The sequence below is a fragment of the Nelumbo lutea genome, chromosome 7, assembly GCF_056320005.1.
Source record: "Nelumbo lutea isolate HS-2025 chromosome 7, American lotus-T2T, whole genome shotgun sequence".
Taxonomy (NCBI): domain Eukaryota; kingdom Viridiplantae; phylum Streptophyta; class Magnoliopsida; order Proteales; family Nelumbonaceae; genus Nelumbo; species Nelumbo lutea.
In genome coordinates this window covers 35,756,576-35,828,664 of record NC_142690.1, presented here as the reverse complement: position 1 = coordinate 35,828,664, position 72,089 = coordinate 35,756,576, and the positions used below count along the sequence as shown (strand labels likewise).

General features: G+C 35.9%; 2 protein-coding genes across 2 annotated transcripts; both read left to right on the top strand.

Annotated features, from left to right (window-relative positions):
• Positions 1–16,613: 16,613 nt before the first annotated feature.
• On the top strand, positions 16,614–37,960 carry LOC148846086 (vacuolar protein sorting-associated protein 2 homolog 1-like). Its single transcript, XM_088954090.1, has 5 exons — positions 16,614–17,037; positions 21,841–21,971; positions 34,332–34,436; positions 37,331–37,591; positions 37,692–37,960. The coding sequence occupies exons 1-5, from the start codon at positions 17,001–17,003 to the stop codon at positions 37,827–37,829; spliced, it is 672 nt and encodes a 223-aa protein (XP_088810216.1). The 5' UTR covers positions 16,614–17,000; the 3' UTR covers positions 37,830–37,960.
• A 15,436-nt stretch (positions 37,961–53,396) lies between these two features.
• On the top strand, positions 53,397–70,223 carry SMU2 (RED family protein). Its single transcript, XM_088954039.1, has 11 exons — positions 53,397–53,788; positions 53,941–54,081; positions 54,172–54,221; positions 55,965–56,079; positions 65,369–65,417; positions 65,539–65,628; positions 66,645–66,713; positions 66,824–66,947; positions 67,603–67,952; positions 68,804–69,187; positions 69,548–70,223. The coding sequence occupies exons 1-11, from the start codon at positions 53,745–53,747 to the stop codon at positions 69,821–69,823; spliced, it is 1,692 nt and encodes a 563-aa protein (XP_088810165.1). The 5' UTR covers positions 53,397–53,744; the 3' UTR covers positions 69,824–70,223.
• The last annotated feature ends 1,866 nt before the right edge of the window (positions 70,224–72,089 follow it).

Sequence of the window (72,089 nt, the reverse complement as noted above, 5' to 3'; positions counted from 1 at the left end):
TCCCACCACCTCCATTTCACTTGATTGACTGGTGGCAACTCCAAATCAGCCTAAGTTAGCCATTCTCCTACACTCAAAATTGTTATTCATCTTTATGTTTGAATTCTTTGAATTTTTCAAATGATTTAGACTTATATCTCATTAGATACATATACCCATACTGAGAATAGTTATCGATAAATATTATAACGTATGAATGTGCATTACATGTCCTAACATTTAGGGACCACATACATCTGTGTGTATTAAGTTAAGTGTGTCTATACTTATTTCAGGCTTACCAATGAATGGCCATTTTGTCATATTTCCTTATAGGAAAAGCTCACAAGTTGGTAGATTTTCTATTGTGAGAAAATCCAAAAGACTGTCCTTAACCAATCTTGTGATGTGTTCTATTTTATATAACCAAGTCAATAATGTCATAGGCAAGTACGATTAATGAATTCTCATGTTCTTTTCATGGGGTTATGATCTGAACTTGTCTCGATCACATTTTTTCTAAGGAAGAATGGAATACATAAAGACCATTTTCATGTTCACCATAGGTAAGGAATTTGTTATTTAAAATAATTATAATCTTATTATTAAATAAAATAGAATAACTATTTATATAACTTGGAAACTAAAATCAAAATTCTTTTAAGTTGAGTAACATAAAGACCATTTTAAGTGTAATAGCTCTATGGCTACCCGACTCGGAGGGGGGACGGAATTAATGGATTATGGATTCGATAGAGTCGTCACCTAAATTTTTGGAATTGGGAATTTAGGAAAACCCTAGATTTTTCAAGAAAAACATTTTGTTTTCTTGGTGACTCATTGCCCAATGGGGATGGGATTCTTAGGGTCCAGGGACCAAGTACAGTGTAGGAAGATGTTAGGCAGCCCACACGCATCTAGTTTAACCGGCCTCTACTTTACCAATTTCCAAGGAAGATGTAATAATTCTTTCGGGCATTAAAAAATTAAATAGAACTAACATACACATTGAATAAGTCCACAAGACATAATCTAAACTCCAACCACATTCAAGAGATTAAAGAGAAATATAAACACTAACTAGGTCATTCACGCAAGTGGACTGAATAAAAGAAATGACTTAACCGAACAGTGAATTTAATGTTATCAATGATTAAAAGGATGATTGACAAGTGACTTAAACTAGATGTCTAAAGAAATGAAAGTTCTAGGACACAAAAAGACTGATGATCTGATTTTCTATGGACTTACGCATGGTGATGCTTATGTAGTCATTTAAGAAAAAGATGAAGAATGAACCTAGGAGGGTTGACTTTCTTAAAAGAGATTGATTAAAGAAGAGAAATAATATTTAATAGAAAAAGAAAATAATCAGATTAAAACCAAGGAGCAAATGGATCATACTAATATACCTTAGAATTATCTAAGTGTATGAGTGAAACTTGGTAAATCATGTGAGTTAAAAAAAAATCCACACGTTGGCATGAGCTAAGAGTATTCATTGCCGAACTGTTTAACAAATGAAAAGGTGTTACCCCATTAAGTTAATAAAAGAAAAGCACAAAATCTAAATAAGCAATCAAAATTAAAAAATTGAAAAATGTGAATGCTATTTGGAGAAATTAACTGTTCATCTTCAAGCAATTGGTGGCTAAACTTACGTGAATACTTAGAGTTAAAAAATTAAACTATCTAATGAGAGAAACTAAGAATGTAGCATGTGATTAAGAGAAACCTAGAAATAGCATACCTAATGAAGGGATTCAACAAGAAAAATCGGCTTAGTGAAGCAATTCAGACATTTAGTATTGCACTTGTTGAGCTCTTCTTTGGGATGCTTTGTTCTCCTTGAGTGATCCCCAAGATTTAGAATGAACTTTGATTCATTTTGGTGGACCAAGGACGTTGGTTATATAGCCCAAATGGTGTGGAACCACTGCTTAATGTTTGTAAATTTCTGGTACATTGATATTGTTTCAAAAAGGCTTCATACTTCTTCTCTTGAATTGAGGCACGACCTAAGGGTGTTCTTTGGCTTCAAACTGATATGGAAGGACTCTAGGAATGCTGGAGAGTGAGTGGGGAGACTTTGGAATGTGGGTAATGGTTGTGGGAGTTGAGCTCTCTCCTTGAGTTAGCTTGTGTCTAGGTTAGATTGTGTGTCTAGGATATGAGAAAGGGGTGGTATTTATAGATTTTTGGAGAGGATTCTAGAAGGGAATGAAGGGCTAAGATTGGGAGACTAGAAAGATCAATGAATGAGGTTTAAAGGGTTTTTTGGGGGAAATTGATTGAGAAAAAGGGCTGTCAAGACAGCTTTGAGAGAAATCCTCTCAATCAATCTAGACAAACAGTGGAAGATTTCACCAATTTACCTAAATTGGGCATTCAAGTTTAGGTGATTGGCTTGATTGATTGGAGACTCTTAGCTGGTCAAATCTTAGATTTTAAGATGATTCTAGAGGCTGAGAAGAAGCTTTGGTCATTGGATGCCCTAGGTTCAAAGTTGTTGTGAAGAGGATTCCAAATGGAGGAGCTCGGATCAAATCTAGCTTTGGGTCTCAAGATGGAGGGGCTAACGGTGTTGGAATTGAATGATCTTGGTACCCCTAGACTCAGAATTTCAAGATCTATCCATCTAAAAGGTTGGATTTCAAATTTCATGAGGCATAGGGTTCAAGATCAAAGATGATCCCAATTAGACGATCGGAATCAATTTCGACTTTGGGTCTTGAGATGAAGGGTAAACGGTTCTAGATTTCGGTGATCTTGGTGTCATCAGATTTGGATTTTTGGTCTCTATGTACCTATGGTTTTGGATTTTCGATTTAACATGAAATGAGGTTTATGATCAAAATGACTTCACTCGAATGGTTGAAATTGATTATGGCTTCAAGTCTTAGGATGATGGGGTAAACGGTATCAGACTTAAGTGATCTTGGTGTCATTGGATTTGGATTTCTGGTCTCTATGTACCTATGGTCTCAGATTTTTGGTTTGGTGTGAAATGAGGTTTAGGGTCAAAATGACTCTTATTGGACAGTCAAAATCGGTTCTGACTTTGGGTCTAAAGATGAATGGGTAAATACTATCGGATTTGGGTGATATTGGTGTCATTGGGTTTGGTTTTTTAGGCTCTACGTACCTATGATCTTGGATCTTTGAGGCCCCAACTTTTGTAAAATTCCAAAAAAACATCCGAGTTGGCTGAGAGGTTAGCTGAAGCATGCTTGAAGTTCAAAGTGCTATAAAAAGATTGAAGAGCGCAAAAATGGGGCATCTACAAACTCCTTCCTCAAAACCTAAGACTACTGCTCCTATAACAACAATTGCAATTGTTGTAGATGTCATCATGTAAAGCACAACCTCATCATCACTTAGTTTTTATTTTCCTTGAGCCCCTATAGAGAATTGCATGCATGAGTAGGAGGCCTAGAGTTAATATACTAAGAAGCATAAGTGACCAACATATTGGTATCTATGACCTGAGTTTTGAATATACCTTCTTTTTTTCTTTTTGAGGGAATACAATTACTGAGGATAGTTCCTCTTCTAGTATTCAACCTGCTTGTAGAAGTGACATTCATCTGATGACTTGTTTCTTTTTTGCTTCTTGGGTTTACTGCCCTTCTTCTAAGGTTTCCTTTTGCCCTTATGTTTCTCCATGCCAAATTTTCCTCCTTCAACATGCATGGCTACTGGCTCTTGCTTCTTAATTAGTTCCTCAAGTCATTGCAACATATTTTCAAGCTTTTACAAGCTAGATTTTAGCTTGTTCACGTTATAATTATAGATAAATTAATTAAAGGATGTGGGAAATGAGTTAAGGATAACATTAGTCTTGGTGTCATCATCTAGCTTAGAACTAGAGCCACCGTGTTCATTTATGAACCATATCATCTTCATGGCATTTTCATGAACTAGTCTGTTCTTAAACATCTTTGTAGTTAGCAAGAATTTGAGGACCTTCTTTCGAACATAACAATTTTGCTCTGATATATTGTTGTAAGACTATCCAAAATCTTCATGACATTGTCTTTAGATAGAATTATCTAATAATGATATGATGTAACACCGAGTAACAACATTTTTCTCCTTCCGTTATCTTGATACTCCTTTCTGGCCGCAGAAGCCCTCTCACCAGGGTTTTGATGCCTTTTGGATAGCAATCTTATTTAGTTTTTCAAACGCAAATATGATGTTAAGGTTGCATATTTAGTTAGTGTAGTTGGGTCCCTTGATCTTATTGTCATCTAGTAGTCCAGCGAAAGGTATGTGTGCCATTTCTACAAATTGCACGAGAAATTATTTAGTCCATGACCTATATATTGTTTTATGTTATTAACTGTAGAACGGTATTTTATCTAAGTTCCACCCTTATTTATTTAACTCTGAGATTTCCATTTATTTCAAGGTTGTAAATATTTTTCTCATCTCTAAGAATGTGAGGAATCACATAAGTGCATAGAGCTAATTATTTCAATTGCATAACCCCATCATTTTTTGTGAAAAATCAAGAATCCTCTCATCCTTTGTTAGTTTCTTATTTGACTTTCATTAGACAAGGTTCGTATCCATTTTAAATTAAACCTTTCTAATTGGTAAGTGCTAACCTATCATATCAGGAGTCCAAAGGTATTATGAAAAAGTCTTCCATTTTAGAATAGGCACTTTCCTCAAGTCTATGATGCCTTATCATCATATGAGGTGATCCAAGTGACATTAACAATGAAACTGATAGCCCAATTTTCTGGTGCACCTCTACTTAATACTTCAACCTATTTTTTACACCAATGATGAAAGGCCTTTAGAGATATCATCAAATGATAATTCCATCAACATGCACTTATATTATTCATGGAGGAACCAAAATTAATAGTTCGTAACTCAATTTTAAGTCTTATCAAAGTGGCTCCCACTGGCTTTCATAAGTTAGGTTTACACGGGTTCAATGGGTTAAGGCTACTACAAGGTTCCTTATTTAGAGAGAAAATGAGGGACTCATAAAAAAGGGGGTCATTCAATGATTTACAAATCGTCATGATAATGATGTGCATTCAACCATAATGGGCACAACTACAAAAGCCTTAACATGGGCCAAGCACTTATTGCCCATGTGAAAAATCACATTCACACTATTGGAAGGATTAGAATCCATCTTATGATTGGTCGAACCCTACTATGATTGGGTGAATTTTCAAAAATTTTCTAACCTTTCTTGGGACTAATTTCCTGGTGTTTGAAAAACTACATTTTTCTGGATCGATCATGCATTAAACCAGACCAGATTTGAAACCAAATCAAAATGGAAAATTATACCTGATATAGATACCACAAGCATAGATCCCAAGGTGAAAATCCACGCCTAATATCAGTCCCAAAACTAGCCTTCAATTGAAGATGGCATAGTCTATGAGAGAAGCCAGTTCAACAACACTGTTTCAGCAAAACTTCTATCCAACTTGCTTGGTTCGAATGGGATATGTGAGCCTAATGTTCTTGACAATTTTTCTTGCAAAACCTAGAAGAAAAATTGATCGAAATTAGTTCTTGAAAGCCTAGGTCGAATTAGGGTTTCTTGGGAGACAAAAGAGAACAAGAGGGGTAAAGTGTAACTTTCTAGTTTTGCCTATCTTTCTCCAAGATCCAGGGCATAACTGGAAATTGGTCTGGGTTTAATGCTTCTGATAAACACCCACTACCTGTACTTGGGGTCTAACCCTAGCAACTGAGACAAGCTACTCCAACTCCTTAGCAGCACACTAGTGTCAAGCTTGTCAGGATAAACTCCCCAAGTCTATCTAATGGCTGAGAACATTCTAAACTAACACAAGTCTCTTAAGTGTTCAGCTTAAGGGTAATATACAGAAACATATCAATATTAACATGAAACAACAATGTACTTTATTCATTTGCTTATGTACATCAATCCGGTTGGATCTAAGGGCATATACTCTCTAACACACACACAATAAAAAACATCATATGTAATCAAATAATTTAAACATAAGCTTGTAAAAACCCATGTCCATTTAGATTAACACACAATCAACCCATGAACTCAATGTATTTCTCAAATAAATTTGACTTGGTATATAGAACCAACTACAAAAAACAATTCAACCCATATACTAGTCCAAGACCGATTGGGCTAATCTTGTCTTAATCTAAGCAAAAACCAAGTTTCGAAGCATGGACCGAATTAGTCCATGCAATGGACCATCAAACCCTTGACCTAGATTAGAAATTGATCACTTACCAGTGATCTTTGTGGGTTGTTAACAATCCCTAAACAACCATAGGATCAGCCCAACTATTTGGACCCATCCTAGGTTAATTCGGCCCAAGGTTTGGTATTCCAAAACATGCACCAAGTTTAGAGTTTATGATCTGAGTATTTTTCAATTCAAATTTACTATAAAAAAGTAGATATAAATAACATAATCACACTAATAAAATAAAAATAGTTGGAAAGTGTGGTGGTCTATATCCAATATGGACAATTGCAACTATGTATGGAACTACTCTATGTGCATCGATCCTGAACTCCTCCAATGTTTGCGATCTCCAATTGTTTCTTCGATGTAAAATAAAAGAAAAAACCCTAATTTTCTAATACTTACATTACGCAAATCATAATACAAATTGTCTATGAAAAATAAACAAAATAATTACAAATTGCATGTAATAGTTGAAATCACACCATATGAATTAATATTGCAAACAATAAGGAATTTGATCTCAACCATGCTCCAGCCATTAAATTCAAGATTGCACCATGTAAATATTTTAAACATTGGTAGAAAACATTAAGATTGAATATGAAGATCATTGTCCCAAGATTGAGATTTGAATTCTTAGTACAAACAATTCTAGGTCAAATTGGCTAGACTAGTTTCAATTGATTTGATCCAAAAAATAAATCTACTCGAGTCCAGTGCTAGAATCAAACTTAAAGCTCTGATATCACTAACTTGAATAGACTATAAATATTAGTATGTTGGCTGGAGCAGGTAGGATTATTGGCCAAATTTCAAAAAATTTTCAACATAAACCTGAGAATCAAATTCTCTGAATTTAAGAATTGGATTCTCCTAAGATCAATCTAGCATTGGTTGAATCAAATTTCATTTACAAATTAAATATGAGCATACCTGGTATGAAGACCACAATTGCAAATCCCAGAGTGGTGTGGTTCACACCCAATATTCAGACTCAAATCACCTTCCCAACTGAAGATGGTGTAGTTGACAATAGAGGTTGATCCTACAAATTTTTTAATTGAACTCCTTCAACAAGCTTGGATTTGTATAGATATGAAACCACTTCTATTCTGGTTTACAATAGAAAACATAGCAAAAGCCAGGCGAAAATAATGGCTTTCAAGGCTGGTTTGAATTAGGGTTTATGGGTAACAAGAGAGAAGAGAAAGAGTACAAGACAAGTGGTAGTCGAACTCTCTTTCGTATATCCTATATATAGACCTCAATCCTAATGTAATTAGGACTATCCAAATCTGATTTGGTTAGGCCTCTAATTACATTAGATAATATGGATATCCATACCCATATTTGATGCATTGCAACGTGACAACTTAAGGTCTTATATCAGTCTGGCCCATGTCAGAAATACATGGATCGAATTCACTGATCAAAGTTAGTAAGCCTCTAAGCCAATTGAATTAGTTTCTATATGGGACAAACACTTAAGTAGGGCTATCAATGGGTTAGGTTTAAGTTTGTTCTAGGTAGAACCAGTCCCAAACTGATAAGAAATATGCAATACCTAGAACTGACCTAGACTCTCTATAGGGTCTATAATTTTAGACCCAAAACTGAACCGATCGGTTATTGGGACAATTGAGTCCAACCCAATGGACCCAATTATAATAAATCTGTAAGGGAAGACAATAACAACCCTATTTAAAGGATGATAATACCCCTAATAAAAAGGTAATAAAAATTTCTAAAAGGTAATACAAAACAACTACAAATGCAATGAAAACTAAATAAAAATAAAAAAAGGACATGCTAAAAGATAATAATAACAAATATATTGCAACCTACTAATAACTTGTTATAACAAATTTGCTATAATCTACTAATAACAATAACAACTGATAAAAAATGCAGTGATAATCTTGCTAAAAAGTTTGTAATAACAAGCCTGTTATTAACCTAAAACCTATTATGACCTAAAACCCCATTCTTATACTAATAAAAATATAATAAAGAACTATTATTAAGCCAATGAAATAGTAGTTATGTTATAATAGCATAACCAATAAAGAACCTATTGTTAACCATTTAACCTGAAAGTATAGCAGATTTTGACTTCAAAACATATTCACAATCCAAAGCTAAAATACTTGCAATAACTTCTTCCAATAAAACATGTTTAAAGTTAACAAGACAACATCTTCTAAGCTAAAAGAGTTCTCAAACTAATAATAATCAGATTTAGATATGAATTCTCAACACCTTCAAAGCTAATTCAACTTTTAAATGTCAAATCATTTAATAAGTTCTTAAAATCCTTCAACAAATTCCATTAAATTTACAACTCATTCAACCATCAATCCAAGAATTAGTCCAAGACAAATTCAGAATTCTCCAATTCTTCAAAAATCTAAGAAACATTACAATCCCAATATGTCCAAGTTCAAATGCAATCTCCAAAGCCAATCCTTTTATCTACCTAGTCCTACAAAAAATCAAGAATATATTTGCATACCTGAATTTAAAGAAATTAAATGATTTGATTCAAGTCATTATCAATTTCTTACCATTTTCTAATGACCAAACTCCAGTATATTTTGCTTTCATTGGTAAAAGGACTTTTTGGTACATGCATACATTGCAAAAGAAAATAGTATGTCAATTAAAAAATAACAAATAGCATTCTTTTACTTATCTAAATCTAGCAACCAATTTTCTCTACATATTAGAATTTCAACAACATTTGGAAGAAAGCAACTACGTCAATTACTCTACCACCTATAGAGAATGTCGACTCTAATACAACTATAGAAATTGGAACCATCAATATATCACATTCCATCTTAGAAAGTATTGGAAACTTTTAGATTGTTCACTCCCCACTAATTTAAGATATTGAAGTCTTGATATCTAGGAAAAGTGAGTCATCCAAATATTGATCCAAATCTTAATTTTGGCATTGTCTGTGACCATCAAAGCATTAATTCACACACTAACTATTAGAAAATCTGAATGTTTGGTCAATTTCCCCACTTTCATTTCCATCTCCATATGAGTTATTGTTGGAACCACTCTTTAATATTTGAAAGACTATTACAACCCACAAGTGAATTTATATTAACAAATTTATATTTAGAAAAAAAAAAAGGATCAACCAAGGCATGTCAAACCTTGTTAATGTAATAATAATCATTATCACCATAAATTTGAGTGTAATAAAACTTCACCAATCTAACCTTGAACCATGGGCCAAGAATCAAGGCAATAGTTAATATCAAACTGCACTCATGCCAATATTTATCAAACTTTGCCTTCATTTCATTTGCCATCATTTTTATTTTAACATGGTCACTCTAAACCCATTCAAGTAACTTCAAATGAATTTCACAAATATCTACAAAGTAAAGATTTTCTATTGGATATTTAGAAATTGAGAATTTAATAGTAACATCATAAAAAATCTTCAAGCATTTTTTAACAATTATTGTCATTTCTCACTCCTCATTAGATGGATTTGTTTTAAAATTATGATCTATTTGCTACAATTGAAAAAAGAAGCCTTTTTAAGTGCTAAAGCAAACTCCAACATAAGATATGTGGAGTTCTACCTATTTCTCACACCAAGTAATACACTTTTACAACCTTGCAACTTTAATTAATTTATTGCACTTTGAAACTTTCGATCCCTTAAAGGAGAGAAATTCATATACTTGATAGAATCCTGAATTTTTTGAAACATGTGTCCTATAACTTTCAAATCATCTTGCACAATGAGATTTAAAATGTGACTTGAGCATCGAACATGAAAAAAATTTCCAAACAATAAAAGCAAATGATGATTAAGAAGATGACTCTTAATTTCCCTTACCATTACATCATTTGTAGATGCATTATCAACTATAATGCTAGTTGACTTCTTATCAATATTCCACTCTATCAACTTATCCATTAATGCCCTATTAAGAGTATCTGCATCATGAGGAATTAGAACTTGCACAAAAGAAATAATCTTCTTATGCAATACCCATGCATCATAAATGAAATGAACAGTAATACAAAAACAACCAATGTTTTGATTCTTTGATATCCACATATTGGTAGTGAGACCAATTCTAGAAGAAAAGGTATCTTAAAATTGTAAAATTTTCTTTTTCCTTTTAGTATACTGCCACAATGTCAGCCTTAATTGTATTATGAGAAACCAATCTAAACAATGGTTAAAGATTGTTGCAAAACTTGTGAAAATATGCATGTTCAACCATATTGAAAGAGTATCCATGCTTCATGATCATTTCTACAAGACCACTATGACTTCTTTCTTAATCAAATTTAAAACCTTATAGTCTTGTATTTTTTCATTTGTACCCCTTGATATTGATAAAATTTGTTAACCAAAATTTCTACACTTCTTTCTAGGATATGAAGTAATGCTTCATCAAGTAACTAGTACTATTGCCACTAGAACCATTAAGTATTTTCTTATAATGATTACAAGTAGCAACATTTTCACTAGATACACTCTTACTAATTAAAAAAATCATTTTACATATCCAAGGTTCCTTTCCTAGTACATATAGTTTCATTATCATTTAATTAAGAGACTAGTTCTGATTGAGAATCAACTTCATTTGGAGGTTAATTTGTTATAAGTTGAGCCATGATGATGCAATTTGTAATTAAATAAATAGCCCTATATATGCCAATGCATGAAACCAAATAGTATATTTCTAATTAACCAATATTAGTTATTCTAAGAAATAAAACAAATGAATAAGAAAAGGAACTTACCAAGTGGATAGTAAAGAATCAAGATTAAATGACTAATCACCAACTTGTGTTAAGACTGTAAGGGTCAATCAATTTAAAGGACAACATGAAAATTAACAAATATATAAGATCAATTAATTGGGAAATAAAATGACTAAGAAACTACTAAACACAAAAAAAATATTGACCTCACATGCTAAGTCTTGTCGAGCATATACAAAGATAACTACTAAATCCAAAAAAAGTTAGATAAAAAGGTTGAATTCCATGGTCATTGTATACAAAAGAACATCAACTATAACATTTACTTTTTTTTGCATATTTTCTCTTAGCACAACTTTTGAATTTATTCTCAAATTAGAAACTAAATTCCATTGTCAATGCATACAGAGTTATGGGCATGATGAATGGGAAAACAACCTGAGATCAAATCACAATAAATATCATGCTTACATATTTATCTCCATGTCACCCTATTTGCACACTGGGTTGTCCATTTTGAAAATGATTCTGTTGGACCTCCATAACTCTAGAACTTTCAGAACATTGTATAAGGTGTCTATGTACTCTCTTTTCATATGTCAAATTTCAGCCTAGACCACTAGCTTACTGCCATGGGTTGTAAGAATCACCTCCACTCATGGACTTTAGAAAATATTAAGAAAAAAAATGAAGTTTGGAAAGACATGTTAACACTAAGAGCAATAATTGCTCATAAGAAGATGAGCTTATTTCTCACAACCACATCTCTATTAGGACTGAATCCGAATTCAAAGTGGTGGGTCATTTACCAAAGAAAGCAAACTTCACATTAAATAACAAACAGTGAGCTCCCTAATTGACATGTATAAACAACTTTATTTTGTCCCTTAAATAGCATACCCTGCCCACCATAAACTATAGTTCTACATTCTTAAAGCCAAATGCAAATGGAAATCAAAATCATCCATGCCATATTCTAACAAAACCTAATGTGATTCATCAAAAACACAGGGAGGTAATGACAAGTCCTTTGACTGTTAACTTATTTTAAGTGATTCAAATGTAAAGGTGAAATGAATATTTGCCCCAGGGTGGAATTTCACTAAATGAAGCAATAAAATTTTCATGAACAATAGCATCCTTTTGGTTTCCTAAATGTACCGAAATAAAAAAACCAAGAAGTTATAGTTAATTCTTCACTTATTAATAATGAATCAAAGCAAAACCGGATATAGATTTGATAATTCTAGATTAGGGATGAGCAACCAAACTACCTTTTGGAATGTCGATTTGCAAAATTGTTGATTTCCTCAATTTTCCTCAACAATTTTTGGTGTAGGAATATTGTTCATTTGATACACTGAGAAGGATTCTTAGCTAGAGAGTTTTTTTAGTCAACAATATACTAGGCCTTGTATATAGATGTCTGTTCCACATGGATCCTTTATTGTAGAAATCAATGATAGTATTCCATATTAATGATATAGATGCACAAGTGATCAAATTTCAAGCTATAACTCATGAAAAGCCTTCTTCTTTAAATAAAAGGTCTTTTTTTTCTTGCTTTAAACCCTAGTAAAAGGGTCTCATGTATATGGAACAGTAAGGCATTTCTTCGTGATTAATCACATAGCCAAGTTGGCTCTTGGTATGCTTCAAATGTTTTGACTAGTTTGAAGAATCGAAATCTACATGCTTTAAGATTCAAGAACAAAGGTAAAAAATCCTAACCTTTTTTGCATATTTATTACTCCAATTTGTGCTTTTTGCTACTTAACTGAAATTTGAAAGCCTTCATTCTTCAATTAATCCAAGATGATTCATTTTTTCAGTGGTTGAATGGAGAATGGAGAGAGAGATAGTGAGGGAGAAGAGGATACTCCTATATAGTGAGTTGCTAAGTGAAGAAGAGTTGATGGTGAGTGTGACTACTCCTAAACAGTGAGACCAAAGAAGTAGACCCATTGCCACAGGCCAAAGTTGAGAGTTTAGAGTACCTATTCCCTAATCCCCTTTCGTTTTCCCTTTCAGTAAACGGAGAATACAATGGTCATTTCGAAACGCCACCAAAATGACCATTTTAAACATCTAATAATATAAATATTACATATATTGTATAGTTTATACAATATAAAATTACACATATGCCTTGGGTCAGTTCCTAATCGGCTCGGGTTCGGGTAGAACCGGTATCGACCTAATAATAACTGGGACAAAAAATTGGGAAACAGAGCTGATGCATCGATACAAATACTATAACTAGAACTGATCTAATCGGTTTAGGTCTATCGTGTCAGACCTGATCCATTGACAACCCTACACTTAAGTCTAAGTGACCCTTAGCTTCAACCACCTTATGAAGCCCAATGATAATGGATTGACATAAGATAAAGCCCATAAAGTTTCAGCCCTATAATGGTAATTTGCTCTCAACCTCTCAGTCCTAAATGATCAAACACTACACATAGAGAATAACCTCTTCCTTGACTATTGTATATAGTGCCACACACTCTTCTAATGGATCTTAAGATAAAAACCTTTTTCAAATCTTTTTCATAAAATAATATATCATAAATATACATTTTGCAAGAGACTTCAGAAATAGTTGCAATCCACTATTGATAGTTTTAGGTTTCCATCAGATAGAGTGTTAATCCTGATATTTACTTTGGTTACCAAAGATGTTGATTTTATCGCAATGACCACCCACTTAGGTAATATTCTAAATTGCTCTAACATATCCAGGTATTTGACTTTAAGAGGATCTCACTACTTGGCATATTAAAAGTAGCTTGATCCAATGCCTAATACAGTATCATTATCAAGTCTGAGGTTAAGTGTAAATTTGTCTCATTTGTCTCCAATGTCTAGGGCATAACTTATGGTCCAACCCCAACAATTGAGACATGTTGTTCCACCATTTTAGCAATACATCAATGTTATCATTGTTAAGATAAATTCCCAAGTTTATTCAATGGATAAGAACTTTCTAAACTAGCATAACTCTCATATGTGTTGAGTTTAAGGGATAATTCATAGAAACATATTGACACTCAGGTACAATCGAGTATAAGACTTAGTCTAACAACTCTCACTAGCACTTAAGTCCAATTGGGTATAAGCCTTAGGGCCTATTAGTTTCATCTTAACTCTTATCTCTTAAGAGGAATCTTTGAACTTTAAGAGAAAATCGGTTGTTTATTTCCTCTTATCTCTTATCTCTTAAAGTGCAATCATACAAATTTTTGTTTTCCAATGATACTTCAAAACTCTTATATATGGGGTCAAAATGGATATTTGATATCTTTTAGAATTCAGAATTCGGAACAACATTCTCTGCATTCATAGTTTAGAGGAAAGAAAAGTTCATCAATACCCATATATACCTCTTAATGTAATTATTGCACTTTCAAATGTCAAATTTCAGAGCAAACAAATAGGCCCTTAGTCTCATACTATTCACGTGTCTCTCAAACACTTTTTGTATTGTTGGCTTAGTCAATGAATCTATTACATTATCCATTGATGTTACCTTTTAAATCTATATTTCTCCTCTCTCAACTATCTCATTCAAGATATGGTATTTCCTCTTGATATACTAAGACTTTGGTGTAATTTGGAAACAAATCACATTCGGAGAAGTTTCAAAGAAAAGAACCAAAGCCAAAAAAAGGAAGAAAACATCTTTTTACTAAATAATTAAGAGAAAATCATCAAAACTCCCCTATATTTGCCCTAGCCACTATTTATATAGTCTTCTTTACACCCTTATGCCTCCTACAAGCTATAAGGAAGTTTCCTAATCTAATAAAACACTCCTTATTATAATCTTACTAAATCTTTTCAAAATGAAATGACTAATTGAATACAAATTTAAAAATCCCGCCATAACACTAACTTGGTAAATGGAAACCAAGATAGATAGATACAAAAATCTTACATTTATGCTATCTTGGTAAATACAAATTGAGTTGAGTTGTCAGAAGCTAACCTAGTAAGTGTTTACTCAGTTGGGCCAAATCCTATATTGCATCATTTTCCCCGAGTTGGAAGGAATCCAACCTCGGATTCATGTTACCATTTAAGAGGCCTCCAACATATACTGTTGCACTTATGTTGTACTTCTTTGTTTTTATCCCTTTAATACATAACTAGTGGTGTAAACTTCCAAAATGAATAAGGATTTCTTTATTTTATCTCTTAACCTTTGAACCATATTTCTTAATTTTCAAATAATTCAATTCCTCCTTTATTGACCATTCTGAACATAGAAAAAATGCATGCCAATATGGATTTTTGTTGAATTGTATGAAGACAATGTTATCAAAGCCTTCGATATGATAAATATCGTCCCCATCATCTTGAAATTCATTATGAAGGATAACATATTCCTCCTAAGCAATGCGTTCTTCATCATAACATTGGAGGTTTGTTTCAGTCAACACGTTCTTTAATAGATGTTATTGAGGAGATGCAAGATTTTCGTTATAATCCTCAACATTATTAAACTGATCAATAAAGTTATTAGATTTGAATTCTTTTGGATTATACTTCTATGAAACTATAGGAATATAATTTGGAGATCTATTTTCCACTACTTCTGTTCATCACCCACAACTATAGTTAGCTTGGTTGCTTGTCTTGATGATGATAAAAAGCCAAGTGAAAGAACCTCCATGAAACTTTGGGATCTCAATTTTAAGACCGGTTTTTCACCTTTTTTTGTCACTACCCGCAACTACATCGATGTAGTTGCTTGCCTTGATGATGAAAAGGAACACGTGGAGGCACTTGCATCAGACTTATTGTCCCCTTTCGTAGAATGAAAACGTAATAATTTCAATTCTTGAGCAAATGCATCAACTTGTCTTTTCAACTCAACCACCTCTTATTGTGTTTTGTTGTTGAGTTCCTAACCCATGAGGTGAGTCACTTGTTTCTTCTCAAAAACCATAATCCAAAGAATGATCAAATTTGTGTTCTAATACCAAATAGTGCAATTCAAAAACAAACCACATTTAGGGAAACTTCAAAGAAAATAACCAAAGCTGGAATAAACAAGAAGAACAACTTTCTTCACTGAATACTTAAGAAAAAATCAACAAAACTCCCCTAACTATGCCCTATCCACTATTTCTACCGACTTCTTTACACCCTTATGCCTTCTACAAGAGAGTTTCCTAATCTAATCAAACACTCTATTATAATCTTACTAAATCTCTTTAAAAAGAAAGCCCTAATTGAATATAAATTTAGAAATCCCGTTGTAATGCTAACTTGGTAAATGTGAACCAAGATAGATAAATACAAAAATCTTATATTTATTCAATCTTATTAAATACAAATTGAATTGGGTCATCAAAAGCCAACCTAATAAATATTTATTCAAATTGGGTCAAATCCCGTACTATCAAACTTTGAGTGGATTCTTGGCTCTTTGACTTAAATAATGGCTATTGCACAACAACGAGTGGCATGCTAGAAGATAAAATTCCTAAATGCTAAAATTTAATATACTATTCTCTCTTTTCTATTTTGAGGCCTGTACATGAAACCAACACCGATTCATGCCACGAGTATTCATTCCAAGATCACGATTTGCCATCCAATTTTTGTTTTTGAAATGTTGACAGCTTAAAAGGTAACTGTACTATTCAAGTGGTTTGTATGATTTTTCTACTTTTTCCTCTCCATTTCCTACCTTTTTCTTTCGAACCAAACACAGCCTTAAAGATTTTACCGTTTCAGCGCACCAAAAGAAAGGCTACATTGCGGTCCCGGGAAACACCAACCCATCACGACTCCTATCGTGCTCCCGAATCCCGAAGGGTTCGATGATTCGCTCCATCCTGGTTTTTTGACTTTATTCTCCGTCCACGATACCGCGTAATAAACAGAAAAGAAAGTCGGATGATCGAAGCAACCATCTTTTTTGAATTCCATTGCATGTAAGAGAGAGAGAGAGAGGAGAGAGAGAGAGAGAGAGAGAGAGAGAGAGGGGGGATTTGTTGGAAACGAGTGGATCTGGTAGTGCGTTCTTAGAATTGTAGAGCGATGAGTTTCCTGTTCGGCAAGAGGAAGACCCCTGCAGGTATGTATTTCGATTTTTTTTTGGTGAAGTTTCATTTTTGTTTTTCTTGAATTTCTAGTTGTTTTTAATCCAATTTTCTGTGGCATTCTGGTCCAAACTCTGCAAATTTATTTTCTTTGTATAGAAATTTTGAATAATGAAGATTTCTCTGAACTTGATATAGAATGACCGGCATTAGTTCTGATTACAGGAGTGAAAATTTAACCATGATCAGGAGACATTAACGTGATCAATTGACCAACCATGCGATGAAAACTGAGGGATTTGTATCCAGTATTCTTGAACTGCCATCAATCCGGTCAATTTCATTGATAGTTGAGGAAAACACAAAATCAAAAAGAAATTATATATTGGTTTTCCTGTTAACCTCGTTACAAGTTCTTCAATCATAGTGATGTTCATTCTTGGAGTTTTCCTATTTTTTTTTTCTTTGGGGGGGGGGGATAGCAAGTCTGTTGAGGATTAGTACTAGTTGGGACTAGTCATGAATAAATTTTTGAAAAGAAGAAATAAGTTAAGATTTGGATTAATTGTGTAAGAAAGAAATATATACAAGTGTAGCGTGTATACCAACCTGGTCAACATTTTTTTATCAGCAACCCCGAAATTAATTTTATTAAAATATAAGAAAGCGGAACAAGAAGTTGTGAAAGAAACAAGTGGGCACAAAGTGCCTAAACCCCCCAAAGTATTACAACTGAGCCTAAAACACAGTCTGTCTCTGAACCCCTTGCTTAGATAGACCATCTACCAAATTGTTGGCAGATCTTCTAATCCAGTTAACTTGAATGAACATGTCCTTAGAAAGCTGTTTGAACTGCCTGAGATCATTCCTTATGTGCCAAGACACTTTCTTCCCCCTTTTTAGCCAGTCCACAACTATTTTGGAGTCACCTTTAATAATTCACCTTTCAAAATCCAATTCTTTGGCTTTTCTCAACTCCAAAAACAGCTGCCAAGAATTCTGTTGTGGCCACATCACCTTGCTCAATTGGAATTGAGAAGAAAACACATATATTTCCTTCCTTATCCCTGATTACTTCTCCAATTCCAAAAGGGACCAGATTGATCCTATCAACTTGTTCCGACCTAGGATAATAAGCTCATGGGCTTGGTCTTACTTCACTGTCGAGTAACGAAAGAAGACTTCCATCTCCAAGCTTAGCTCAGATGTAGGTCGCTTCTTTTGGGGTGTGAAGCATTGTCAAACCAAAATACTCAACAAGCATTAGCTCTCCCTGAAAAGGAGGTGATCCAGCCGCATCTTCCAGTACGGCTACCTTGTTACGACTTCACTCCAGTCACTAGCCCTGCCTTCAGCATCCCCCTCCTTGTGGTTAAGGTAACGACTTCGGGCATGGCCAGCTCCCATAGTGTGGCCGATCATTGTGGGTATAATGGTAGATGCCCGGGACCAAGTTACTATTATTTCTTTTTCCGCTCTCGTGTTGAGCTTCTCAATTTTTCTTAATAAATGATTAGCTACAAAAGGATTTTTTTTAGTGAACGTGGCACAGCTAAATAATTCCCATCAAAATTCAGTTTCAACTTTCAAGTCACCACTAGATGGAGGTCACAGTCCATTGTTACCATTTGTCTTCTAGAAGATGAGTCATCTATAGCTTCCCAAAGAAGAAATCATCAACCTTAAAATTTGAAAAAAGATTCAAGGTCTTGACTCAACGTGCCACTCTTAGGGTTATGACCTCTATCAAGGCTTCCTTACTCCTCTCGTTGTTCCCAGATGTTCTTGAGTTTCAGAGTTTCTTTCTTCCCAAATTGTCCATACTGCTGCTGCCCTAGTATTATCTCCACATCAACCTGCCCCTCCTAGTACAATCCTTCCAAGCTATCAAGAGGGAGCCAACTGCAACCAAAACGCAAAGCAAACCAATACCAAATAAAGCCAACAAAAGAGTAGGAGATTAAGAGATGAAATGTAGTCTCACCATTTAACCTTACATAAGCAGCATTAGTTAGGGCCTAGGGGGCAAGTACCAATTTGGTCTCTTCCTTTGGAGCTTATCACAAGTGTTAATGCAGCTATGAAACACTTCCCAACAGAAAGCACCAACTCTAGAAGGAATCGGAATACACCATATTCCCTTAACAAGGAAAGAAGGAGAAGGGGAAGGTGAAGAGGCTATAAGAGAGGTAAACAAAGACAAGTGAAGAGCCCGATTGGATTAAGGGTTCATACCCTACTATCCAAAACACCATCCCCCAAAACCACAGAGTTCAGTAAGGTGAACAAAGCAGACCCAGGGAATTTCAGATTCTCTAAGATTCCTAATGAAGCCCAAATTCTAGTTCAACCCAAAAAGAGAAGAAAGGGAACATATAAACTAAAACAGTAGTCTATTTTGAGATTGGAAAGAGCATAAAGGAAGGGAAAGGACTCCTTCAAAGGGGACTCCCCAATCCAAATATCTTCTTAGAACCTAATTTTCTGTCTTGAGACCAAGTCATACATAATATGGTAGAGGAAAACAAGAAGAATATCATGGATGGCTTTCCAAGGGGTAGCCAGAGTAGCTCTATGAAGACAACCAACATCCCGTTCATTGTTTGACAGCCCATGAATACTTGCTACCACTTTGTGTCAAAGTCTCTCACTTCAAGAGTCTCCACAACCATTTAGTCGATAAAGCCAAAATTTTCATTCTGATTTCTGACATTCCCAATCCCCAACCCTCCTTCCTTCAATTTCACAACCTTCTCCCATCTAAGCCAGTGATCTTTCTTCTCTTCCTTGGGTTACCACAGAAAGTCCCTCATAATCTTTTCAATTTTTATCACAACATTTTGGGCATCCTGAAAACCAACATATAATAGACGGGAAGGTTAGCTAAGGTAGAGTTGATCAAAGTTATTCTCCCTCCAAAGAAATATAATTCCTTTTCCACCCAGCTAATCTCTTCTCAACCTACTCAACATTATGAAGAATGTATTGTATCTATAAGAAGGAAAGAGTACAAATACAAATATGTTCAATGCAAATCTATATCTATACTACTATTAAAAGTGTGAATGATGGTATGGAGCTTTTGTTTGACTAAAATACCCCAATTTTTGAATTTGGTCAATCTCTAATTGTAAGAACACAAATGTAATTTGAACAATAACTTTGCTCCTCATTCAAATCCCTCTCATTAAGTCTTATATTTAAGCTATTCATTTCTATTAACATTCATTGAATCCTATTCTTGACTAGAATACTCCTCTCTAATTGCAAGGGCACAAAATGTAATTTGAACTACTGCTTTTTTCCTCATTCAATTCTCTCTCATTAAGTCTTATATTTAGGGTATTAACTCCCATTATTTCATTGAATCCTATGTTAATTAACCATATTAAAGAAAAATAAGTGTGACAAAGAATGATTATTTTTATTGATGATAGAAATAAAATACCAATTTAAAACCAACCCAAAAATGGAGTTGTTTTCTCAGTTAGTGGCAAGTCAACAATTCAACCTTTTATTAAACAATTCTAAAAATTAAAGAAAATGAAACACAAAATTATAAAAAATAAAAAAAAATTGTAGAAAACTTTTGGGCACATCTCTAATATTGTATATTCATCATATTAAACACAAATAAGTGTGGCAAATAAGAATAATTTTTATAAACAGAAGTATAAAAGACTTGTAGAAAATGTTGGAAACATTACTTACTATCATCATCATAAAAATTTGTCACATGCAAAGTACATGCAAACTTACTAGTACATACAAATTAATATAAAATACAAGGTTTTGCACTCTACATATTTGTATTTGTACTCTTTCCAGACTGAGACTGAGACTAAGCGATTTTGTTGCTACTATATTATATATCATGGTAAAAATACTTCTAGTAATCTCAACTGTTAAATTTGTGGCCCCTATCTTAAACATTTTAATGCCAAAAAATCAATCCAGTTGATTATGTAACTATCTACAAGATTAATCTCCTTGCAATGGTAACCAAGGATTCTATCCTTCAGAAAATTTTATATTCCTTTTTTATGTTTAGAAGAAAATCTTATTTTCATTTCTAGCATATTTCATACACAGGATCTACGAGTTCTACAGATTGGTTCAACAAGACTACAGTCCCATTGAATAACAGCTGAAGTGGCTGAACTGAATGACTTATTGCTTTGTATTAGGAACAAATTTTTAAAGAGGTTGTAAAACTGGGTTGATTATTATACTCTGAAGTACTTTATTATTGAACTAATTTATCCATTAAAAGACAAAGCAGTAAGTCATTCAGTTAAACCACTTTAGTGATTATTAAATGGCCCTTACAGTAGTACCAGAGCTAATGTTTCTCTAAATTATAAAATGTATACGTTTAGTCAATGTAGATAATTATACAAATCAACATGACATACCTCTCTCTTTCTCATCTATTTATGTGTGTGTGTGTGTGTGTGTGTGTGTGTGTGGTGTTATAATTTACCTTACAGATTCAAAAGATAAAAAAGAAAAGAGTTACAATCATTGTTCATGAAAGCATAGAGTGCACTTGAATAATAACTAAACAAAATCATGTTGGTGATTTAAAACATGACTAACCCATAAAATTGCAAATAGTTAATTATTTGTAAAATATAAATAAGAAAACAAATGCTTACCAAACTATAGGGTCACTGGGGAATCTGTTTGGTCAACTATCTGGATAGCCAGGGAAATCCTGGTTCTTTCTTTGACTGGTTGGCATAGATATCTTGTCCCTCTGACCTCACTTCTATCTAGATATACAGCTTCTTGGAGGTGAGGACCTTTAACAGTGGTTCCTTGGTTCCTTTGTGCAGAGCTTCTGCGGGAAAATAAGAGAATGCTAGACAAATCAATTAGAGAGATAGAAAGGGAGAGACAAGGTCTACAAGCTCAGGAGAAGAAGCTTATCACAGAGATAAAGAAAAGTGCCAAGCAAGGGCAAATGGTGTGTACCGTGTACTTTTAAAGATGTTTCTTTTGAATATATGGTTTAGATTTTTCCATGTTTTGTCCAAAAACTGGTTTATCGTTATACAAGAGTTTGGACTTATGCATCTGATCTACCTACACCTTTCAGCATGACAACCTTAAGCCATATCATCATTCTATCTAATATATTTAACATTAACTTTTTTCTTTCTTTCTTTATAGAAATATGGTCAGTTCCCTTCTATATTAATCTCTTTTCATTTTAATGAATTTAACCTTTATTGTTAAAAAAAAGTTTCAGGTCCCTTAGATTTCTTTTCTGGTTAAGATTTTCAAAGATTAATATTTATGTCCATTATCTCCAAATATATCCTATAAATAGGGCTATCTACGGATTGGGTCTGGGTCGGAAGTTTGGAACCAGCTTGAACCAGAACCGACCCAACATGAAATATAGAGGACCCGGACCCGATAGGGTTTGTAATTTTTGGACCTGGAACCGAATCGATCGGTTCTCAGGACAATCGGATCGGACCCGACAGGTCCGATTATAATAAATAAAAAGTAAATATTTATGTTTAATATATATTAAATATTCTATGTATATTCTATGTATAATATATATAATTTATTTATTTAATATATTATACATTATATATTGGGTCGGGTCTAAATCAGTTCAGGACTAGGTGGAACCGGTTCTGAACCGATAGCAATCAGGACCCTATATCAAGACTCGGAACTGACCCGTCCGTTCCAGTTCTTGGAACCAGAATTGGCCCAATCGGTTCGGGTCCGTCAGATTGGACCCGACCCATTGACAGCCCCCTATAAATAGTTGTCAAGGTGTTGCCTAGGAGACTAGGCACCCTTGGTTGGGTGCCTTGCCCAAATGCCTTTATAACAACTAGGCAACTAAGTGTCTACCTAAGCGACAAAAATGAAAAGGCGGAAGCCTTATTATAATATCATTTATATTGCTATATCTTATTAATGTGTGTTAATACATTCTTTTATATACTATATATATCATTTATACTTTGTTTTAAAGTTTTACTATTAAGAAAAGAAAGAAAGAATAGAAGTATAGAGAGATTTCTTATTTTTCCTATTCTCTCTCTCTCTCTCTCTTCAATTAAATAAAACAGCAACTCCATCCTTGTTTTTTTTTTTTCTAATTTGCTTTCCATCTTGAATTTTTATCATATAAAGTTAATAAGCTTATTTAGTTGCTATTTTATATGAACTTGCCCTATTGAATACTTATTATAGTAATACTATTTTTGAAAATATTGAAATTAATATCTTAATAAATTTCTGATTTTTTCTTGATGATAAAAAATAATGAAATTAATATATTTAAAAGATTTTTATCTTTTAGATTGATGATTTGCTCCATTCCAAGAGGAAATTTTATGTTCCTAATAAAAAATTGCTATTTTTTCAATTAATATGCATTTTTGAATAAAAATAAAAATTCATTAAAAACAAAAAGAAAGTACAATAGGAAGGTGATGTGAAATCACCTAAGAGAAGAAAGCAACTGCCCAGCATCAACCAACTCACACACAACCAACAAGAAACAATCATGCTGCAAACACTCAAAGAAAAAAAAAAAGCAATAACACAAGAACCTCCCTGACTCAGAAACACATCAGTCTTCCCCTTCGAACGCTCCTCCTTTCCCTACATAATGCTTCTTCATCCTTTCTTCTTTGTTATTCCTTTCAAACACTTCCCTAGCATACTCCTCTCTATCCCAGAAAACAGACCTAAACTCTTGCCAACCCTAACATTCCTATCAGCCAAAGTCCAAATGTCCACTTTTCCTACCTCCTCCTTACCAACTAAAGGAAACTCAATATAATTCTTTTCTGCAATGCTCCCTCCTTTTCTTTTTCCTCCGACCCCATGCCTAACTCAGCAATTTCCTCTGAAACTTTTGACGCTTGAGTCTCCAAACCATCTGAAGCTTAAATTTCCTGACCACTGCCTGCCTTACCATCAGCAGCCTTTGCTTGAAATCTTGTTCTTCTCTGAAACTTTTATACTTGTTTGTAGGACCGGTGCTAGGCAGGTCATCTTTCAATCTTGAGAATTTTGGTGACATGGACGAGATGGGTCTTACTTGTAAATCAGGCTTTCTTCGAGGCCTCCAAATCATGGACAACTTCTTCCTCGGTTACCAACTTCCTTCTCCTTCCCAAATCAACCCCTAACTTTTTGACTATCACTTTGGACCTAAAGAAAGCCTCGCCATCCAATGGTCTGCACCTCAAATTTACACTGCCTTTGAACTTAAGGTGGCAGCTCTCATCCGGAGTTCTACCATCTTTCCCTTCACAAACCTCCCCTCCTTATCCTTCTAAGCACTCCCTTCCCCCCTGACAGCTTTCTCCACCCCTTCTTATTTTCCTCTTTCCTTCTCCCAATATTTTCATCAAACTGATCTACCTTTGAATGAATCTCCTCTACAACCACGGAACCACCTCAGAATAACCGGCACTCCACTCACCTGGACTTCCATGGGGCTCTTATATATCAAAACATCACATTTGTTCATCGCCATTACAAGAAACCACAGTCTTCGAGCATAGCCTCTTCTTTCCAGACCTATTGTATTTTGCAACCACCCAAACCTAGTCCTCTTCCTCTTTTCTTTTGAGATGGAAAGAAACTCTGCTCCTTATTGAGAAGAAGGCTAGCTTAACTTTTTTTATCAGCAATAGGAAAATTTTATTAATTAATATAAAAACATTACAAGTTTTAGGTAGCTTTGGCTACCCCACACAAACTTAATAGCAAATAGGATCCACACTTTTGGATTGAAAAGCCTAAAGTAATCTGCAAATGGCGGATAGGGGAGTTGTGGTGAGGAACGTTGGGAAGTTAAAGGAGAGGTTGGAGTTTTTGCAGCAGTGCTTGGTGGGAAGGTTTATTGAGGCAGATCCGGATACAAGATAAGTGGAAGATTGGGCTTGGTCAAAATGGTATGGTGTGGGTTTCGAAGAAGTGAGGAGGTTAGGAGCAGGGTAGTTTTTTGTTCAGCTTTACAACAAGGAGGGATGCGGAAGAAGTTCTTTATCGTGAAAGTTTTGGGAACAAGGCTCATAAAAATGATTTAAGTCGAATTAATGAGAAGGGAAAGTCAAAAAGTCTTGAAAAAGGAAGAAGGGAAGACATGTCTGAAGACGAGGAGAGACAGGGAGTCAAGGAGATGCATGGGACGGCAAAAAAGTTAATTCGAGGCATCCATCGCATTGGAAAACGGATCTCGCATGATGGTTTAGTGTGCTGTGCAACTAAATACATTTACAGCAACGAAGAGGATTCAAGGGAAGTCACTGAAGCTTCCAAACTCCAAAGTTCGAGCAATAGTTACCTTGGAATCTACTGAAGGATCTGGTCTGAGAGCCTTGTCAGGAGATGATGTGAAGAAAAAGAGAATAGAAGGAAAGAGAAAGAAGAATCTGTGCATAGAGACACAAAAGGGGTTACAGTCAGCGAAGGAGATTGAAGACTGAGAAGGAGTTAGGGGGGCCTGAAAACTTGGTCGATTGAAAACAGGGACAACAGGTGGATGACGACTGTGAAGAAATTGAAGAAGGAGCTCAAGTGACTGAATGCCTGGTAGAGGTTAGAGAATCAGATTTAGGAAGGGGAGAAAAGGAGGAGTTGGTGCAGGAAAATGATACAGGAAAGGTTGTGCAGGTAGCAGGGAAGAAGGTGACAGAAGGGGGAGAAGACAAAGGACAGAGGGAGAAGAATCGTGAGGAAGGAGTAGATCTTTCAGAAGGGGAAGGGATTCAAAGGGAGAAGAAGAGTAGGGGAAGGAGGAGGGAATGTTTTGAAGAGGAAGTAGATTCCGCAAGAGACTGAAAGCAACTTAGGGACGGAAAGGTGCAGGACCATGTCAAAGGAAAATGAGGGGGAAATTTTCAGGGAGGAAGAAGGGACGGATAAGGTAGGAGAAAAGAGCGGGGATAAGGGAGCAGGGAGGGACCAAGTGTATCAGAGAAAGAAGTATAGGACATAAGGAAGAGGAGGAAGAAGGAGAGGAACAAGATCAAGTGATGATTGATGAAACACACCAAGTCAGACAGACCGAGAATATTGGGAAGGTGATTGATATGAGGATAAAGGTTAGCAAGATCCTGGGTTTATTTTTTCTAGGGGTGGAAGAGTTCACAAGGGAAGCCTTTAAAGAAGTTGAGGAAGAAAGGAAGAAAGTTGAGGTAAAGAAAAAGGATTTACAGATAGAGTCTTCAGGGGAGAAAGGAATCCGAAAAAATAAAAAAGAAAAAAAGGGGAATATAAGAAGAAAAGAGAAAAAAAAAAAGAAAGAAGGAAAAGAGGGGAAGAGAGGGATAAGAAGAGAAAAACTGCAACATGAAGATTTGTTCCTGGAGCATAAGAGGGCTGAGAGATCCAAAAAGAAGGGAGGTGGTTAGGAATTTTTTATGAGAAGTTTTAGGATTGAGGTGCTACTCTTGCAAGAATCTAAATTGAGGAGGTTGACTGGAAGATTATTAATGAGGTATGGGGTCCTAGCTGTAGGGACTGGGTTTTCAGAGGGGCTGATGGTTTGTCTGGAGGCCTGATTACAATCTGGGATTCTGGCCTGTTAAAGCTTGTTGGGAGTCAGGTTTTTGGTGGTGCTAGGGCATGTTACCTCTAGTATTCAGGTGATGGTGTCAAATGTTTATGGTCCAAATCAAGATAGGAAAAGGGGGAGGTTGTGGGAAAAGTAAGAAGAGATTCATGAGGTAGGGGTGGCTCCTTGGCTGATTTGGGGGGGGGGGGGTTTAATGTAGTTAGGAGACCCGGGGAAATGAAAGGGGGGAGAGATGGAAGATGGTCAGCGGCCTATAGGGAATTTGGAGATTTCATTAGGAGAAATGAGTTGGAAGAACCAGGTTTGGTGGGTTACAAGATCCCCCTATTTTGAGGAGACTGATCCTTTTGAGGGAGTTTGTAAGGTTGAAAGGTCCTAAACCTTTCAGATTTGAGAGCTATACATCCAAATTTTCTGGAATTTATAGAGCAGAAATGGAATCTTTATCGGGTGGAAGGTTCAGCAGGCTTCAAACTAATGAAAAAAATTAAAAATCTTAAGGGAGGATTTAAAGAAATGGAGCTCTCAAGTTTTTGGGAATGTTGAGAAAAGGAAGAAGGAGATCTTAGACAGAATGGCTTGGCTGGACAGATTGTAATCTATTTCAGGCAGGGAGGATGGAGAGGGAGAGGCTGAAAGCAGAATTAGAAAAACTAATTCTTGTTGAGGAAATTTCGTGGAAACAGAAAGCAAGAGTTCAGTGGCTTAGAGAAGGGGATAAGAATACTTCTTTTTTCCAAGCTATGGTAAGGGGGAGAAGAAAAAGAAATACAATTTTGAGACTGGAAGGAGAAAATAGACTGATTGATGATCAACAGGAGATTACTGAAGAGATAAGGGGCTTCTATGAGAAGTTGTACAAAGCCTTGCCAAATAGAAAATGCCACCTAGGGGATATGGAGTTTGGGCAGTTGGAAGAGGGGGGTGAGGGAGTGGATGGGGAGAGAGTTTGAGGAGGGAGAGGTTTGGGATGCAATTAAGAAGATGAAAGGAGACAGCTTTGGGGCCGGATGGTTTCAACATTGGCTTCTACAAAATGTGCTGGACTATCATTAAGGAGGACCTAATGCTGATGTTTAGGGAGTTTTGGGGGGAGAGAAAGCTAGAAGAATCAGCAAATGCAACATTCATCTCACTCATACCAAAAGTTGTCGGGGCTGTTCAAGTCAAACATTTCATACCTATCAGCTTGATTTGCAGCCCATATAAAATTCTGGTAAAGGTGCTGGCTGAGAGGCTAAAGATGGTATTACATACTGTGGTCGGGCCCACCCAAATGGCGTTTGTGCAGTGAAGACAGATCCTGGGTGGGGTTTTGATTGCTAGTGAATGTGTTCACTCAAAGATCAGAAATGGGGAGGTAGGGGTAATTTGTAAGATTGACCTTGAGAAAGTGCTGAGGAGGATGGGCTTTGTGGATAGATGGAGAAGTTGGATCTTTGCTTGCATTTCATTAGTGTCCTTTTCTGTTGTTGTAAATGGAGTGTTAACAGATTTTTTTAGTTTGTTGAAGGGTTTAAGGCAATGGGACCCTCTTTCCCCGTTACTTTTTGTTTTGGTGGTAGAAGTGTTAAGTAAACTGATCATTAAAGGGTGTGAAGAAGGCAATGGGACCCTCTTTCCCCATCAGAAGTTGGGGACCACACTCTACAATCAGCTATAGATTGTTCCAAGTAGACCTCTCAAGTGTTGAAATCAACAGCACTAGAGACTCACACTCATTTTCCCTCAACCCCCTCTTCTAAAGCCAAAATCCCAAGAGATCCTTGATTCTGAAAGCACACCAAACCTAGCAACAGGTTTGTTTTTATGGTTTGATAAAGAGTAGAGGTCTGGGAAATTGAACATAAGAGGCACATCCCCAACCCAAAGGTCTTCCAGAATAAAACTTTGTTGCCACAACCAACATCAAACTTGATAAATTGAAGAAAAGTTGGATATACCTCAAAGATTGCCTTCCAAGGAGAGGATGGAGCTGCACTGGGGGCTAATTTTGCATCCCAGCCGTTATCTGCATTACCATGTAAATTTATCTATCTAGTTTTGAGCACAAAGGGTTCTCTTGGCAATTAGTCCATGTAAATTTATTTTGCCCAGTCACTATTTCTTTTAATTCCATGATCTCTATAATTCTATTGAATTTCCTCATATTGGTAGCAACAACTTGTCTGGGGTTATTAGACTCAACTGTATATCTGATCACATTGAAATCACCTCCCAAACATCACGGTCCTTACCAAAGATCTCTTATGTCTGCCAACTCTTCTCACATTTTGTTCTTTTCCCTATATGAGTTTGGCCAATATACATTCATTAAAACTCATATAAAGTTAGTCATATTTTTCAATTTGACAGAAATTGAGAACCTGCCTAGCTCCTCTACACATTCTACCAAATCCTCATTCCAAAGGGTAACAATGCCCCCTGAGGCCCCCCAAGATGGGGCTTGAGCCCATTCAATTCCTCTCCCTCCACAGACGTTCCTTACCCACCTATCAATTTCTTGCAATTTTGATTCCTGAATCAATAGCAATTATGGTTTTTCCCTCTGAATCACTTCCTTTATAGTCCTTCATTTCCTTGCACTACCCAATGTTCTTACATTCCAACTAATTATTTTCATCTCACCACCACTAAGCTTACCCCTTATTTCTTAAAACCTCTACCTACTGCCTTTTCTTCTCCCACTTCTCTCACAGATCTCTTTATTTTTGTCCCATACACCTCTAAGTTTTTCCCTTTCACTTTCCTTTTCCTTATTTTCTCTCGTTCACCTCCTTCCTTTTCAAGATATTTTCCTAATCCTGGGTTAGTAATTTTCAGTCCCATTCTTTCTGCCCACTACCTCGATGGAATCTCCTCGTCTGACCTACAACTCTCAGCTAAATCACACCTTTCACCTTGAGTCCTTCCCCTTCTTTCGGTTTCCCCATGCATACTTTCTCTCTGCCCCAGCTCTCTTCCTCTCTATTCTCAGTTTCTCACCACCTGAACTGGAGCATCTGCAGGGTCACCAGAGTGAAAATTAGTACCCAAAAATGTAACCACAATATTATTACCTTGAAGTATTGAAATATTTGCTGGATCTTGACTCGACAGAAAATCAACAGCAATCACCGTCCCCTTGTTTGGTGGTTTCTTTTGACTGGTCACTTTCCTGTGCACTAAATTGGAGTTCAGCTGAAATTGATGCCTTAACCTTCTTGGAGTATCAATGTTCTTCGTCTGGTTAGGTTTCTCTATCACCAATCTATTACCCTGTGTCTACTCCTAGCTCTGGTTTGGTTACCCTTTCTGGAGTACAGAGTGTCACCCTCTTTCATCTGAACCTGTTTCTCAATCAACTGACTAATCAGATGATCTTGAGAAGCTTGAGAGTCTAGGTGGAGATTGAAAAGGCTTTCCAAGTTGTAATTTTCTAACTTCAATGAAGTAAGCTTTTCCCGTTCCTGCACACTTAATGCTGGAAATTTCATTCAAGCTGGTGTCATCTTCTTCCTCCTCCAAACTGCTCCAATCAGAAGCACTATCTTCTTTCCTCTCATGGTGCTTCCTGGAAGATCTCCAATCGGGGTGCTCCAATCCAGAGCTAGTCCTCTTCTGCCACTGTAGTCCACTTCTATTATGGCCTTGTTCGCATTCTGTAACAAGGAGGGTGATGATAGACTTTGTATATTATCTATCAAAATCCCCTAGTTAATGCATATGTGAATGCTTAAAGGGGTATGTGATAACATCTCCCAACCCCTTGAGCCAGTTTCTCTACAATTCGTTCAGTTTGCCCCACCAGCTTGCTTAAACTAGGCAACTAGCGTTCCTCTCTTTCTTTGTACCCTATGGACCCCACCCTCCATCCGATACATATCCCCTCTTTACAACTTCCCCATAAGAGAGAGATCCCACCTTCTTAAAACCACCATTTGAAAATAATTCCTTTTCGGGAATATGAAGCAACCCTTCATTTGTCTTTGACTTTTTCTTCTCTTCTACCAATGTTTCCTCCACCTGTCTGCTCACGTGCCTGGATTCTACTACTCTTTCTCCTCCAAGTGCCACCTGCACCATAGCAACACTTCCAATTCCGGTGCAACCCAAACCTTCCAGAAACCCTCTATGAATAGGTTAATCAATCTTGGAATGGTTTCAAGCTTGACTCCTGCAATCCCCATACTAACTTCTCTTAGTTCCAAGGCCTTAAAGGAAATAAGGACTCCACCCATGGCCGCAGCTATCATCTCAAGGATAGGCTTCTTCCATAAATTAAACTGCAGACGTAGGAGCTTCAGGCAAAAACTTCCATCCCGGATTACCACTGAGTTGAAAGAAGGGCACCAGTTTTCAACCATTATAGTGCCTTCTGGTTTTTTCACAATGGTAAAGTGGAAGACTTCTCTCCCCACATCAAAACAGCCTTTTTTTCATTGAGTGATATCAAAATATCCATTCACTTAATCCCTAACTTCTCCGTCACCACCTCCAAGATCTCTTTCCAGTCCTTCACTATGTTCTTCGTGGATAAGACTAATCTATGCTCCAAATCTCCTCTGTCCCCATTTAGTAATAGTTTTGGTTCCTATGTAGAAAGAGCTATAGTCACCACTTCTTAATCTTCAGTTACTTCTTCAGTCCCTAGTTTTTCCAATTGCTTCCATATCCTCTTTCTTTCCCATCCCTCCCTTTACCATAGGTTTTTTCTTTGGTCTAACCTAGTTGTGAACCATTCTTTGATGCAACTCATTTGCTACCTTAATCCAACCTTCCAACTTTCTCCCTTCTGGTATGACGATCAATTGCTTCTTCCCCCCTTCAAACTTTCCCCCAAGGTCACAAACCAGCCTTTAGCATTCCTTTTCCTTTCTGCTACATATTCCTGTTTCAAATGGTGAAAAGTGTCTTTCCATACTTCATGTCAACTTACATGAACTGCTCCATCGAGGACACTTTGAAATAGAAAGCTGCTTCACCCACTTATAATTACCGTACCTCTCCTCCCTTCTCGAATCTTTATCGTAAGCTCCTGGTAGATCATCTCTTCCAACAATAGCACCTTCGTTTCCACCATGACAACCCTTCTCCTTTTCCTTGTGTGAGTGGTGTGGTGAGGCTAAGTGTGGTGGTCTCCTTGAAGGACGAAGGAAGGCCGGAAGCAAGGGTAGGCTAAGGGCTTCTATCGACAGAGTCATGTGTTTGTTATGATCCATGCCTCCTTTTTATAGGGAGAGATCTTGAGGTCCTGAAAGGAAGGAGCCAAAAGAATTCGATTCCCATTTGGAAAGGGGATCTTTGATTCGGTGTCAGTTGTTAAGGGGATACTGCTAGGGGTTTGCCACGTGTCTTATGAGATCTCTCCAGGGTGAAGTTTCCTTTTGTCTGAGGATTCTCATAATACACATGTGCTACTTCCTTTTGCGGGTCTCCTGGGCTGACATGGTGCGGATGATGTCAAGACCAGTCTGACATGTCCAACTTAATCCTGTTGAGCTTCCTGCTGCGAGCATTTTTGGCTGACCGTTATTCTTTTGTTCGTCACCAACCTGCGATGGCTTTGAGCTCATTGCAGGCTCGCAATAGCTTTAAGCTCATTGCATGTCTGTGGTAACCTTGAATCCGTCACAGGTATGTCGTGGCTTTGAGCTCATCACAGGCCTATGGTGGCTTTGAGCTCATCGCACGTTCGTGCCGAGTTGTGAACTCATCGTGGGTGTCTCTATAGTATTGGTTTAGTCCCTTCGTTGCCATTGCGATCATGGTGAACAACCTACACCTTGCTAGTGAAAATCCTTCTCCATTTCTTTTCTGCTATCAGATGTTGGACTTGGTTCACCTAGCTGTGCTCACCTGAGTCTTGTGAGCATCTGTAGAGAATACTTTTGACAGTTTTTGAGCAAAAGAAGAGAAGGCAAGAAAAGTGGAAGATGAGAGAAATAGAAGATTGGCTTTACTTTAAAGCCCTTGTCACTTCTAACCTTCAACCTATTCAACCGGTCACCCCTAATCCAAGACTCCATCTTTGATTTTAAATAGTGGTTCCCACTCACAACACCACCATCAAGGAAAACCAGAAGAGGCCCTTCTGCAATCCTCCCACTAACACCTATCCCATCCCCTTCTTTTCTCAAATTCCTCACCTCCCCTTCCTTAGAGCTTGGGAGCATTTCACTTCCCACATTCCTCAAGGTTCCAGCTGTAAAATTACCTCCCCATCCTTGTCGATTTTTCTTCCATCTTCTTCCTCTTCACCACCACTCGCCTTTATATCTCTGCCAGACCTCTATTCAGGTGATGATTCTTTAGATTCTGAGCACCTCTCAACCAGAGAAAAGGTTGGATCCACTTCCTCAACCACGACTCTTAATTCATACTTTTCTCCTGCAAATGAAAGGTCCATACAATTCGGAATTGACTGAATCTCTCCAATGCGTTTTGATAAATAATGAATATCTCCTACTTCGATCAGGATTCTTGCAAACTATAACTGAAACCATCTTCTATTTTTTAAGTCATGTCTTTTGAACCTTCAACAGGCATCCCCAACTATGCGGAAACCTTGAACAAACTAGGCATGCAACGGAATAACGAAAACATTTATCTAAACAAAATTTCTCTTCAGCTCTCCTCTAATCAAACCAACCATTGGGTTCCATCTTCCTAACCTCAGATCAGGCATCTTAACGGTCTACCTCCTTCAAGCGATAAAATTTTACTAGCATCTTCCTTTTTCTTGAACATAAACCAAGCTTGCAATAACCTTTCTAATGTCAACAAGACCGAAGCTTCTCCATTCAATCTTCACCCACCCGAACACATCGCCTTCATCAGGTGACAAATTAATATATCTGCCAACCAAACAAGATTCCAGAAACTGTACTCTCTCATCAACTTTCCACTATCCTTCAGCTTGATCTCAACCGTCAGTACGATTCCTTCAGCTATACCAGCAAGGCACCTTCAGCTATACCATCATATTTTTGGAGTCCAGCTATACCAGCTATGCATGCTGAATGGTATACAAAACTAGGGAACTGGCCAAAAGTTAGCTCTTTATTTTATAAGATTCTTATTGCCTAGGCATCGCTTATAGGTAATTAGGTGCTCTAGTGTCACCCAGAATCGCCTAGACGCCTTGACAACTATGAATCATACCACAGCAATTAACCTTTTCACATTCAAAATAACAATTTAAACATTAATTCATTCATCTAGTTGTTTTGTAACATATTAAGAACGTACCCTAATAGTCAAGTAGGAAGTTTCCCATATAATCTATCCTATTTCTTTTACATGGATGAATGGTGTTGCCAATTTAGATTGTCTACTGGTTAGGGGCTCCTTTGCATTGGCCACATGTTTAATCCCTCATTGTTCTGATAGTTTTGTGAACTAACATTAGCTGTCGAAACTTTCAATCTTCAAATATAAAACTTGTCCATATAGAAGGCTCATTTTGAACATGTGCGAGGCCTTTTGGAAACTTGTCCATATTGTTTGGGGAAGTTCCTTAACTTACCAGATTGTTTACCTTTTTCCATTACTATTCACAAATCACAATTTGCAATGATTAATATATATTGTTTTTGTTCACAATTCGAAATGCTTTTTAATTGCCTGTACTTGAAGACTATAGGTGCTGTAAAATATATAGGTAGTGTCACACCACATGGGACTATTTCATGACACTCAACCATATCTTATGCTGATATTTTTTCCCAGTTAATAACAATGAGAAATCTCATGCTCATATCAGTGTCTATTCTTTTTCAGGGAGCTGTTAGAATCATGGCAAAAGACCTCATTAGAACACGACATCAGATAGAAAAGTTCTATAAGCTTAAATCACAACTTCAAGGTGTTGCCCTTAGAATTCAGGTAATTTTTGCACTCACTGTTTTGGTCCTTGTCATATGGTACAAGATCCTCCTGGATTTCTCCTCTTTAATCATCCCCAAGTTCCTGCTCACTGGTTGTTTCTTTGTTATTTTCTGGATTTTGTTGGTGCTTGGAAAAATGCACATCAATGTGATTATTTTTGGTGGTGGTGGGTGGGGGGCCGGGGGGCCACATGCTAGTTCTTGATGCCATTAATGTCAGTAAGTTTTGGTTTATTTTCTTTTACATCAATTTTGGAAAAGTTTTTAATAGAGACATAAAGCAGCAATTGGGGGAACATCTGCTTGTGTTGATTTTGAAATCCTCTCCAGTTGCAACCTGAAGAATTTATACCCGATCACAATCAGATAAATACATGTCATTGAATATCCATAGTCCTAACTATGTGACTTTAAATTGATGGAAGCATTATAGTTTATAGACCCTCTGTCCTTTTCTCATTTCATAAGATTAGTTGACTTAAAAAACAGTCCTAACTTGTCCCTGATCTTCACTTTCTTTCTCCCAGATCATTAACACCACCAACGTAAACTCTTCTCATTCCTGTGCTTCACCTACTGCAGTATTTGTTAACCTCTGTTCATGAACCTAAATTGTCAAACCTCTGCACTCCTCTCTTTGCCTACCATGTTCTTACCAACAGTCTCATAGAAACCAGTATACTGTCCAACATTTGTGTGTAAGATAATTCTGATTAGTTTGCACCAAAAAAATAAAAAAATAAAAATCTGGCTAGTTTGCACCTCAGAATCATGACTTATTACTAATCTCCAAGAAACAGTCTACATAACAGATGTCCAAATTAGGGGTGCCAATTTCTAACCTGACCCACTTAACCCACCCATTTATGATGTGGGTTGAATATGGATCAAGTAAAAAAGGGTTGGGTTAGGGTGGGTCATGGTACCCATTTGGGTCAGCTATATGAAAGAAATTCCCTCTCCCTTAACCAAGAGTAGTTCACAAAAAAAAAGAGAGAGAAATGGTCTAAAGAAAGAGAAGTCGCTCAACCAAGAGAGAGAATCTAAAGGATAGAGTAAGGAGAGGAGAGAGAAATATAAAAATTGGACTTCATTAGAAATAATTAGAGAGAAATGAGAATAGGAGCCACATAACCAAGAGGAGAGGCCAACTGAGGGGTGGCTCAATTGGTATGTTAGCTGGTTTGCTCTAGCATAAACATAGATTTGATTCTCACAACCATCAAGTTTGGGGAATGGGGTTCTTGGTGTGTGTGTGTATCACCAAATACCCAAAAAAAACAAGACAAGATCTAAAGCATAGAGAGCAGAGAGAAACATAAAAATTCTGACTTCATTAGGTAAAAAAATTAGAGAGAGAAAAACCACATAACCAAGAGGAGAGAGAAACAAGGGAGAGGAGAGAGAAATGCAAGAAATAGATTTCACTAGAAAAGAGAAACATAAACATTGGCCTTCATTAGTTATGTGGCTTCTCTCTCCAGTCTCCAATATTTCCCTTCTCTATGTTTCTCTCTCATCTCTCTACTCTTCAAATTCTCTCTCCTCTTGGATATGTGGCTTATTTCTCTTTTATGTCATTTCCCTCTAACTTTTTGTAATGAAGTCTAATTTTTATGTTTCTCTCTTCTCTCTCCTCTTTCTTATCTTGTTTCTCTCTCTTGATTATGTGGTTTCTCTCTTTTATGCCCTTTCTCTCTCCAACTTTTTCCTAATGAAGTTCAAAAATTATGTTTCTTTCTCCCTTCTCCACTTTCACGTTTAGTTCTCCAATACATGACAATATAATAATTTCAATACTTGATGTAACTATAGCAGGTATTAGCAATAGAGATCAGATATTGGAAGTGAGATAAAGAGGTTAAACAATGATCGAATACAACACAGGTGTGAGGCAGAGAAAAGAACAGAAATCTTTAATCTAGTAGTGTTATTGTTTTGTGGAAGCAAGAATGACAGGTTATTTTCCTTTTTTCCCGTTTTCTTTTTGGGTCTGAATTAACTTTATTGATTTGGAAGAAAAATATGGAGGACTTCAATGCATCTATCAATCCATATCACATGTTTAGGATTTAAATGACCTGCTTATTTATGGTGAATCAATTGGAACCGAGCAAATATATTTTTTCCTTGAATGAAGTACAGCAACTGGCTTAACTGTTGCGAAAATGTGTTAGATGAGAGGCCTCTATAGTCCCATACATTTAGTGCCTTTCTCATTATAATTTATTTATTTATTTTTGTACTGTGCAAACCAGTATTTTAAGACCCGGACTGACCGGACCCGTTAGACCCAGGTACAAAGGCCATTGTGGTTTTTAAAACCACGGGTTTCAAATTTCTAGAAAACCAGTAGAACCAGTCAAAACCCGAACCCGGACAACCATTGAAAACTAGCTGGGTATTCACGATCCAACCGGTTTCAACGACCCACCCAGGTGAGTAAATGCTGGAAACTTAAAATGTTAATAGTGAGATTCAAACTCGTGACATGTTAATAACTAAATAACCTATTACCACTAACCCATTTTGTTATTTGTGCTTAGATATGCATCTTTAATATATATTTCATTAAATATTAGAGCAAAATGCTTATACCGAGATTTGAGCCCTGGACATTCGGGGCCGAAAATGAATAATTAACCATCCAGCCAGCATGCTCATATGCATTATAACTTACCAAAAATACAATATATATTAAATAGGTGAATTGTGGGCAAACCATTTGACCCGCTACTTGGCAAGCATTCTGGGTGTGACCGGTCCTGAGTGTTACAACATTGGTGCAAACAACAGATACTCATGAATACGTCGAGTCTACCACCTTTAAACTCTCTCTGAGAGCTATCCCTGTCAAAACTGAAAGTTGTACTTGTATATTGAAATTTTCAGACATTGAAATCAACACAAGCAATGGGGGAGGCCATGAAAGGTGTCACAAAGGCAATGGGGCAGATGAATAGACAGATGAACTTGCCATCATTGCAGAGGATAATGCAAGAATTTGAGATGCAGAATGAGAAGATGGAAATGGTGACAGAGGTAATGGGAGAAGCCATTGATGATGCTATGGAAGGAGATGAGGAAGAGGAAGAAACAGACGAGCTTGTGAATCAGGTGCTTGACGAGATAGGAATCGACATGAATTCAGAGGTATGTCTGTCACTTAACATGTTTCTTTGTTATATGGTAAAAACAGACCAGGTCCATGTGGCAATAACTATGAGTCATTTCTTGTTTTGCTTATACACAGCTATTAAATGCACCCTCGGCAGCAGTGGCTGCACCCGCTGCAAAGACCAAGGTTCCCCAAGCTGAATCAACGGGCAATGAAGATAGTGGGATAGATAATGACCTACAAGCAAGGTTAGACAATTTGAGAAGAATGTAGGTCTTCTCATATAGTATATAGATACGATATCTGACTAAAGGAATATATAAAATGTGGCTTGTAATATTCTCGAATTATGTTTGAATTCAATAATTTAGTTAATAAAATCATGAAGTCTATCTCTTTCTTTACAGCTTCTGACCCTTTATTTATGCATATAATTGGCAACAGGAAACTGAAATGCTTTTGTACATTCATCTCTACTTATGTAATTTAAATGTTAGAAAAGGGTAAATGGAATTCTATTGATAAACGATGTATTGAGTTGGGGTCATGTGACTCAAGCCATTAATTCACTGCCCAGTTGACAAGATGTTTCATATAATTGGCAACAGGAAACTGAAATACCTTTTTACTTTCAACTCTAATTGATAGAGTAAATGGAATTCTATAGATGAAGGGTAATTATCCAAAACCCACCATCACTTTATATGAATTCTCTTAAATTCATCATAACTTTTCAAAACATCCAAAACTCACCATCAGTGAGGTAACTATAACTTGGCTAACGGGCATCGTTAATTTATACATAATGAATTAGAGGAAACTCAATCCTCTATCTTTGATTCTCTCTTTTCATTTCTCAAATGATGCCCGTCACCCCACCTAATCTATCCGTCTCTCGTTCTCTCTTTCTTGGTTTGGTTGACGAAAGAGAAAGAAAGAGTATCAAACATAAAACAAATAATAGCAACCTCAAAATGGTAATAACAATATATAATAGCAAGTGAAGAGGAGGATTGGACTGGTTTAAGACGGAGAATGTGATCGTGGGTTTTGGACAATTACCCATAGATAAACAATGTATTGAGTTGAATATCTACTGTCACCGTGGTTGCACTACTTATCATTAAGAAATATCATAATTATACGACCAGTCCAAAAAAAAAGGAGGCTCATTCAACCACAGTAGCTCCTCCTCCATAAAAGATGTTGCTCTTTAGGCTGTCTATGTGCAGCCCTATTACTAATTTAATGGCATAGGATTAGCTGAACGCAATAACTGTTTAGTAGGCTGTGGAAGCAATTATAATACGCCACATCATTCATAAAATACGTGGGCTCACAACCATTCAACCTCTTGGTGTGGACGCATGTATTTTATCACTGGTGTGGGGCATTATCATTGATCTCACAACCTGTTATACAGCTAAAGCGCTCAGGATAATCCAAATTCCACTTCTACAGCAGTCAAAGAAAATCTTAGATTAAAAAATAAACTTTTTTTAGTAGAAAACTAGATTCGTTAAAAAGCAGACAACACAAAGAAATAGATACAACTAAGCCAAAGAAAGAGAGCCTAACCTAACAAACTAAACAAAGAGAAAAAGATACTGAAACAAACCAACTTAAACTAAAAAGTCATCAGTTTCAGAAAAGCAAAACTTGAACACAATTGGGAATCAAAGATACAAAAGAACCCGATGAAAAACAGCCCTTTAAAGAAACTCCATGAGCTGCTTTGTTTTGATCCCTGCGAACAAAAGAAAAAAAACTTTAGGTTTCAATCTTGAAGCTACACCTGGACATCTTTGACCTAAAAGTAAGTCTTCGAGGGCACCTTTTCCTTGGACCAAGAAAGGCAGTAATCAAATTCTTGCAATCATTTTCAGCCTGATTTACATTTAAGTGGGTTTCGTTCGGTGGTGTGTTGGGTTAAAAGAAAAAAAAACAAACAAAACCATATGTAGGAACCCTATATATGACAACTGAATTATTTATCATATTACCACTACCTGTAAAGCTCCTAGAACCAATATAATTGGAAAAAAAAAAGAACATATTCGTTCATATCCCTCAAAGACAAAACACTCATGAACAGCATCTCTTACATGGAAAACACAACCATTAATGTTTGTGTTTCTCCCTTTGAAAATAAAGTTATTCATATCTTTCCAAATAAAATGGCCATTCAACTAAAAAGTTCATTCTATAAACACTAGAATTCAAACTCCGAAGAAGAGAAGACACCATATCCTGAACCCTACTAGAAGTAGCATTATTACAAATCCTAAGCCCCTAAAAGTACTAAACCATATAGATTGAGCAAATGGACAAGAGAAAAACAAATGACAACCATCTTCTTGACCAACATTACAAAAAAACACTTAGAATCTAACATAAAACCTTTAGCATTCATATCTGAGAAAAAAGAGACAAATTTCCTAAGAACCCTCCAAAGAAATTGGATAGGAAGCTTACAAACCTTATGAAGCAACAAAACATCCTGTCTAAGTAACATCTAAGCTCTCTTCTCCCAAATTACAAAACAGATTGATTTAATAGAGAACACCATTCCTACTAGGGAGCCAAATAAAGTTATCTTCATTCCAAATTCTAAAATAGAAGTTTTCAATATACTATCCACAGTAACATCTTCAAAACACTTCTAAAGATGTTTCCAATGCATGACCGCAATGTAGTGTAGGGTTGGTGTGTGGAGAAGATCCAGATTCTCAACTTATCCAAATTCCAACTCCCATTATGATATAAATAGGTCATTGATCATAACATTCTGAGTATTCTGAGTAGTAGGGCCCAATAGGGACTACAAATGAGTCTCCTTTGAAGATCCAAGGAGCATTTCAAACATTCATTTCAAAAGTAACATGAACATTGATCCCTACTTGATGGAATAATTCCAAAAGGGATTTACAAAAATAAACTTCGAAAAATTGAATCATTAGAAGGAATTGTATACCCAAAAAAACATTATCTTTAAACAATTTGACTAGGGGTGATCATGGGCTGGGTCGGGCTGGGCTCGGGCCAAGCTTTGCACTTATGATAAGGGCTATAGTTTAGGCCCGGACCCAGCCCGGCTCGGGGTTCCAGGCCTGAAACATAAGCCCTAGCCCAAGTCTACACGGGACCGAGCTGGGTTGGGCTTGATTTTGGGCTAATGTCTTTCATATATAAAACACTAAATATCTATAATATTTTATATTAAATGACATAACATGCATATAAACTTATTTTATACATTATATAATATAAAATATTATATCTAATATAAATTATACATGTCATGTTATAATATTTATATATAAAATATATAATCTAATGTAAAATAACATGTACACATATGTATACATTATACACAAAATGTGTAAGCATAAATATATGCGGGCCAGACTACCTGATGTGGGCCCGGGCCTGAGCCAGGCCTGAACACAAAACCTAGGCCCAAGCTTGGAATTTCTAGGCCGGGCTGGCCTGGGCTGAAATGGTCACCCCTAAGTTTGACCCATAAAGCATCTTGAAGATAAAAAATTTCCAAGCAATTTTCCACTAAAAAGCTTTGTTTACTTCCCTAGCCTTTCTTATACTTAGTCCTCCCTCAAACTTATTTCCAAGCAATTTTCCATTGAAAAGCCTTATTTTCAAGCAACTAATAGGGGTGAGCGAATAGGTAGGTTCTACCTGGAACCAAATGGAATTGACCTCGAACCGGCCTTGAATTGACCCTACCCAATTTGTTATAGAGTAGGGTCTAGTTCAAAATTCTTTGAACCAACCCCCACCCAGGTCGGTTCTAGGGTCTAGGGGTTTACCCTACCCGAACTGATCCAATGAACCAACCTTGATTGGCCTTGGTAAAACTTGCCTTATAATCTACGCCTTGAAATAAACCCCAAAATACTTTTGAGGATGTGAAGATTTGAACCCAAGAACTCATAGTTATAAAGGACATGGTTTCACTTGACAAATGAGTTACTAAAGTGATTTGATCATTTGTTTTCATTTTAATATTTGAATATGTACAATAAATGATGTAAAAGGTAATATTTACAAAATTTAAACTTAAATTATAAGTTTTGGACTACATATTTGAGTTACTACTCAATTTAATCAATAAAGATAATATAAGTTTTAAACTACATATTATATTTATTGAAAATCAAGTTTTTAAAGAACATGCTTTTTTCTAAGGGGGAGAATAAAGGAAAGAATAGGTTCCATGGGTAGTTCTTGGGACTGACCCTAGAACTACCAAGGGCAGAACTGACCTTCACAGGGTAGATTATGGTTCCAAAATTCTGGAACCAACCCCTATAGGGTAGGTTCCAGGTTTTTCCACAAAACCAAACCAAACCCATGCTCACCCCTAGCAACTAAAACCTTTGCTCTCACCAAAATTCTACCAAAAAATCCTTTGAATTCAATCAATTTTATTATTCTCACTCCTAGGCCATTGAACCATATACATAACATGATTGGGAATTGTTTGGAATACAAACTTCAAAAGCATGGACTTTCCAAACTACGAAAGATTAGCCACTAAGGCATATAGTCAACAACATTAACACTAGCCATCAAGCATCAACATAGGTAAGCATCTTCTCTTTGCAACTCAAGCATCTTCTCATTGCAATCACATTGTTTCATCTTCACATCAGCATCACCGCAATCATTGCATTGCATCCATTATGGGAGCTCTGAGTCCTATATGCTCCTAATCCTCGTATTAGGTGGCTGACCCAACTTCTAACATCAAAGCATATTTTGAACTTCAAATTCAAATGCCCAAAGAGTTATGTATATTGACTTACCCATGTCAAACATGCATGACTTAGGTGTAAGAGCTTAACAAGTATGTAAACTGACCATTTATTTTTCTGGTTTAACATTGTTGTTATAAGTTACAAAAATAGTTATTTTTAGTATCATCCATGTTGATCTCTAGTTTCCATCGTATGCCTGTCATCTAATTTATTCTTTTATCTTTTTTTTCTTTTTCTTTTTTCTTTCTTTTTGTTGTTAACAATTATGATGCATCTTTTTTAAGTAATCAATAGGATATGCCTACCAGCCATCCGAAGATGAAATTCTTTTTTTTAATCTCTTTACTTCTAATTGAGCATTCCCATCATTTGAAGTAATTAATGCTTTTACTAACAGCCCCTTTAACAAATTGCCATCAACGTTTCATTCTTAGTTATTTTACCATGCCATTTGCCACTTTTATCCTTGAGTTTACCCATGTATTTGCAATTCATATTATAATATAGATTTTTGATTATTCACCCGTGTTAGTACCATTCTTTAAATCAGCTTCTAAACATTTGGGTACCCATTTCATTGTGTATAGGCATTTGCACTATTGGGATATCTTATGCATTCATGCATCATTGTAATTCCATAGATAGTAGCCCAAGTTCAATTTCATATCTACTTGTTTCATTCTTTTTCTCTCAACAAAAATAAAATAAAATATCAAATCATTTCTTTTAGGCTTACATTTTAAAATTTAATAGCTTTTGTTCACATAGTTTGATACTTACGATTTTGCTAATCCCAATTTTCATTTCTTTTTGTTACATGACTAGATACATGTTAGTTCATTTATTTAATTCTCTTTTCATTTAGAAACTCACATGTCTTTGGTTTTACTTAATCTCTTACTCATTCTCTCTTTGGTGTTTGTCATTTCTTCATTAGTTCGTTTCACTTGCTAATTAGTAGATTGAATAGTCAAAGTTGCAACTCTTTGTTCTGTCCTTTGAATAAATTGCTATACTTAACATGTGTGTGTTAATTAAAGTTATTTTTAATGCCCAAAATTATTAATTTTTCCTTGGAATATTGGTGAAGTAGAGGTTAGTTTAGTCGGGTGTGTGTGGGGTTCCTAACACCTTCCCACACCATAACTTGGCCCCCAAACTCAAAGATTCTCCATCCCACTAGGCAACAAATCACCAAGAAAGCAATATCTTTTTTCTTGAAAAATCTTGGGTTTTCCTAAAATTCCCAATTTGAAAAAAATTAGGTGGTGACTGCAACTCTATCCATATCCATATTTATTTTGTTCTCCACCGAGAATGGTAGCCACACTCAAGAATCTTAGGAATTTCTTGAGAGTAATACTATGTCTTTATCATTTTCACTATATTCTTCTTCTTTTTCTTCTTCACTTGCAATAGACTTAAGGGCAATTCTTTTGCTCTTGTAGCCATCTTTTTCCTCTTTTTCCTTCAATCTCAACTTATATGTGAAAAGAGATTTGATCAACTCATCCATTGTCATTGAGTATAGACTTCTAAACTATTGGATGGTCATAACTTTAATTTTCCACTCCTTGAGAAAAGATCTCAATATTTTTCTTTTCTTCTCTTCCTCTGGGTAGGACATCCCAAAGGTTTTGAGTCCATTCACTATATTTATGAATCTTGTGAACATATCAACAATGTTCTCATGAGGCTTCATTTTAAACAACTCATAAGAGCGTACGAGCATACTGATTTTGGATTCCTTAACCAAATTGGTTACCCAATGGGTAACTTATAAGGTTCTTCAAATTTGTTGGGTTGTTTCATATGCTGAGATCTTGATGAATTTATTTCAGTCTAGAGCACAATATAGACAATTCATGGCCCTAGCATTAAGAGAAACCTTCTTTTTCTCATCCTTAGTCCACTTTGAGGAATCTTTCTCTACATATGACTCCCTTACCTTTTTAATAGGTATACATGCTCCGGTTTCTATGATTTTCCAGAGAACAAATTCCAAGGAAATGAGATTAACTTTGATTCTTGCTTTCCAATAATTATAATCAACTCCATTGAAGAATGGAGGTTTAGAGATAGACTCATCTTCAAAGTAGAAAATTATAGTTTGGGTGGCCATTGTTCACCAAGTTGTTAGGCTTATGGATAGGTGAACCTACTCTAATACCATTTATTGGGATTCCTAAGAGGGGGTGAATTAAGTAGATCTCTAAAAACTCTGTTTGTGCTGAAATTCAATTTGAAATCAAACTATTAAAATAGAGAACACTATGCTTCTCTTTCACGTGTTAAGAGGGGCATTTATGTAAATTTTATAAAATAATTTAAGTTGGGAGTTTTCCAAGCCCTAAACAGACTCGATACATCGTTGTCTTCCTCTATTAACAATTGCATTCACCCCCTTGGTCGTGTTTCTTCTCTGGCGATGAAGAACTAGGTAATTGATAAGAACCTACTAGACGACCTGCTCTAGGAACTCTTGAATCAATTTGTTATGCGCACCCCAGAAGCTATAAAATAAGTTGTAGTTGATCAGATTAGAACTTTAAGGAAACTAGGTCCTTAAAGAATCCAATCTTGAAGATGTCACAAAAGGTTTATCACTCCCTTGATAAGTCAAGATATTGTATTCTACCAAGAACTCAAGAAGGCAAAGCTAAGCTTGCTCAAAATACCTCAATATTATTGATCATGTACGTGTATCTCGTATTACATAGTTGCATCCTTTATATAGGCATGTAAGCATCATTATCCTATAAGGAAAACACCTAACTACTGAGGACTCCTATAATTTAGGAAAACAAATCTACCTTGATATAGGAATCCTTCTAAAAGACTACAACTAAGCATAAAAAAGTATGTCCATGCACCTTGGTCTTATGTCATGGATTCTAAGCTTTGTTCTTCAAGATTTAAGCCTTGCACATCGTCTTGCACATACAGATAAATGATTATCCTTGATGAAGCTTTGAAAACTTCTAGAACAGTCTTAGAATCTTCTAGAACAGCTTCTTTGTCATGCACTTTCATGATTAAGCCTTGTAAAGCCTCTTTCATCCTCTTTGTCTTTGCCCTAGTCATTGAACTACCGATTTCTTGTAAAGGATCTTGAGAATATTTGGGAATATTAGTTTGAGCCACTTGGCCAGCACCTCGATCTCCATTAGTAATGTTGGCATTCCCGTTGTTTTCTTCCATTATTGATATTTTGTTTTAATCTATTCTCGATTAGTCCTTCTCAAAAGTTTTCTTCCACTTGCATTGAGAAAGCATCAGAAATCCATGTTCAAGTTCACTCTTTCTCCAACAACCAGACCAAGTAGATAATGTAATCTATATTTTCATTTTTTTTTTGTTTTATATTTTATTTTCATTTCTTTTTGCTAAAACCGGTAGAAGTCATTTAATACAACCAGGTCTATTCCTTAAGCACTTTTTATCTTCTACCAGGCATCCTCTCTTTAGATTTTTGCTCAAGAAGTAAGCATCAAAGCATTTCTCATTGTGGATTTTATTATTTTTAATTTTGATTAATTGAATAAGTAGTTCACTTTGTTTACTTGAACAATTAGTTTTGTTTTACTTGAATGCTATAAAAGTAGAGCCCAAATTGTATTTAAAAACAAAGGACCTCTGAATTGGCCCATGCTTAGAACTAATCTGGTAAGAAAGTGCTACTACAACATGTATAGCAATTTGTTTCCACATTAATGCATGGTATCACAACCTATGATATATTTTAGGTGCATCATGAATTGGGATTTCATGCTTTTAGCTAGAAAGCCTAAAATGTTGTTAAACTTAAAGAAGTTTTCATTCAATTGTACATATGTAAATAACAAGATAATAGCCTAATTTTCGTTGCGATAATATTCAAGATAGTGTGTGATGCTACTCAAACTTAGGCATCATATGTGATAAGTCAACTTGTATCGAACTATAAGTTGAGTTTAGGTTTACCTTTTATAGGTTGAGTTTCAATTGACCCTTAAAGATCAAAGCCCATCTTTACAAAAGTTCAATTTGAACCTAGTTGGATTTCTATTGGCTTAACCCAACTTGCAAATTTGCACCCTTACCCCAATTAAGGAATTTAAAAAATGAAAAAGAAAATGTTATCATATATCCATCTAGCAAGACCAAATTCTACTAAATGATATATAAATTCAATTAGTAATAAATTTGGTATTTGATGCTCTAAAATTTATAAATAACACTTTATTAGGTCATAGTGGATTTATACTCTTAAATATAAGAGTTTAAACCTTATAGCAATAAAGTTTAGAGATTTTACTCAGTTATTTTTTTTAACTATGCATCAGTCCCTTCTCCCACTAATGTATCACAAGGTAGTTACTCAATTTTCAATTAGTTTTACGATCATGGTGTAGTGCTTTCATGATTTCTTCTTTTTTTTTTTACTTTTTTGTTTTATTTACTTAATAGCCCCAAGGCTTAAGAAAAACCAACATATTTGTGGGAAGACTTGGGTGATTGAAATCTTCTAACCTTATACAATGATCCTATTTTATAGCCAAGATCATTACCAATTTTTCACTTAAATAAATTCATCTTCTTTTTTCCAATTAACACTACCACTACTACTACTAGTACTTTCTTTCCTCTTGTGTCTCCTATTCTTCTTAATCTATCATCTTCCCCATGAACATGTATATGACTTGTTTAGTACATGAGTTCTAATAAATCATTATAGACAAGTTGAATTAGAATGTTTCTATAGCTAGCCATGGTTATTGGTGGTTTTTGTTCTAATGACTTTACAAATAGATGACATCAAATCATAAAGGAAAGGAAGTGGTACAATTCAAAGTAATGAGACAAAGGAAAAGCAATATGAGGTGGCCAAATGGATAGCAAGAGATGAAAAGGTATTTACCACTTTGATGCATGAACAATTCAAGAAGGGGAATTGACCCACCACAACTTTCAACAAAACCGGATGGAGAGTGATATGGAAACAATTTCTAAAGATGACTAAGAATGATTACTCAAACAAACAATTGAAGTGATACAGAAACAATTTTTAGAAATGATCAGGAATGATTAGTCAAACAAAAATTTAGAAACAAGTTTGACAAGCTAAGAATAGTATACAAAGAACTTGAGAAGTTTCTTAAACATATTGGGTTTGGATACAATCCAATCACATTTACCGCAATTGCTAATAATGAAGGTTTGGATGCATACATAAGGGTAGGTGACTTATGTTTTAGCTTTTCTTATCAATAATATAAAGTAATGGATATGTTCATAGGCAAACTATATATGATTAAATGTTGTATGTTATCATGGGCTTTAAGATAACTCAAAGGCAAAAAAATTCCGCACTACTAAGTTTCTAATGTGGCTAAAACTTTGTGAGATATATGATGATACAACTATAGTGGGTGGAACAACACTATTTAATTTGCAAGAGGATGTAGACATAAATCATGAAATTAATTGAGATAGTGATGGAGCTTCCTTTGTTAATGGAATAAAGAGTGCCCCAGTGATTCTAATAGATGATTTAACACAAGATCTACCTAGAATGGATGAAACTAATGAGAAGGATGCATGGAATCTAAGTACATGGTCACACCCAAAGACAGAAGCGTAAGAAAGGTACTATATAAGGTCATAGTTGAATCATGCTAGGCATTCATACATTACATTAGGTAAAAATCAATCACCACAATGGGTGGATCCAATGAGACTATCATTGATGATTTCTACATCAACAAGTGTCAAGGAAGTCCTCAAGAGTATAAAGGGTTTAAGGAAGATGATGTATATGAGGGAAATCAAAGGAATGCATGATTGAAGTTGGAAAGAGACATTTATGACAATGGAAGCTGACAAAAGAATTTGGATTTTGGAGGATGGGGAAGAATAGGAGTTTGAATTTATAGAACATGTTTTTTATTGATTTTGTTGTTATCTTAGCCTTTTTGTTGGGTTCTTAGGTATTTGAAAACTTTTGTTGTTTAACTCTTTAAACTTAAAGACACGTCTATGTCATTGAACTTGTAGTTAGGTACTTGAACTTGTGGCAGATTAAATACTTTGATCTAGGTGCTTTATTGAACTTATTTTAATATGTTTTCTATGTTTTAAATGATTCATTTAACTTTTCAAGTATTTTAATACGTTAATATATGATGTCAGTATCCATATAATTGTCTAGTGCTTAATGGACACCATGGGAGGTGTCAAGATGTATTTAGGATGGAGGCCCATGTCTTCATTAATTTGTGTAAGATTTCAAGAGAGAATGATCTATTGAAAGATTCAAAATTTATATCGGTTGAAGAACAAGTAGGAATTTTTTTGTCGATTATATGCCATTAATTATCTAATAGGATGACTTTTCAATTTTGGCAACACTTAGGTGAGGCAATTCACTATCATCTTAAGAATGTTTTAAAAGTAATTGTCAAACTTGCACATGATCTTATAATACCCCAATAACATTCAATACTCCTCTAGATATTGCTTCCAACCTTAAGCTATATCCTTTCTTTAAAGTAAATCGTTATTTGTCTTTGCTGACATGCTCCATTTTAGTGTAATATCATATCATTGAGGGTTGAGATGGTTGTTCTCATTTTTTTAGGATTGTATTGGTGCCATATATGACACAAATATCAATGTAAGTGTGCCACTAAACCAACAAATCCCGTATCGTGGTATGAAGCAAGTTATAATGCAGAATGTACTATGCACATATAGTTTTGATGTGTTTTACATTTGTCTATGCAAGATGGGAAGGCTCCGCTAATGATTCGCATGTTTTTTTTAAAAGCTCTTCCTGGGGAAATGCTAAAAATATGTACTTTGGTAATTTCCTAATGACTTCACATTTCCATCAAAAGGCAAATGCTAAATGTGTGCTTTGATATAACATGAAAGTACTACCTTGTTGATACATGGCTCCCAAGTCAAACTAATTTTCTTGTGCCTTTTCAAGGAGAATGGTTCCATTTGTCCAACTTTAAAAGGTAAAGATGTCCAAGGGGTGTAATGGAGGAGTTTAATTATAAGCATTCAAGCTTGTGTAATTGGATAAAGTGATGTTTTGTCATGTTGAAAGAAAGATTCCCCATCTTGAAGTTAATGTCATCATTTTAATTGAGAAAATAGTATAGGATAATGGTAGCTACTTGTGTGATTCACAATTTTATTCAAGACAAAATGAAGAGAGATAACATTGATGATGACCTTTTCAACGAATATGGCGACATGAATCTTGAGGTAGAAGAAGATCCAATGGATGAAACTCAACAGATCAACAGTGTAATGAATGTTGATAATGTACTGAAGATGACACAACTTCAACGGGAAATTGCAAAGTAGATAGGTAATTCAATAAGATAACCTAGGATATAGCATGCTTTGGTTGGTTTTAAGTGTTTAATGTGATATTTTGGTTGGTTTTAAGTACAATGATTACTGAATTGCAACTTTGTTATACTTTGGTTGGTTTTAAGTGTCTAATGTGATAATATACTTTAGGGCAAATTTCTTAAACTACCCCTACTGTTTAGCTTATTGACTAGCTATACCCTTATTGTTTAACTATTGTCCTGCACCACCCTTACTGTTTCTAACAATTGACATCATCGGTAAGTTCTAATGGAAAACAAAATGTCAAAATTTCCCTTCACTATTCTTCAAAATTTCAAATGTTAAAAACCTAGTGAATATGGAGGGACCAACTACGATTCATTCACGACAAGAATGAATGTCATTTAGTGCATTCAAATGACAACGTTTTTAGATGAGTGTTGTTTGAGAGTGTTTTCCCTCTACACTTAAACGTATTGGGGATTTGAGATCTACATTGGATCTGACCGCTAAAATCAATTGTTGGCGATGGAGGAGCATGGATCTCGAGTCCGTTGGAATTGGTTGTCCACACTGGAGAAGGAGCATGGAGTCTGCATATTGGATTTGAGATCAGATATGAGAGATGCTCATCTCTGCATCCTGCTCATTGCTGCCACCATCACTGTTGTTTAGAGAGAGAGCGCTCGTCTCACCTGCAAAATTTCAGACTCAACTAATTGATCAACATCTTCGACAATGGTGCCACTTCATCTGGTGCTAGGGGCCTTATGTGGTGTCATATGTGTGGGGATTTTGATGGAATATTAAAGAACGCTAACGTAAGGGTAGAGCTAGTCAATTGTTAGAAAACTCATGGGTACTTTAAGACAATAGTTAAATAGTAAGTGTAAAGTTAGTTAATTAAACCATAAAGGGTAATTTAAGAAATTTGCCCTATACTTTATTGCAAGTTAAGAATCTTTTTAGCTATATGTAATGTAATGTAAGAAGGGATGAGAGATCCGTCATATGGATGGCTGAACCCTGTAGGTAGGTTGGGCGGAATTTAAAAAATTTTCCTCTCCCCTCATCTACGAATCACACTCCTTATTTTAGAAAATATGCATTTTCAATGATCAATCTTGAACCATAAACCGAACCAGATCTGAAACCAGAAGTAGGAGAGGGATATACCTGATACGGAGAAATAGTATCTCCCAAGAAGGTGTTCACACCCAAAGAAAATCTCCAAAGACTACTCCCGCTGAAGATGGCACAGTGTAGGGTGGAGCATAATCAGCAGTGTTCTTTCCAAGAACGGAACTCTTCACAAGAATTCGATGGAGGCTGTGAGCATGACTTCAGATCAACCTTTCTCTAAAGGCTGATATCAAGAATTGTTCTTGATCGCTCCTACAAGAATGGAGATCAAACTGACAATTGGCGGCAGCAAGAGGAAACGCAGGGAGAAGATGGCACAGTCACACTGGTGCTGTTTTCTCTCTAGGTAATATGAGATATGATCTCTGAGGTTGGATGTATCTGGGGATGAACTGAATGGTTCGCCCCCTCCTCCTTTTATAGACTTAAAGAGATCAACTCCAAATCCCATTCGGAGTTTCCTGATTCAAATCCTTATTTGAATCTGGACTCTCTTTAAGTGATAAGGGTAAGCCCTTATCTTATCTGCAGATTAGATCATCTCTTTCCTAATCTCATTAGGAGGTTTCCAGATTTAAATCTTTATTTAGATTTAGACTCTTTGAGTGGGTAGTGAGAAGACCTTATCCTATCTACTGATCAAATCCTAGATCCGCCCTTTTTTAATTAGTCTTATCAAACCAATTCGACATGGGCTTTAGGCCCAATAAGTCTATGTGCTTAGTAGGCCTCCAAACTGTTGCCCAGTTGGGCTTCTTTGTATGGCGTGGGACTCAAGTATTGATCTACACATTAGCCACATGGGTTCAGCCGAGCCTCTATTACAAGACCTGGCCGGATACACTATTAAGGACAGTGAACCCCTTGAGCCCATCACATGGGCTTCTAATGGGCCCAACACTTGCACTAAGTGGTCTTGGGCCAAGCCACCTTATAAAAACCAAGGGACCGTGGGCAGATGCAAGATTAGCTCATGAGGTATTATCCTCAATGGTCTTACACTTAACCTCTAGCCCATAATGATCACACACTACCCGATAAGAGAGGACCTCTACCTCGGCTACAAGGAACAGTGTTGCACTCTCTACTCACATAGATCCCAGGAATTAAAACCTTTTGCAAACATTTTGAAACCATAATATATATATATATATATATATATATATATATATATATATATATATATATATATATGTGTATGTATATCCGTATATAAATATATTTTGTAAAACAAATTTCAACGATTGAAATCGGATGCCGGCAGTCTTGGTTTCCATCAGAGAGAGTGCATCCCCGATCGGTACATTTGTTCAATAAAATGATTGATCCTGTCACTATGATTATCTACTCAAATGAATTCTCAGACTGTCCCAACATACCCAGGTTTTGACCCCCTCTAAAGATCTCACTGATTGGCATATCAAAGACATCCCAATCCGACACCTAGTACAATATCATAATCGAGTCTAGGGGTCAGGTGTAACTTTCTAGTTTTGCCCATCAATCTCCAAGGTCCAGGGCAATACTGGAAATCTGGTCCGGTTTAGGGTTTCAAGTAAATTTACACTACATGTACCTCGGGTCTCACCCTGGCAGCTGAGATAGGCCACCTCAACATTTGGCGACACATCAGTGTCAGCCTTGGCAGGATAAATCCCCCCAGACTTATCCAACTGCTGTGAACATTGTAAACTAACACGAGTCTCATAAATGTCCAGTTTAAGGGTATTACATAGAAACACACCACAAGAACATGAATCAAATATGTACTTTATTCATTTACAATAAAATGTCATAATGTACATCATTCTGATTGGAGCTAAGGGTCTAACAATGTAATTATTTTTTATTCTTATGATGTATGCAAGTCAAGAATCTTGAATGTCCATTTTGTGCATGAAGGATGCATTTGTTTATGGCAAAAATACAAAGAAATTATGGCTAATGGTTATAGCGATGCCCCACCGGAGTGGTATGTCTTTCATTGGCTCTATGTTTCATAGTGGAACTTTTCATAGACGCACAAAAAAATGACTTCATATGGGTTGGTTGGTTCATCATTCCTGACTGTGATAGACATGTTGAGGTAAAACAACAACTAATTTATGAAATAGAGACCGATTCTTAGCCAATACAACTTGTGGGTGTTGTTGCTTGATGGCGTGTTAGGTTCTTATTTTGGTATTATTTGTTTTGTTTTGATCCTCAAGAAGTCACCAATTATTTGGTGTGCACAATGGAAGATATCAATGTTGTGTGATCATTGTATGTTCAAAGACTTGTAACAATGCTTTAGGTTTAGGTGTGTATGGATTTGAAGAACTAATGTTTAGAATCAAAAGTGTTTATTCCAACATTGTTCCCTTTTCTACAAAACATAAATCTATTCTTGAGGAATAAATTGCCAAACTCCTCGGTTATTTCCTAGGAATCAAAAACATAATTCCTCTTGTAGATCAAGATGGTTATTCAGCGTGCTAGAAACTAATCACACATTCTAATAATAAAATGACTTACACCTTTTACAGTGGAGCCCATAAATTTATTGACGTCTGCTGAACAGCCATTTGTTCAGCCATTCCGAACGCGTGAACTGGCGTAGAAGTGCACGTGCACGACAAAGTTGAGCGAAAACCAGTGCAGCATATCCTGATTCCTGACTCGATCCGTAATCGCTTTTGTGAACCAAACTAAGAAATGGTTGGGACTTGGTCTAAAATCTAAATGGTTCGGCTCTTCGTCCCGTTGCGGTTGTGAAAACATTGACCCAACTCCCCCATTCTCAAGCTCATCGCCAAAACCCTAATTACGAGAACTTGACGAGCTCGACTCTAATCGACTCCGGATTTGAGTTTTTTTTTTTAATTGTTTGTAGAATTGAATCTGGGATTTGCTGGAGTAGTCCTAATTCTCTTCAATGACTTCGGCAAGGAGGAATTACAAAGAGAAGATTCGTCGCAAGTAAGCATTTTTCTTTTTCTTTTTTTTTTTCAATTTGATTTTCCTGTTCAGAGATTTTGTTCTGGTTGTTAAATTTTATAATCTTTCAATAGAAAAAAACCCTTACCGAGTAGAAGAGATGTTCATAGATTTGCTTATTCAATTGGTGGCAGGGAAGAGAAGCAGGAGGAACCAGAAGTGCCAAAATATAGAGACCGAGCTAAGGAACGGAGAGAGGACCAAAATCCGGATTACGAACCTACTGAATTAGGGTCTTTCCATGCTGTAGCGCCTCCTGGAAATGTAGATTTACGGTACTGTTATTCAAAGCTGGAATGGTTGCTTTAGTTCTTCACCCACCTTGAAGATAATGTCTTAACTACTTGTTACACTGCTTCTTGTAGGTCAGCTGATGCACACAAAATATCCATTGAGAACAGCAAGTATCTTGGAGGTTTGTAAACTTATAACTGAAGATTTAATGAATCCATGCACACAAGTTTTGGACCCGTTATTACATTTTCTCTCCATTTTATTTGATATAAACGTAAATCTTCTTTCCCCTTCTATTATCGAAAAGGAAAATGTTTTCCTGCATGGTATCGATACTAAACCAATCTTGTATTGAAATGGAAACTAAACCAAGCTGGTATTACTTGCTAAATTACCTAAAAAAATCGAAAACAATGTAATTTCAGAAAATTCAAAAATTGCCAAATTGTCCTTCTAATGAAAATTTGAGATACTTACATAATTGAGGGCTTCATATATAATCACGTATGAAAATTTTGTCAGAGCAGTTTGACTTGGTTCAACTAAGATGCCACAAAAGTTCAGCCTGATTTTAATTGAACAATCATTTTTCCATAACAGCAGTGGTTGGTTAATAAAGGGCTGTTCCAGAACTAAGCTGACTTATCAGTAGCTTCTAATTAAAACTGGGGTTAGGTTCTGTTCTTCAAAAATTAATATCAAACATTGAGAACTTGTGTAATAATAATTAGGGGTGGCCAAGAGCCGAGCTGTTCATGAGCTGTTCGAGCTCGGCTCGGCTTGGCCTAAACTGAACTTCGAGCCAAACTTGAGCTTAATATATGGGCTTGTTTGCTAATTGAGCCGAGCTCGAGCTTAATACAGCTTGGCTTGTGAGCCTAATCGAGTATATGTACATAGGGTGCCACCTTGGGCCTCGGCTTGACACCTTGGCTACTGAGGGAGACCTCAGTTCGGCACCTCGGCAACTAAGGGAGACCTCGGCTCAGCACCTCACAAGCTGAGGGAGTCCTTGGCTTGGCACCTCGGCAACTGAGGGAGACCTCGGCTGCTAGGGAGACCTGCAATTAGAGGCAGCCGAGCTCGAACTTCTGAGCTTTTGACTTGAGCTGAGCTCGAGCTTGAGCCTGATAATCTATGACTGAGCTGAGCTCGAATAGTCGGATATTCGGCTCGACTCGGCTCGAATCCACCCCTAATAATAATAAAAAAGAAAACATTGAGAACATGTGCAATGAGAAAGATTCCAACTCTGGTATTGAGTGTGAAATTAAGTTGTTTTACCACTGGACTACTGGAATTATATTTGTAAGAACTTATTTGTTCGATTGCTTCACTTGGCCAGCATTACTAATCCTTTGTTGTGATTAATGGGAATGAAACTGACCAATCCAACTATGGTTGGGCCCTGGTTAGACTTGGACCTGCAATCTAAAGGCACTGTTTTGGTTATTGGTCAATTTTTTAGAACATTTATCTAGTAGGATCTAGAATGGCCTGGGGCAACCTCTGAGCTTGTTTCAGCTCTGGTAGGGATGGTTAAGGTAGTAGCCTGGGGGAAACCTTTAGGCTTACATTTGTTACCTGGGTTCTTGTTAAATTACTTATTTTTTATCATGTTATGCCAACTTGAGTCATGCGACTGATTCAAATATCCTTAAAATGCTCATCATGCTTTAAATGGTTTTTCTCTTTGCATCTGAGTAAAACATCATGTAGTCTGAAGCCTGCCCACCTCAATTATGTGGATGATATTAACTGTTGGCCTTTTTAATGAGATTATGAATATTTCAGCCTCTAAGGTTAACAGGAGTTGGGTCAATGGGCACCTCCAACTAGCCTTTGAGGATATAAAAGATTCCTTATGTATAATATTTCCTGTATCTTTGTGGTGACTTTATCTTACTGAGTGTATGTCCTTCAGGTGATGTGGAACACACGCATTTGGTGAAAGGATTGGACTATGCCTTGCTTCACAAAGTAAGGAGTGAGATTGACAAGAAGCCGGATGCTGGAGAGGAGGGAGATGGAAAGTCTAGGTAAAATGATTTGCACTTTCTATCAAAGTATTAGAAATATGGACTTTTATCAGTTGACAATAATACCTTTGAAATTGAATTCTAATAACATGTTGGTATTTTTTTTTTCATACTATTTACTTTTGGTCTATAATGTGGAATTTTGTCTGCCTTTTTTCAATATTCCTTCAATCACCTTCTTCTTTTCCTTTTAATATAACTTCATTTTGTTGACTATTTTAAAAGGTAGGATTTTTGTGGTCTTTATTCCTGTATCGTCCTAGCTTGTGGTAGTTCTTGGTTGTGAATTTTATTTTTCTTGCTTTTCTTCATTTGAATCTTGTGCATTTTATTGTTGTGCTTGATAAGTTGTTGGAAATTTCAGTTTTCTATCTAAAATTTGCAAATTTGCTTCCTGTTTTGTTTAAAACACTTATTGAGTGATGAGCTTCATATTTCTATCTGAAACTGACAGGCAGCCTGCGCCATGGCCTAAAATTTAATAGAGGTTGAGAAGAAATAGAAGATATAATGTAAAAATCAAAACCATTTCGAAAGAGTTATACATTTGAACTGTAAGCAGAAAATGTAGATTACTGCCAAGTGTCCCATGTGTAGAGTATTCGACCATTCAATGGAATATACCATGTAGATTATCTGGGACAAATTCTGCTTAAGGCTGAAATTGTGCTTCAAACTCTAGGAATTCCTTGCACTTTAATTGTGCTTATTATTATTATTATTTTTTGTAAACGGTGAAATCTAAAGCTTTGTAAGTAAATACATAGCTTTTTCTTGATTAGCTTTCTTGTTAGGAAAATTGATAGCATATTGTATTCAATGTAATTAATGTGGTGAAGCAATGACTAGCTTCTTTGGTCTCTCTTGTCTCTCTTGATGCACTGGCTAGTTGGTGCTTAGGTGCTGACTACTTGACTGGAGAAAAGGTATCTTTTAAATTTTAGATTTGATATTATCCCATAATCAAGTTAATTATGCTGCAAATATGCAATAAAAGAATGATAACAAAGATTTATTTTATAGTCTTAGTTTTGCAAAAATTAAGAAAAAAGTTGGGCTGGATAAACTGGGACGGGGCATTAGTCCGTTTTTTCAAAGAAAGAGTGCAACCTTTGTATATTTTCCATACCCCTTGTTTGTTGCAACTCCACACCAGCAGACCATCAATTAGAATAAAACTTAAATGAACTTCTCTTCCACTTTCATCTTTAAGCCTTGTTTCAATTTTATGTACCATAAGCAAATCATGTTCCACCACAAGTACTTAAATGAACTTCATGCATGTAAAAAGCAAAAGTATATGTTACATTATTTTTAAATATAAGCATGAGCACAAGCATCTGATGTTTTAAACTTTTTGCTTGATTAGTTGACATAGTCATCAATTTATTAATCCACCTAGTTGATGCTTAGTTGCTAGAAGTGACCATATCATGAATATAAACTGAGTAGTTAGTGATGTAATTGGTTTGGTCCTCAACTAACTAGTTGATGGCTAAGTGACGCTGCAATGACACTGGAGTATTTGGGGTGTTAGGGGGCTTAGCTGGACTTTTGACCCTTCTTTGAGAGCCTTGGGGGGAATTCTTACAATTTGGAGGAATGAGGACTTGAATTGTGTGGAGGAGTTGATTGGCCAATTCTTAGTCTCTTTCAAAATTAAAAGGTCTACAGATGGGAGAGAGCAGGCCTTAGCAAATGTTTACGGTCCCAATTCTTACAGCGATAGACATCATTTTGGGAGGAGTTGCCTGCTATTAGAGGATTATTATGGGAGGACCCTTGGTGCTTGGGAGGTGATTTTAATGTTTTTAGATTCTTGGGGGGAAACAAACAATCCAAACCAAGGTATTACTACTACCATGAGAAAATTTAACGGATTAATCGATTCCCTTGAATTGAAAGAACTCCCTCTAATGCAAGCTGATTTTATTCGATTAAACTTTCAATCTCCCCCTACTTGAATTGAAAGAACTCCCTTTGGTGGAGGTTCCTCACCTTTCAGATTTGAGAATATGTGGTTGGAAGATCCTTCTTTTAAGGAAAGGTTAAAGGAATGGTGGGGAGAAATTAGATCCCCAGAGAGAGAAAATTGTGAATTTTTCTAGGAATTTAAAGAGGTTGAAGGAGAGAATATAAGTATGGAATAAAGAGCATTTTGGAAGATTAGAACAAATCAAAGAGAAAACCTCTTGATGTAAATGGCTTGTAGAAGGGGATGATAACTCTAAGTTCTTTCACTCACTTGCAAATGGAGAAAGAACGAAAGACACCATCTATAGAGTAGAAGTGGAGGGTAAAGAGATAAAAGAGGATGAAGAGATTACTAGGGTTTTTGTGAATCACTTTAAGACTCTTTTTTCATGCGTAGGTAGAATAGATCAGATTTTGCAGAGTTGGACTGGGATAGAATTTCAAAGGAACAATCCTAGGGTTGGAAAGGAATTTTTCTGTGGAAGAAATTGAGGAAGCAATTTTCTCAATGAAGAGGTCCAGAGTCCTAGGGTTGGATGGTTTTCCTATGGCTTTTTACCAAGAGTTTTGAGACTTTCTGAAATTAGACTTCTTGGAAGTATTTGAAAAGTTTTTCCATAAAGGAGAGATCTTTCCTGGGGCAAATGCCACTTTTATCTTATTCGTGCCAAAAGGAGGCAAAATTGCTAAAGGACTTTAGACCAATAAGCTTGATTGGGAATCTTTATAAGATTATATCAAAGGTTCTGTTTGAAAGGTTGAAGCAGGTTTTACCCTCAGTGATCTCACCCTTCCAAGTTGCTTTTGTTGAAGGAAAGCAGATTGTGGTCCAAATCCTTGTGGTTAATGAGTGTGTTGTAGAGAAAAGAAAGGGGGGAGAGAAGGGTTTGGTGTGTATAGTGGATTTAGTAAAGGCCTATGGTTTAGTGGATTGGAAGTTTTTGTTGGAGATTTTAGAGAGCCTTGGGTTTGGAGCAAGGTGGAGGCTGTGGATTGAAGGTTGTGTTAGCTCGGTGCACTATTCAATTCTTATCTCCTTTTTCCATGCCAAGAGAATGATTAGGTAGGGAGACCCCTTGTACTGCTTGTTTACCTTAATTGTAGAGGTCTTAAGCAGAATGATAATTAAAGTGGATGTGTGGGGCCTAATTAGGGGGTGGAGGATGGTAGAAATCAAATTGTTGTCTCTCATCTTCAATTTGCTGATGATACAATCCTGTTTTGTGAGGGTGTTGATCTAGATGATGAGAAATTTGAAGGTTTTGATTGACAATTTTGAGTGTATTTCTAGATTGAGGGTCAATTGGAGTAAAACTGGAGTTGTAGGAATCAATTTGGAAGAAGGGGGAAATCCTTAGGTTTGCTCAACTGTTGGGCTGTGAGGTAAGGATCTAGCTTGTGATTTACCTAGGCTTGCCTTTGGGAGGGAACCCTAAATCTGATTGTTTTTGGAAGGCGGTGATGGAAAGGTTTGCAAAAAAAAAAAAAAAACTAGCCTTACGGAAATGGAATTATATCCCTTTAGGTGGAAGAATCACTTTTTGATTAGAGTGACATTGGGAAATCCTCCTATTTATTTCCTTTCCACGTTTCACATCTCAACAGGTATAGTGTGGCAACTAGAGAAATATATGAGGGACTTTTTGTGGGAAAGCCTTTTTGCACCTACTTCTCTTCTGTGGCCAAGGAGAAGGGGAAAATTCATGTGGAGATGCTGAAAGATTGCAATAGTGTGGACAGTTTGGGAAGAAATTCTATAATTTTTCTAGAGAAAGAAAGAAGCAAGGAAGATGTAATGGACACAATTTTGATTAGAGCATATATATATTGCTCAGAAAATGGAAGGAAGTGGCTGAATCTTCCCCTCCTAAGACTAACACTGTTTCTAGTTATTGGTGGTCTCCACCAGATAGGATTTATCAAACATAACTTGATGATAGAAGTATGGGAAACCCAGGAAGAAAACCATGGGGCGCCCAGGCGACTAGCCCTTGCCTAGGCGATGGAATTTAAAAATAAGGCTTGCCGATGGATTTCTACCCCTTTTGAACTAGTTTTTTTTTTTTTTTGGTTTTATGTATTCTGCACTTTTGTGCTTGCATTTCTTGCAGTGTTGCTTCAATTAGGCAAAACAATATATTAGAGTTACAACTTACAAGTTAGAACTTGAAAGAACTGAAGGGGGCGGAGCCCCTATTTTAGATCAATAATACATAGGGAACAAATACTAAAATAAAAGAAGAAAATGAAAAAGAAAAGTAGGGGGCGGAGCCCCTGTTCTAGACCCAGAAAAGCTGGTGAAAAAAATATTAAAATGAAAGAAGAAATGTGAAGAAGAAAAGAAGGGGCGGAGCCCCTGTTTCAGAAACCAATGATGAGAACAAAAAAAAAAAAGCTGAAAAAATGCAAGAAATTAAGAACAAAAGAAGGGGGTGGAGCCCCTGTTCTAGACCCAGAAAATCTGGTGAAAAAAATACTAAAATAAAAGAAGGGGTGGAGCCCCTGTTCCGCCCCTGTTTCAGACACCAATAATGAGAAAAAAAGGCTGAAAACATGCAGGAAATTTAATAACAAAAGAAGGGGGCAAAGCCCCTGTTTTAGTCCAATAAAATGATAACATGCAATAGGTTCTACTATACAAACTAAAACAACCAATAAGATATTATATATTTTATATTTTATATTTTATATTTAATAAATATTTATATAGTATATATTTGCTTCAGCCCCCTAAGCATGCGCCTAACATAGTTGGCGTTTGGGCGAGGCGTTCTTTGAAAAGCGCCTAGTCACCTAAGCGACGCCTAGGAGCCCACCTAGGCGTTGCCTTGACAACTATGTAGTGGAGTATTCAGAGATGAGGAGGGCAAGATTATTGCCCTTTATTTTGGGCCTGCTGGGGAGGGAGGCTATTAGAGTATGAAAGAATTGAACATTAGAAAACTGATTATTGAGGGAGATTCGAAATTGGTAGTGAGCTGGTTACAGAGTGAAGAGATGAGGATGTGGACCTACAACAATGAAACGAAGAAATTCAGTTGGTTGACAAGAGAAATGGAAATCTCTTTCAATTGGATAAGGTGTTGTGCTAATTCTGTAGCTCATGCTTTAGCCAAACAAGGGGTGAGAAGAGAAACATTGTTTTGGGCGCAATTGTAAATCAGGGATTTAGGTGTGGGGAGATATAAGAGTTTTTGTCTCCCACTGTCTTTTTACCTTTTACACTATTATTACTTTGCTTTATACAATCATATAATGCTTCATTAATAAAATTTGGATGTTATCAATAAAAAAAAAAGGATCATCTGGTGAAATGGGAATGGGTTAGTAAACCAAAGGAGAAAGGGAGCCTGGGGATAGGGAACATTGTCCTTGGAAACACTGCATTACTAGGTAAATAGTTGTGGAGGTTTCCCTTTGTAAGAGGCAGACTATGGCACAAGGTAATTGAAAGCATTCATGGGATGGAAGGTAACAACTAGGGTGCTAAGCTTGCACCCAATTCAACCTTAGCTTCTCCTTTTGAAGCAATTCATGAGGTATACCCTTTTTTCTTAACTCCATCTGCTTTGATGTGGGAAGAGGTAACAAAATCCATTTTTGGGAAGACCTCTAGGTAGGGGGAACAACACTCAAAAATCAATTTCTTGAGCTTTATGCCTTCTTAAATCTTAAGGGTGAAATTGTGTCTAGAATGGGAGCACCTTCTTATTGGGGCCGGTTTCAAAAGAGGTGTTAGGAAAAACAAATATGCTTCCCTTATTCACCTACTTGGCATTTTGTAGGTAGTTTTCTTATATCTAAACCTTGAGATCTAGATAGCCTCTTCACTTGCCCCTCTTTTGTCAAAAATCTTTGCTTGCTTTTAGTCCTTCAGGTGTAGTCTTCTTGGTAAAAGAAATTTGGAGTAAGCCCATTCCACCTAAAATTCAAGCTTTCTACTGAGAAATTTTCCATGGAAAGATTTATACTTGTGCTGGAGAGAAAAGGGCCTAATTCTTGCCTTTCTCCTCACATGTGCTTTTTATGTCAGGCTAGTGGTGAGACCCTATCCTATTTATAATCTCTTGTTCCTTTATGCATCACACCTGGGAGTTTTCTGTTCTCTTTGGTGGGATCCTCCTCAAGATGTGGTGGGCATTTTCAATCCTAACCAAGGTTTCAAGTATCGATACACACTGATACGCCAGATGGGGCATATCGGGTGTTTTGACCCACACACCCCGTTTTTTATTTTTTCTGTTTTTTTTTTTTCAAAACCTGTTCAGAGGGTTCTGTTTAAGGCTTTTTTACCCCCTGAAATAGGTCAAAACACCAAAGATTATATATTTGGTGTATCAATGACCCACTGACACAATACATATTGGCCTGTATCGGCCGGTACATGAAATTTTGAACCTTGATCCTAACTTCTTAAAGCAACCAAAGAAAAGAGGGAGGATACTTTGGATAATTACAAAGGCAGCAGTTATTTGGGTGGTGTGGGAAGAGAGGAATGGTAGAATTTTAAATGAAGAGAGTAGAAAAGGAAGTAAATGCTGAATTCAATAGTCCTGTCATCTAGTTCTAATCTCATCTATTAGCAAATATAATAAAATATCTCTTCTACTGATAAAAAAAACACTGATTTTTTTTTTTTTGATCAGCAAAAGCACTGATTGTATTTAAGTACAAAATAAAAAGGGCCAAGGGTCCATATACAGGGAATTTACATGGTTAATGAGATAGAACCATGTATAACATGTGTAAGGGCATAGAATTATCCAAAAAAAACATGCGTAAGGGCATAGACATATAAAAGACAATAAACCCAGGTAACTTGACTTAAACCCAAAACTAACTGGTTCCGTCCATCCCAGATCATGAAATAATAAACCAGGACAAGCTTTGAGCCACAAGTGTGTGCAATGGAAAACAACATGCCACCCATGTTGAGCTGGCAAGAAGATTCTAGAAAAGTCTCTTTAAGTAAATGAAAAATATGTATAAAGGATCTAGGTTCCAAAAGCAGAGAACCTGAATCTCTCTCTCTCTCTCTCTCTCTCTCTCCCCTTCCCTCTTTCCTTCATGGTTCCCTCTAAATTCCATCAAATTTCCCTTTCTCTGCTAATTTTCTCTCTCCTCCTGGACCAGTTGTCATCTTCCTCCTGAATTCCATTGCCAAAGAACTATGATGGTCTGATCCCTTTCTGAAGGGCACATAGTGTAGCCCCTCTAGGTAGGGGTGCAACTTGGGTTTGGCCTGAGATAGCATTTTACATTGTTTCAGGGTTGGGTCCATTCCATTTCTCCCTCCAGCCATTTCTTCAAACTTTTGGAGATTGACCAACTTCACCATATCCATGGGGCTTACATCATGCACATCAAAAGAAGAATTAGTCTTATTTATTCCCACTGCCTTCTGAAGCAATCATTACTTTTTTTTGATGAATTGAAGCAATCATTACTTCAGAGTTCAGACTGTAGAAATCTTTTAGGATTACTATAAAAAGTATATTTTAGGATTGGTCTCAGAACACCAACTGTTGTTTAGGTTCCTGTTACATTCTTGGTAGTGTGAAACTGCAATTTGTCTACTTCAAGGGAGATGAAGACCTCCAAGAGATAAAATCTCAATTAGTAAAGGATAGTTTTCATAACGTTTTTTGATTAAGATAGTTACAACTTAAATAGACTCTTGACCTACTGTTACATGTGACTTCTATATATTTGGCCCACTAAGAACAACTAGAAACAACTTGACCCATTTATTCCAATTTAATGCAACCACTTCCTACTGAGATGTAACTGACAACATTGACCCACTATTACTGTAAGCCTTTCAACCACTAATATCTATTATGACTATTTACAAGAAAACCTCCTAGCTACCCTGGCCAACCTTGTGGACCCCATTAATGGCTCATTTGGTAGGCACGTAACGTAGACAAATTGCAGTTACGTCCTACCAGTAATGTAACAGTTTCCATCATCATGGCAATTACTGGGCTGCTCTTCCTATCAAAGATGTTCTGGTTCCATTTCTTTCATATGCTCTAGAAGATCAAGAAACAGGCCAAATTCAATGTTATGCTCCTCTAAGGATAATGTCTTTAACCCTTCAAGAAGAAATCAAGGATGCAAGGTCCATTGGAATTATTGCAACAAATGGATCCAGAACACTTTTCCGAGTGGGTAATAATATGATAAATGTGGTATCTTTCCTCCATTCTACCACATAATGAGCATCTATTCTCCAAATCCCAACCCCTTGAAGTAAGATGGTCTATCAAATCCAAGTTCTGTTGAGCATGTCCACATAAAGAAAGAGACATAAAGAAAGAGACCTTTGAAGGGGCATTAGCCCCCTTTAGGCTTTCTCCAATCCACCTCTGTGGAAAGAATCCTGTGAGGCCCATAGAAATTTAATGGTAAGCCAAAAATGATAATGGTGCAAGTGGGGTACCCAACTTTGAGTGGACCCCGTTATATTCCTTTTTTGTTTTTTTTTTTTTTTTGAGTTCTCTTTCTGTGCCTTAGGGGCCCTACCCTGCCCCTTATTTTCTGATTTTTTTTTCTTTTTTTTCTGAATAATCGTCTTGATGAAGGTTGTACTTCTTCCCGTGAATATGTTATTTTCCGTATTTTGGTATGAAATTTGTACTTGATGAATATTTGTGCTAATTACTAATGGAATATGATTTATTATTACCATACAAACTAGGGAATTAACATGGGATTCCATTTTTTAATAATCCATCGCCTAGGCTGCTAGATTCTCCCTTATTGCCTAACTTTGCCCTTGGTACTGCTGATAACTATGTCTAAGGTGTCGGTCTCTTGGTCTTTCACATTGTCTTTCTTACTGTTGCATTTTGAAGCTTCAACCATCTGAGATTCTGAGTATTGAAATACTAAAAGATACACACACACACACACACACACACATATATATATATATATATATATATATATATATAAAGGGAGGCATTCTGGTCTTTGTTCTATTTTGCACCCTTTATAAATAAAAAAACACATAGGTAAGAAAGGAACTTGATACTGGTCTATTATGATATTTCCATTCTCCTGTACTTTCTTTTGACATTTTTTTTTTATCTTATTAACGAGAAATTACTGCCTTTTGATAAAAAAGCACATGATGCATTATCAAGATGTATATTCCTGGTCTGCACCTGATCATATTTTCAGTTGTAGTGAACAAATGATTGCACTGCCTACTGTCTGCTTGGTTGTTTGCTCTCATTGTTATTTATTTGTTTAGCTTTATTATTTGCTATTTGTGTTTAGTGACATAAATTTGTTTGTTGATCAACAGAATGTCTAAAGAGGACCAACCACTGTCATTTCGCACAGCGACTGCAAAGGTGTGCATTGCTGTCTTAAAAATTGTACAGTGTGGTTGCTTTATTTTGTGATTTGTTACATGGAGTGTGTGAGTCAAAACTCAGTACATGACTTTCCTAAATTATTTTTCTCTGGTGGCAGTCAATTTACCAGTGGATTGTCAAGCCTCAAACTATTATCAAATCAAATGAGATGTTTCTTCCTGGTAGAATGGCATTTATCTTCAATATGGTAAGGTTATTCTATTATTTTCTTGAGTTCATTTAGTTGTTATTTGCTTTTTGTTAACTGGTAATCAAGATTTCAAGATCAACCTCAAAAGGGTATATTCTCAGATATCAGAAGCTAAATAAAGTGCCATTAACCTGTTTTTACACATATTATGAATTGGTTTACTGTTGATTTTCTAGACTTATGTTTTGCTTTGAGATTCTTAATGTATTTACCTTAAGAGTCTTAGTGAATACATGCTGATGTATAATATGGTTAAATTAAATTTATAATAAATCTGCATTGTTCCAATCTTTACTATATAATCTCAATACTTGCCTTGGCTTCATGTCAAAATGACTATCACAAAGTTTTATTTCCTTCTTTTCTTCCCCGTTCAACTTAACTAGTATGGTTTAAATCATAAGTTTCACTCAATTTTAATTCCACATCTGGAAAGAATTTTAATTCTGGAAGGTGTAGGAATTTCTATTGCAATAAGAATAACCCCCATGTAAGAGATGAGGAACCCACCTTAATAGGGGAGTTGATCCTTTTATTGGAGGAATGGAAAATGGACTCCTTAACATGTAACATCCGCTAATGGGAAGATGAAGAATCCACCATAATGGTGGGGTCGGTTGATCCTTTTATTGGAGGAATGGAAAATGAACTCCTTTTTAAAGCACCTTTATGTGTACACATGAAAAGTCCATTAGCTATCACCAAATCTTCCTTAATAAAAAAGTTGGTTATATAATTAGGTAGAAAGAATTCCAATTAATATTAATACAAGTATAGACTATAGAGTACAATTTATGAGATTGAGTCCTTAATATATTGTGTAATCAAGTCTATTAGAGAGCAGTAAATTGGAGTTAGATTATAAATGTATAGAATTAGATACAAGAGTAGTGTATGGATGCATGGCTTAACCATTAAATGTTGGCAAATAGGATCAATATATTTATTGAAAACCTTTTTGTTTGGATTATTAGTTGAAATTCTCTGACATTAAATTTCTCTGTCCATCGTAGGAGGATGGATATTCTCATGATATTCCAACCACACTTCATAGAAGTAAAGCAGATTGCCCAGTTCCAGAGGTCTAAATTTTTGCAATTCTATTGTAGTGCAAATTCTCCTTTTGCTATATCTATAAAAAATCCTTTTACTGTCAGGCTAATTCATTTGATTGTTCAAATCTCATCCATAGGAGATGGTTACTGTCAGTGTTGATGGTTCTGTGCTAGATCGAATTGCTAAAATCATGTCATATCTTCGGCTTGGATCATCTGGAAAAGTTCTGAAGAAAAAGAAAAAGGAGAGAGAGATGAAAGGTATGCGTTATACTTTCAAACTTACTGATAAAAAATATTCTTTCAAATTTGGAAATAGTATTTGGTATTATAGAAGTCTTTATGTGCTTTCCTGGGGTTTCTTTGTAATTGAATGCATGAATATCAATAACCTTATCATCCCTCAAACAGAGAAAACACTTCCAATTTTGAAATGGGAATTCTTCACAACATTTTTGCTATTCTCTCATTTGTTATCTACAAGAAAAGTATATTTTACTTTGTCAAAAAAGAAAAGTTGATATCGGGGCCTTGCTAAGCCATGTTGGACATGATGTCCCTCTTAACTGTTGGTCCGGGGAGATGCCCCTTCCAAATGGCTTGAAGTTTATGCTTATTAGTCAAATAGATCAATGCCTGAATTCTGCACCAAATGAAATAATTGATATGTTGTCCAATTGATTAAAATGGGGGAGGGATCATTCATGAAAAGTGCTTTGGTTTGATCCATGAATTTCTGGCTTCATGTCCTATTCCGTATGTTGTTCAGTGTGTATAGTACCAAGACACCACCTTCCATGGTGGCCCGGTGGGGCTTCCACTGACATATTTCTACCTCTATTAATGATTATCCAAACATCAAATGCTACTTTGGCTGTTTTCTTTTCCTATGTAATATATATTTTTTCTGTTCCAGGAAAGATTTCTGCTGCTGGTAATGAATATGATGAAGATGAGAAGCTGCAGCATGATGGTGGAAAGCCAAAAAACCAAGATGAAAGAGAAAGCATACCAGCACTGCCTTCACGCAAAATCCATCCTGATTCAAGAGAGAAACAAATTCCTGTTGTTGCCAGAGCTGAAGATGATGACGTATTTGTGGGGGATGGCATTGACTATGCTGTTCCTAGTAAAGACATGAGCCAGAGTCCTATTTCAGAAGATATGGAAGAGTCTCCTAAAAATAGGGAAAGGACATCATATTTCAGTGAACCTGCTTATGGCCCAGTCCCACCCTCAGAACCTACGCAGGATTGGCAACAAACGGTGAGTTCGTTATGCTGTTTATTTAATAGTCATTGTTGTCAAGGACTTCAAATTTTTTGTTCCAAATTCTTGGAAACCAAGGATAAACAGATTTGATCAAATAGGAAGTGGAGGCTTGTTTCATGGTGTTTCTTTTGGGGGAGACAGGGAGGGGGTATTTTTGAAGATTAAATTTCCTGACCCTTGTGGGAAGGTTGGGTTTAGGTCATTGTTCTTTCACCAAAGTATATCTCCACATTGCAATAAAATATCTTGCAATAAAAGGCAATTAAAGTTATAAAATCATTATTTTTCATGTGAGAAGTAAGAATTTCAAACCCTAGTATAAACTTGTTCGGGCTTGCCTCGAGGGGCGTGGTACAAAGGCGACTCAGAGAATCAAGAATGCAATATGTTTTACATCGCATTAGCTACTTGAAGCAATGCAATTAAGGAAAAAAAGAGATTGCGGGTTTTACATGCTTGAAAATGCTTTATATGTTTGCTTTTATTTTTAAATTTCCATTTGAATATGCTTTACATGTTACTTTTATGTATTTTAATTTTAGATAATTGGTTTTTTAAAACAATTATTTTAAATTTTATGGTTATATTTTTTATTAACATTATGTTTAATATTTTTTTATTTTTTTTGGCATTTTTTTGAATTTTCTGACTTTTTTTTTTATTTTTTAGCTTTTTTTTTTGTAGTTTTGTGCCTTTCTTAAAAAGGTGTGCGCCTCGCTTTGCGCCTTGCACCTTGCATCTCAGGCGCAAATTGGCCCTTGCGCTTTTTTTTGTGTCTTGCGCTTTTAAAACAGACTTCGAGTGAAATATTTGATTTTATTTATTATAACATGCTTGTTTTGCAGAATGGATATGATGCTGTTCAAGCACAAGTAATTGCAGGTGGATACCCAACAGAGTGGCAGGACTATCAGTACACTGAACAATTAGCTTATTCTGAACAATATCTTCAGCAAAACTTGCCAACCTATGATGCTCAGGCCGGGTTGAATATTCCACAAGATCCACGCTTCATGACTCAAGAAGAGAAGGATCGTGGCCTAGGGTCAGTTTTCAAGAGGGATGATCAAAGGCTTCAGCAATTAAGAGAGAAGGATGCTCGGGAGAAAGATCCAAATTTCATATCTGAGAGTTACTCTGAATGCTATCCTGGGTATCAAGAGTACAATCGTGAAATCGTTGACAGTGATGATGAAGATGACTTGTCAAAAATGGATATGGGTAGCCGGGTAAAGACATACTCTTTTCTAGCATAATATTGTTACTTGGAAGAATAAAGAGCATGCTTGATGCTTTTGTCCAAATAATTTGTCCATTTTCATTCTGCTTTGAATTTCATGGACTTTTTCAAGATATATTATGTGCATTAAGGGAATTTTGGCACTGTCGCATATCTGATTTAATAGTTAGTTCAATTCTGCTATTGGAACTTGACACTATTTCTTTCTTTTTTTTTCTACATCCTTGAAATAATTTTGAAATCTCCTCTTTCTTCAGTGGATATGTTTGATGCTTATAATTAGGGGAATGCCTGAAAACTTTACTCAACTTAATGTCCAGAATTTCTTATGAGTGAAACTTTGGAACAGGCCAAGGGTCGTCTCCATCGGTGGGATTTTGAGACAGAGGAGGAATGGGCAACATATAATGAGCAGAAGGAAGCAATGCCTAAAGCTGCATTTCAGTTTGGTGTGAAGATGCAAGATGGTAGGAAGACACGGAAGCAAAACAAGGACCAAAAGCTCACCAATGAGCTGCACAAGATTAACAAGATCCTTGCAAGGAAGAAGATGGAGAAGGGTGAGATCCATGATGATGGTGGGCAGTACGATGATGTGCAACCTGGGAAGAAGCTTCGGATATGAGATCAGGATCATGTTGGCTAATGTCTTTTTTTAAGCCATGCTGGCTGAAAGTTTGTAATATTATATCTAAGATGCTTATATTTGCTGGTAAAATGCACAAGATGTGGTGCCATGCAGTAAGAAGCCAATTCTTTGCAGTGTTTAGCCAAGTGGTGGAAGCCAATTCTTTTGTGAGTGAGCCAACTCTCTTCTGGTGCAACAACTACTGAGAATTCTAGAGTTCAGGCCTCGCAAAGCTTGGTGTTGCAATTGTCTCAAGGAATATGATATTTCTATTTGCCTATTTTCTCTCTTTTTTATAGAGTCAGGGATGCATGAATTCAGAAATGGTCTAACGAGACCTATTTCCAGCCTCCATGATTGACTCTTTGTTAGTATGCAAGTAATTACCATTTTCCGACTTTTGCTTTGTCAACAATTTACATATAGGGTCTTCAAGGTAATCAATGTTAGAACCAAGGTTTAAAATTTCGATTCAATATGCCCGATATGGGGTGTATCGTATCGTATTTTTTAAAAACAGATATGGGATATGTATGAAAGTCGTGTGTATTGTCTTTTTTCATGCGTATTGGACTCATATGAGGGCGTATCGGGAGGTGTATCGGGGTGTATCAGTAGCGTATTGACGAAAAAGATACGACCAAAAACTAAAAAAAAAAAAAAACAAAGGGGAAAAGTAAGATTCTTTCACCCAAAATGACTCTACAACTCCAAACCTTATTCATAGAATGTTAGATTTGCAAGGTTTTGTAAGAAACAAGTGTAAATCGTTATTTTTTTTGAAGATTTTTTAAATTTTGAAAAAAATGTGGTAAAAAATAGTTTTTTTTTTCAATTTTTTATAATATCTTCTGATTTCTATTTTTTGGAATGTATAAATTTATGGTAATCTACATTTCTTACATCCAAAATCACATTTTTTTTTTTGTGTTATCTGTAGATTTATGAAAATTTCATGAGATATTTGGGGAAAATATAAATTAACAAAAAATTTGAAAATATAAGTTTTTCTCTACGTATAAAGACTAAATATGCTTTAGATCTATAGATTTATCTATCATATCCATAGAGCAATTGAAATTTCTTCTTTAATATTTCTTTTTATTTTTTTATTTTTTTAGAATAAAAGTAAATATTAATTAATTATATTTTAACGTTTGATCACACCAATTGAAATTTTTTCTTTAATATTTTTTTATTTTTATATTTATAGAATTAAAAAATAAATAATTAACTAATTATATTTTATCATTTGATCACAATGATTGAATATATTATAATTCTATGGATCATCTATTATATATTCCACAAGGCAATTTTCATTTCTTCTGTAATAAATATTTTTTGAATATATTATGTAATATTTATTTATTTTTTTATATTTTTTGAAAATAAATAATAAATAATAATTATTTAAATAATAAATAATTATTAAGTATATTTTCACTTAAAAGTTGTGTTAATGCATATTTTATGGTTGGATAAGAGAGTTGGTTTTTTCCCATCACATTAAACATTAAAACTTAAGAATTATAATTTATAAATTATAGTTAAGTATAGGATTTTTAATGAAATTATAATTAACTACAATATATTTCTTCATAAAACCATTAAAATATATTAGTTTAATGTATATACACCTCGTTTAGGTCTTATATTTAGTGTTATGTATTTTTATGATTTATTAAAAATATTTATAGTGTTTCAAAGTGTATCTATGCATATCTTAGTTTTTCTCCGATATGCATGCGTATCCAAGGTGTATCTCAATACGTCTCTTAAATTTGCCTTTCTAATACACTTAGAATACTTTAAACCTTGATTAGAACTTAAAAAAGGAAATCATGTAACATTGTTTAGGATGGCAACCAAACAGTTGCAGTCTTCCAAGTTAATGGTGTTAGTTGTTTTTGCTAAGTATCCATGCACGTCTTAGATTGTATTGGGTGCCATTTGATATTTAATCCCACTCGTGTTTTCAAAGAACTTAATTGAATCTCCCTAAAATTTTATTGAAGTTTCTGACCTCCTTTGTCACACACAATCTGATCTCACCTTCTGTTATGAATTCACCAATGAGGCTTACTTTTGTATAAATTTTTAAAACCCTAAAATACCCATGTGTTTTAAATTTTGATTGACGACATTATCCATGTGTAAGAGCACAGACATTTACAGGAACCGAGTCAACTCGATTTTATGACCAACCCGAGTCACCAAGAAATAAGTCAGCAAAATACAAGATATTCCTGAATTAAGGAGA

Bases quoted from the DNA above. Each gene is read 5' to 3' on its own strand.
- LOC148846086 (XM_088954090.1), top strand. From the start codon at position 17,001: ATGAGTTTCCTGTTCGGCAAGAGGAAGACCCCTGCAG. The intron at 17,038-21,840 runs GTATGTATTTCG...TCCTTTGTGCAG, and splicing joins CAAGAGGAAGACCCCTGCAG to AGCTTCTGCGGGAAAATAAG. The intron at 37,592-37,691 runs GTATGTCTGTCA...GCTTATACACAG, and splicing joins GAATCGACATGAATTCAGAG to CTATTAAATGCACCCTCGGC.
- SMU2 (XM_088954039.1), top strand. From the start codon at position 53,745: ATGACTTCGGCAAGGAGGAATTACAAAGAGAAGATTCGTCGCAA. The intron at 56,080-65,368 runs GTAAAATGATTT...GTTGATCAACAG, and splicing joins GAGGGAGATGGAAAGTCTAG to AATGTCTAAAGAGGACCAAC. The intron at 65,629-66,644 runs GTAAGGTTATTC...TGTCCATCGTAG, and splicing joins TGGCATTTATCTTCAATATG to GAGGATGGATATTCTCATGA.